At 43.9% G+C, this 71,102-nt stretch overlaps 4 protein-coding genes across 4 annotated transcripts in view; 2 read left to right on the top strand and 2 right to left on the bottom strand.

Annotated features, from left to right (window-relative positions):
• The first annotated feature begins 1,825 nt into the window (after positions 1–1,825).
• LOC103755789 lies at positions 1,826–7,679 on the top strand. The gene is given in 3 exon segments (XM_029957931.1): positions 1,826–2,224; positions 6,865–7,373; positions 7,375–7,679. Coding segments are annotated over 3 exon segments (843 nt in total). The 5' UTR covers positions 1,826–1,995; the 3' UTR covers positions 7,480–7,679.
• A 5,067-nt stretch (positions 7,680–12,746) lies between these two features.
• On the top strand, positions 12,747–24,255 carry NUB1 (negative regulator of ubiquitin like proteins 1). Its single transcript, XM_018089198.2, has 14 exons — positions 12,747–12,864; positions 12,949–13,110; positions 14,537–14,595; positions 15,160–15,230; positions 15,678–15,860; positions 17,413–17,501; positions 18,874–18,980; positions 19,877–20,063; positions 20,402–20,509; positions 20,655–20,807; positions 21,678–21,824; positions 22,119–22,214; positions 22,951–23,143; positions 23,568–24,255. The coding sequence occupies exons 1-14, from the start codon at positions 12,748–12,750 to the stop codon at positions 23,729–23,731; spliced, it is 1,836 nt and encodes a 611-aa protein (XP_017944687.1). The 5' UTR covers position 12,747; the 3' UTR covers positions 23,732–24,255.
• A 2,136-nt stretch (positions 24,256–26,391) lies between these two features.
• On the bottom strand, positions 26,392–47,865 carry WDR86 (WD repeat domain 86). Its single transcript, XM_008921771.3, has 6 exons — positions 47,571–47,865; positions 44,710–44,851; positions 42,779–43,208; positions 33,882–34,017; positions 29,768–29,871; positions 26,392–27,912 (listed from the first exon to the last, which is right to left on the bottom strand). The coding sequence occupies exons 1-6, from the start codon at positions 47,731–47,733 to the stop codon at positions 27,694–27,696; spliced, it is 1,194 nt and encodes a 397-aa protein (XP_008920019.2). The 5' UTR covers positions 47,734–47,865; the 3' UTR covers positions 26,392–27,693.
• Positions 47,866–64,681: 16,816 nt separating this feature from the next.
• The window catches only part of CRYGN (crystallin gamma N), an 8,115-nt gene continuing 1,694 nt past the window's right edge, over positions 64,682–71,102 (bottom strand). The window contains exons 3-4 of the mRNA XM_008934143.2: positions 70,149–70,294; positions 64,682–64,864 (exon numbers count right to left, since the gene is read on the bottom strand). Of these exons, the coding sequence (XP_008932391.2) occupies positions 64,729–64,864; positions 70,149–70,294 (282 nt within the window). The 3' untranslated portion in view covers positions 64,682–64,728. The remainder of the gene's footprint in view (positions 64,865–70,148; positions 70,295–71,102) is intronic.

Genomic DNA, 71,102 nt, shown 5'->3' with positions numbered 1-71,102 from the left:
TGGCACTAGATGATCCTTCCAAACCCTTAATATTCCATGATTCTATGATCTTCTCTTGTGCCACAACTGCACCACAAACCTGTGCAGGTTCTCACAGGTGAGTGGTTATTTCCAGTCTCACACCTGTGGTTTATATCCATCTAAACAAAAACCCTTCTCAGGCAGAAAAATAAACCATGCCCTCACAAGATATCTTGGAAACAGACCAATGTATGAATAAATAACCAATGGATAAATAAAAGCCTACTGTCAAAGTGGTAGGAATGTCATCCATTTCTAAGAGAAATTACCATTTTCTTTGCACCCAAGGCAACTTCAAACCATTAATCTTTCCTACAGTTCCACTGAATTTTGTTGTGCTTGATGGAGGATGCTACATATCCTCCAGATGCTCACATAGAGCCATCCACAAAAAACAAAAACAAAAACAAAACCAAAAACAACAACGACAAAAAAATAATTAAAAAAAAAAAAAAAACACCACCAGAAAAAATACCATGGAATACAATGTTATTTCACTTCCTCTGAGCACACATCACATCGTCTATTGTGATGAGCCCCGCCTGGCTCCCGTGTCCCCCCCGCCCGCCACATTCCATCGGAACCCGCCGCTGCTGTGATGCCACCGCCCGGCTGTTCCCGGATCCTTCCCTCAGGGACAGCGGACCTCGCCTTCCTCCCGGGAAGGAGCTCAGGGATCAGCTGCGTGAGTGCCAAAGTTCACCTGGAGGCTGCTGTCCCCAGTATGTCAGAGCTGTCCCAGGTGGCATTCCTACTTTTCTTTAGGAAAAATTAACGTGTCCTGCCTTATTAGCCGACCCTTCTGACAATACCGTCACTTCCATCAACACATCGGCTTTTGAGACTTATTTCTCTGCTTGTTTTATGTCACATATAAGGCAAACGGGCATTTTAGTTACAAAAGCTCAGTCTTGCATTCAAAGTGGCTCGTGGGACATACCCCTGACTGTTTACTCAAATTAGTTCTGAGAAAGTCCCTTTAAACTCTGACCAAAAGTGTGTCAGTGCATGAAACTGAGCTGATGACAATTGTGTTAAAACTACAGTTTAACTGCATCATTTTTTCACACAGGCCCTTGATGAACCTATTTCAGGGACAAAAACTTGCAGTACCTAGTCCAGGCATAGTTTCATACTTTATCCGATATAAACAAAAGCCATGTACTTTTTAAATTTTTGCCTCACTTTAGATAATACTGTTACATGTACAGTAAGTCTTAAAATGTGGCTTACCGTGTATTTGAAGGGTTTGCTCAGCTCTCAGTAACAAAATCATTATTTCTGTAATTTATTTCATCTTATAGAACAGCGGAAATCCTGAATGAGTCAGAGTAAGGTGTTCCTGTCTCCAGCCTCCCAGTCCCAACTGTCATTGGCACATACTCTTCTGACTCTGCACTGAGGCCTGAACACTTTTAACACATTCTTTAAAAGAAAGCAATAAGCACAAAAGTATTAAGGCATAACAAATTGTCTCCTCCCACCCCATTGCCCCAAGAAGTGTCAGCAAGAATGAAACTGGGTGAAAGTTAAGGAAGGGACAGTGGAGGGGAAAAGACACAAAACACATGGAAAGAAACATGGAAAAATATTTGCCAGGTGGAACTGCTATCCTGGGGATGCATCCTCAATATCATCTCTTTAAGAATTAACATTGCTACACAAACCAGTATTAGCCAGCCCTTTCTGCACTTGACTGTGTTCAAGGAGGTTTCGTATTTCACTGTTTTTCTTGGCAAAGGTTCACATGCTTACAACCTTAGGTAAACATTAAATCCATCTATCCAGTCCTGATCATGAACTCTGTGTGCAGGAGCTCCAGACACGCCGCATGAAAACAAGCTGACTGACAGCCACGACTCCAGCACAGACCAGGCAACTTCTGACACGAGTCTCCCTGCTTGGAAGAAAGTCACTCGTTCACTTAGGAAGATTTCAGATGCTTCAAACTTGATCTGCTTTCTTGCCAACGCAATGAAGGAAGTGTCCTGCTTCTGCACAACTTTTTCTTCCTTGTTGGAACAGATGGTGAAGGTTTACAAATACATGACTGGTATTTTTTCAGTGACTCACACCTCAGAGCCACAGGTTTCAGACCGTGGCAAGCAGCTCACCGAGATGGATGTAGGCAAACTTGAGGAGCAGTATGACCATATAAAACAGAAGCAAAAACTGCAGCCAGACATTATTGTATATAAAACAGGTATGCTTATACTGATAGGAAAAAATGCATATGTAATGTAAAGACTACTTCTTTAAAGATTTAATAACTTCTGGCTTTGTTCTTTTGATGTTCAGCTTCAAGAGAGGTAAAAGTGAATTCTTTTTCTGTCATTTTGGGGTTTTATTCATTTCTCTCAAGGTTTTTTTATGTTTATGTCAATTTATATCTATTATCTTCATGTCAGTGAAACATTAACTTGCATTTGAAACAGATGAACATATTTGAGGTAAGGTGTTACAGGTTTTATATCAGTAAAGTAAAATTCTAAACATAGATGGTAGCTCTTACAGAAGCCACGTACTTCATGTCTGTACTCAGTGTATTTATGCAATGTATTCTGTAACATTTCTGCTCTCTTGAATGTTTCCATCAGAACCTGCAATTCTGTGTCATCTGTCCCTTTTTTCCCTTCTCTATCTGTGTAAAGAAAGACTACAGGAAGCAACAGCAAATACCAAGTAACGAGCACAAGTTGTGTTTTTGTTAAAAAAAGTTATACTAAAGGTTATAGTGGGTAACTAAAATACAAGCTTTGAACAAAAGGTCCTGTTTTGAAAGTATCTTCAGTGCATATTACTTGGAAAGTGCATAAATAGAAAAACAAGTAACTACATGTATCACTCATCTACCTGCTATGTTAGACAGATTTTATGTAAGAAACCTTCAAATGTTTTAACATTTAGTTAAACTACTGCTTACAATACTACATTGATATATTGTCATTAGATTTCAAAGTTAAATTGATATTCATAATACTAAGCCAATTAATGAAGTTATGTTCTGAATTTAATTGCAATATGAAAAACATGCTTCATTCACCTCTCACATTAGTATTTATCTTAACAAGTACAAAACTTGTTGTTATTTCATTCTTTACATTTTCTTCTACATTTTTCAGCAGTTCTAGAATTTGGCTCTGTCAGACTTTGCGATCAAAACAATTGGAAAAACACATAATTATGAACTATACAACAAATTCACTTCTTAAATATTCTTTCATCCATATGTTTTGAAATTCTCATGTTAAAAGAATTAAAATCTCTGTGAGGAAGAAAAAAATATATACAAGCTTATTTTATCAGATATGAAAACGCAGTTAACTTGAAGACAAAACAGCCCAACTAATCAGCTGTAGCAAAAATATAAGTTAGTTAAAGAAAGGAAGCAGAAGCTTTATTCAGATTAATTCAAATGAAGCTTCAAATATAATGAATGTAATCAGAGCAGATTTTTTTCAAGGCCATTTGAAGATTAAAAGATGCAGAAAAGTAGGACTGCACAGTTTCTGGGAAGTTCAAAATTTAATAGTGTTGAAAATCCACATACAAGTATTTTTGAACACAAACCCCAAAACATTCACAAAACCACATAACCCACAGCACTGAACTTCTATCTTTAAACACCCTGTGTGGAAAGAACTCATGTCACTGTTAGAAGCAGTTGAAGTTTGGGAGGAGGGGGTTGTTATGCTCAGTTCCTATGGTTTGGAAGCACTTGGAACCTGTTACATGCATCAGTTTTCAAGAATATGTCAAGCAGAGATGAACACTGCCATATCAGGAGAGCCTAATGCCCTACACTATCCTAAAATTCCAACTAGTACCAAAAGGCAGTCCATGTGTATCAGTGTTTTGTACTGACAATAAATTGTTTCCCTGCCTAGAGGGTAAGATCGTGGCTAGGCTGGGAAAGGCATGACAACAGTAGCACCACCACAAGCCCACACATACACACAAACCTCAAAGGCCTGACAAAAAACCCTCATGGAACAAGCACCTTCTGTCACCTTGCCAAAGGTCTTTGTTCTAACTAAGGTGCCCTGCACCTTTCCAGCCTCACGGGACAGCTTTCTTTTTATGATACCACAGGGATTTTGAGCACTGCAGGTTTATTGCACGAGAGCTGGAATGGTAACTCCAAGTTTCCTTGAGGACTTTTAGCTCTGTATGTCACTATCTGTTTGCCAGAAATCGTGGATTTTTAAACAGAACTTAAGACCCTCTAACTTTCCCAGTTTTTTGATGCACGTGTCAGTAACCAAGAAGTCACCTGAAAATGACTTTGTTCTGTTTCCTCCCCAGTAAACACAGCCACATTCACGTTTCTGCCCATTCCTGATTATTTGAGAACAAAGAGCACGATAAGATTTGAAAGTCACCAGCTAGGAGATAATACAGCAGTGTATTCATTATTTATTGGCTAAGAAGCTGAAAAACAGTATTTACTTTAGGAATTAAATGGGAGCATTCAGCACATGCAGTCACAACAGAATAAACACTGGGGCACTGACTGCAGAAATCTCTTCCAAGTATTTCCCAAGCTAATTCAAAATAAGATTAACTTCTGCCACTCCGGAACCTTAAAAGTATCTATTGATGATGGGAGCATATGAAAAAGTCCAGAGGGTAAACAACTTTGCAACAAGGCTGTAATACACAATTTAATTAAAAAAAAAAAAAAAAAAAAAAAAAAAAAAAAAAAAAAAAAAGGTCTGTCTAATTGCAGCTTTTTAAGAAGTTTGGAGAGAGCTGAATGTGTGCCAATTAAATACACAGTGGCTCAGGACTCTTGCATTTCTATCCAAGGTCAGTGCTCAATTTTGTGTGCTGCACCTGTAGCCAAGCAAAGAATCAAATCAAACTTGAACTCAAAACCAGTGCAGACTATTGAAATTTGACTAGACTCATTACTTTGAACTCTTTGATCAGCTCAAGTCAGATCATAATTCTTCTGATGACCAGTTCATAAGGTTCTAGGTAATACATGATATTGCCTATCAATGCCAGTTCAGCCAAGAGCACAGTTGACATTCACAAGGACATGTTAAGGTGTTTCACCTCAGTCTCTCGGTTCCCTTCTCTCTTGCTTTTTTCTCTCACACACGGAGAACAATTACTGGTTTTCATAGCTTGGTGCTCTGCTGTGCTGTTCTGCAGAACACACAGGGCTCTGTTTTGCAAGTGGACCTTTGTGTAGCCACTCGAAGTCAGCATTATTTCTTGGATAAAGTCCAGTCATAACTTTGATTCTCACTGTCTCGTGATGCAGAACTGTGTGTTCTTATCTCTCTGAGTGGTGTCACCCTAAAAAAGTCTGTTAGCACACTTCATTGTACAGACAGATGCACAAACACACCTGCATCTCAAAGCTCTGCCAGTGCTTTAGTCTCCTTTCTCCCAGTAACACAGCAGGAGAGCAGAAGGTGTGGGCTCACACAGTTCTCCCTCCCAGCCATGCTGCAAAGCAGCTCTTATCAGATCAATCCTACGTGGCCAACCCACAGAGCATAAAAAGTTCTGTGATGTTATGCTGGGGTTGTTGCTTCAGCAATAACCAAAGGGAGCAGTGAAAGCCTCTCCTTAGCCAAAGCACTGTTGTACAGGTTCATTTACTGCCACTAAATCAGCTGGGTCTGACATCTTCAAATACCTCTTTGTAAAGATGGCACGAAAGGCAGCTGTAAAGGAGAGGTTGTGCTGTTGGGTTTTTGTAAAGGCAGCATCCTATTCAAACTAGCTTCATTTCAAATTCAGGGTTACAAGCCTTTTAAAACAGCTGTTCAGAGATATGCTTTCAGAATATAATCAGCACTCTTCTATGTCTACTTTTTTCCCTTTACTATGCTTCATAACTGATACTGCAACAGACACAGCACCTATAACTCAGCCCTGTAAATAAGGCCAGCATTCTGCACAGCTCCTACTTTAAACTATATTTATCCCAACTAAGGTATATTTCATTAGTAGTTGCAGCATCAACTGATTATCTTTAGTGCAATGGTTCAGTCTCTATTCATTTTCAAGACACAAAAAACAGTTCTGTCCAGTAATTTGATGACTGCTACATGTAATTAAAGTAGCATTAGCAATTCTATTTCTAATATCTTATACATTTCTTTCATACCACTTTAAAAATGAAGCTACAGGGATACAAGAATAAAAAGGAGACCAGATTCTCTCCCACTGTTACAGCTACTCTCTACTATTCATGGACTAAGATTTCTCTAAGCAATCATTCAGGCAACACTAGTGTGATAAGCTATTCACACCCTTTACACTGACTGTAATAGTAAAATTGCAGTAAAATATTAAAATGCAAGCCTATATGTTAATGATTCCTTATTATGAAAAAGAAGACATTCACAACTTATTTCACCTACAAATGGGCACAATGTTATTAAGTTGTGAATACAAACTTGAAACAGTATCAAACAAACTTTTTGCTTCTCAAATTACAGCATCTACCACACTGAGCAAGTCTCTACTCACCTTCAAGAAGTTTTGCTTGCAAACAATTAATTACTGAAAGTCAATTCTCAATCTGTGCTGTTAATGAGTCTTAGAGTACTGGTTAGATCAATATTGACTTGATAAATTTCCATTTTCATTTGACTAAAGCTAGGATACCTTTTGTGTCCTCAGGACTGTAAAACCAAGCATGAAATAGTTGTACTCTTTAACCTAGCCTCAAAAGAATTTGCACTACCCTCAGCCACAGACAGAAAGAGCACAGATAAACTCATGTGTTAAAGCTCTTCAGATGAGTCTCTGCCACAGAAATCATACTCTTGGTGTTTTTTTTCCACCGTGGTAACGTGCACAAATGTATTTCTCTCGTAGGTGAACGGGAATCTGTTCTCCCAGAATCGATGGTGAATGCCGTCCTAATTAATAAAAAAGTTAGAAGACCAAAGTCATGCACAGGAGACATTCCTGTCAGAAAGGTCACAATGGAGACAACCAGCGGTGGCAACTTAGAAGGCGACCTGCTGTGGCACATCCACCTGGGAACTCACCGCCTGGGACAAACCCCGGGACGAGGAGTCTCCTGGGACCTTTCCCACCGCAGGAACAGACCGTGGAGTTTCGACAACCAGAGACTGATTTCAAAGGGAAGCGGCACATCCCAGCCCAAGGAATTAGGAGGAGAAAGTGAATTATCTGCACTCAGTCAACTGGGAAGTTCAAGCCTGTTGAGCAGTTTCAGTGAGGAGAACGGCTGCAACATTTCAAGCTCCTGCCAAAAGCCTCCTCTGAAATCAGCCACTTCAGCAGTTTGGACACATCAGCATATTTCTTCTACAAAATGCATGCCAGCCTGCAACAAACTGAACTTTTACCCTTTCCCTAATAAGAAAGGGCCCAGAATTTCTGAAGCAGCAAGGAAGCTTGGATTATATGTCTCACCATGAAGACACTCAGTCATACCTAAAACTCAGTCAAAAACTTGACTAAAACTTAAAATAGCAAAGTAGTCTTTTTAGTTACATAGATCAACCTGCTGCAGGTCTACTACTTTTATTAGCCAAGGAAGATTCTTACTATATAATCTTTAATATCTTTATAATTTTTAACATATGATTTCGTCATTCACTTTCAAGACATTCAAGATGCTTTCTGATGTATTTTTAAAATTAATTAATAAAACCTCTGCTCACTTCTACTGTTGCAATGGGACTTAGTAAGCAAAATTTTTTTTCTTACATATAAATTTCATAATAACATATTGATGGTTCCCATCTATACCCAGTATTTCACTAGGAAACTAATGAGGTCTCCCCTCCTGCAAAATCTTTTAGAGGAAGAAGACCCTCTCTTGCAGGTGCTTTTCAATGACAAAAACAAGAGCTACATATCACCCACTTCTGGCAGCAAGTGTTCAGACAACTCTCTTTCTCAAACATAGTCTTCAGAGAAACTGGATAAGTGAAATGTCTCCCCATTTCATAATGGAAGGCATGAGACATAATAGCTACTATTTTTTTTCCTTCACAGTAGTTCAGTATTTAAAGAATTATTAGAAACAACAGCAAAAAAGATAAAACACAGATATGCATAATAGGTATGGGTATAACAGGGAAAAAATACTAGATAACAATTAGTCCACATGAAACAAGAAATTGCCTGGAAGGAAATACTTCAATAACTTCATTGTCCTTTGATTGAGTTAGTTATCTTAATTAAACACGGACCTTGAAAACCTTGTTTTTAAACTCCATGCAGTTTTATGTGTGGACTAAGTAACTAACTCCTTTGTAAACCCTTCCATAAAACCACTTTGTCCTTTCCTTTCTTCAGGCTTCTCTAGCATATTACTGTGCTTTGTACTGACTGGAACTTATTTAGAAAAGGCATTTTGCCTTTGGATAAGTCTTTCAATTTAATTTCCAAGGACATTATGGAAGAGTAATTTCAGTAAATCTTCATTTATACATGGAGTAGTTTTAGTTATGAGAAAAGTTGCTATACTCACATTTCAAGAGACTGGAATATTACACACGCACAATCGCCTAATGAGAAAATTATGGGCTTTTTCCTAAAGCAGCTGTGGTGAAAATGAAATGGGACAGGAACTTCCATCACTATTACCATAGCTTTAGCTGAGTTTCAAGCACTGAACTCAAGACTGCCATAAAAGCAAGTTTACCCTGAGTTTATGAGTAGGCAAAATTGACTGATTTATGCACATGGGGGAGCCTGGAACCCTGAAGTTCTAGTTCAGTGTCTTCTTCACAACCCTATAATCCCTGCAAGGTTCCCATTTCCAAAGCTGGAAATGGGACCCTCACATAGTCTGTATGACTTCCCAAGGAAAATGTTGGGACTCCTGCAGGTCCATCCATTATAGAATGAATAACACTGCTGTGCAATGATTTCAGTCACACATTGGGGCAGTTAGAATAAAATCCCTTTGCTGCTGGGACAGCTGGTCACATGAAAGAATTAGCCTACATGAGTTAATCATAACAGGCGCCAAAAACATTCCCGGAACAAGCCCCAGGCCTTTGAGGGCCTCCGATGCAAACACAACATTGAGCAGCCCACATTGTACAGCCAAATGCTTGTAGTCATACCCTGCTCCCACTCCAGGACATTATGGGGACTAGAAGTGACACAAGAGCACGGCCTCAGCATGAGGTGGTGTTCAGCACCAGGTTTTCCACGCACCCCATGTGTTCTTCCAGCCCTCTCTCTGAACCCAGGTCAACTTTTGACAGCTCCATGAGCAGGCAAGACCATGCCAATCCTCAACGAAGGGGAAATAAAAGCTCCCACACTAAATCTCACCTCAGTACTGCTGATTTCAAAGAATACAGAGGAAAAAAAAAAACAAAACAAAACAAAACAACAAACTCACATTGATCCTTCCTGGCACACTTCACAGAACCTTGGCCTTTTGGGGAAGTGCTCCCTCTCAGCCCCCTCTGCCCCACACACAGAGAGGTGGCAGCTGAGGGGTGGCTGCAGAGAGAGAACTCCCCTGGAAGGGACAGTGCCTCAGGGCAGCCTTGGAGACCCCTCATCACATCCCAGGGATGAGCCATCAGACACCCCGGGGCCAGCAGCTCCCACTGTTGTCCACGAAATCGGATTCATCACCTGGTGTGCAACAAGCCAATAATTACACCTTCAAGAGAGACATTCATTATTTATTTCAGATTGTGCAAGCCTGGCTGCTTACTGATATTCCACAAATCAAGCACACCAAGTATCAAAACTTTTTACCATTAATGCATTTTAGCGAACAAAGACATTAATGTTTGTTGGCCACAAGTTAGATAGTTCTCTTATTAATTAGTATTCTATTGTTTAACGATTCTCTTGCTTTTTATGGTAACTAGTCCAAATGCTCAGTCTTTCTCTTCTTTTGACTCGGTGGGTTTCTTGAGTTGGTGTTTGTGATGTGCCCCTGCCAGAATTACCTTTTACCCAGCTGGAGCTGATTCAGCACGGTTGCCAAGGTGGCTTTATCAGCTTCCTCCTTACCTTGGGAATTCTGCCAAATGTCCTTGTGGCTCATAAATTTGGCATTCTTTGTGCCCACTATCAGTAGTATGTCCTTCTTCCCAAGCTTTGTTAACCTCCCCCAGGTCCACCATCCCTCTAGGTCTGAGATCACTGACATGTCGAGACCTAAACCTTAACAAGGCGATTCTACTTTCAAGTAATTTATCTTTCTAACAATGGGACATCACTTAGAGCTTGTAAACTGCTACCTGTTTCACAGATTATGTCTCACAGAACCACAAAATCACAGAATGGGTCAGGTAGGAAGGGTAGGTCATCTGGTCCCAGAGCACATGGCACAGGATTGCATGCAGGTAGCTCTGGAATATCTCCAGTGAGGGAGAATCCACACTCTCTCTGGTCAATCTGTTCCAGTGTGCAACCACTCACACAGTAAAGAAGTTCTTCCCCATGTTTAGGTGGGACTTCTTGTGCCTCGCTTTCTGCCCGTTGCCTCTTTCCCTCTTGCTTGGCACCACTAAGAAGACTTTGGCTCCATTGTCTTGGCACTCCCCTTTAGGTACTTATATAATTGGTAAGTCTCCTCAGTGAGAGGACGGGAGAACGGCCTTAAGCTGCGCCAGGGAGGGTTTAGGTTGGACATTAGGAAGAATTTCTTCACAGAAGAGGTGATTAGACATTGGAACAGGCTGCCCAGGGAGGTGGCGGAGTCACCACCCTGCCCGGGGAGGCGGTGAGGTCGCCATCCCGGAGGTGTTTAGGGACAGACTGGACGTGGCACCGAGCGCCATGGCCTGGTTGACACGGTACTGTTCGGCCAGAGGTCGGACCCGCCGATCTCCGAGCTCTTTTCCAACCCAACCGACTCTGCGATTCTGTGATTGCTTTCTTTTTAATTAGGCTCGAAAGCGTACAAGCACCGAACATCAAAGAACATCCCGACTTAGTGAAAATCCTGGCGTGCTCCGCATCCCACACCCCGCATCCTCCTCCACCCCGTGCTGAGGGCCGGGCGCCGCCATGGTGGGCGGGGCGCGGCTTCACCACGTCATGGTGCCCGTTTTCCCCGGGCCTTCCCGGCCGCCGTAGGAACCGTTCCCGGTCCCTTCCCCTCAGGGACAGCGGCCCCCGCCGTCCTCCCGGGAAGGAGCCCCGGGAGCAGCTGCGGGGAGCAGCTGCGGGAGCGCCCGAGCTCCCCCCACCCGGGGCGCAGGTGGGTGCCCGGGGGCCGGGCGGCGGGGCTGGGGCCGCGCGGTGACAGCGGTGACTTGGCGGTGGCGGCGCTGCCCTGGCAGGGAGGGGAGGGTTGGGATGTGTTCCAGGGCAGGGATGAGGATGCTCCAGCACCCCGGGCCGGCGGGGCTGGGGGATCCGCCCTGGCGGGTTTGCTCGTTGCGCTGCTTCAGTCCCTCCCCGCCTTTAGCCGCGGAGGAATGTGTCAGAGCTGTGCCAGGCGGCTTTCCTCCTTTTCTTTGGGAAAATTAACGCGTTCTGCTTTATTACTCAGCTGTTTTGACAGTCTCCTGTTCCTTCCGTCAACAATTTGTCTCCTGAACCTTGTTTCTGCATCTTTTGTCACCCGTCGTATTTCTGTACTTGTTTCATGTCACCTATAAGGCAAACTGGCTTTGGAGGATGACATTTTACTTTCAAAAGCTCAGTCTTGCATTCAGAGTGCCTCTGGGAGATTCCCCTGATTGCTTACTCAAACGAGTTTTGAGAAAGTCCCCTTTAAACTCATACTGAAAGTGAAATTGTGCCAGGAGTGCTTGTGGTGTTTGTTGGCTGATGGAAAAGTGAGTCACAAGAGTTTTTGTGCAGGATTCTTGTGCAATGTAGTGATGATGTGGTAGGAATTTATGATAAATATTAGAAATGTTGCATATAAAATGATAGGGTTTGTGTTTGTGAAAGCAGAATTTTAATTTTTGTAGCAGAGGTTTAATTTTTTTTGTTAATATTATAGCTGTAGAATTATAGCTATAAAATGGTCTTTTCCTGAGCCTGGAGCAGTCTTTAAAACTGGGGAAACTGGTAGAAATGTTTGATTCTGCTTTTCTGTCCCGTTTTCTCCTGAGAGCTGTGTGCTAATAAACGAGAAAGAGAGATGGAAACCCCTCTGAAAGAAAAGTGAAACTGAGGAATCAAATATCATGCCAAGCTTACTGCATATATGCACATTTTAAATGCTTTTAAAAGGACATTTTCCATATGATTCCCAGTGTCCAAGAAGCAAAAGTTTCCCCTGCTTTAACGTGCACCTAGATTTTTTTTTTTCCCCTTCTGTTGAGGTCACTGCACCCACCTTTCTTTGCCCTCTGTGTGCCTTCCCTGTTTCTTGGGGTGTTTTTTTTTTTTCCCAGGGACATGCTGATTAACTCAGAGGTTGCTGCTTTCCCTGAGCTGAATGAGAATAACTTGTAGTGATGAATTCAGGCTGAACTCTTACCTGTGAGCTGCTCTGTTCAGCTCACCATCATCTTCTCCCCACTGATGAGTGCTTTAGTGCCTGGTGCAGGTTTACAGCACACTTCATCTCTCATCTCAGCCTCTGCTCTTTGGTGCTTCTGCCCCTCGGGTTCCCCTCCCCACCAAAATGCATGAAATGCCTTTAGTGCTCATCTTCTATTGCAGGATTCCAAAATGTCACTTAGACCTCATGAAAAGTAGAATATCTTGCTACGAGAAAACTATATTAAAGGATTGTTCATTTTTCTTTCTTTTCTCTTCCAATTGTGTTTTCATTTTAAAAGGATGGCACAAAAGAAATATTTGATAGCAAAACTGACAAGCTACCTAAGAGAGGACAAAATTCAGCTATGGAAGCCACCATATACAAATGACAAAAAAGAAGCTGGTAAAGAGATGAAGGTAAATATTCTGAGTTGTTGTCATACATCTTCTATGTCATACTGCTGGTGCATTTTCCCAGCTTTTTTCTTGCTGTTTTCTTAGGAGCTTGTACAAAAATATTCAGCCAAGCTGAATATCAATGAGAATGACACAGAGAATATGCTTGAAGAAATACGGTGTAAAGCAATTGAGCGTGGAACTGGAAATGAGAATTTTAAAGTGACTGGGATTGCAAGACTTGATATCTATCTGCCTCGTAGAAAAGTAAGTAACATTGCAGAAAAGTCAGGATAAGTAGCTTTGCTTTGTCCTTTTGAGTTCTAGATATGTGTCTGATGCAGATATTTTCAATTCTTTGACTTTTTCGGGTGTTTTGTGTGAAAGATCTGTGTTAGGTATAAAAAACAGGGAGAGGGGGAATTATACAGATATACTTTAGTTTCCCAGGTATGTGGGAGTATCATGGCAAGGGACTATAATATTGGGAGATCAGTAATTGCCTTCCCTTTAAGATTTAATGACAAGTTGTCTTTCAGTTAAGAAAAATAAATTAGATTTACGTGTCTATTTCAGTTTGATTCCTTCTGACATCACTCTTCATATTAGCAGCAAGGAACAGATGCATTTTTTTCAGCTGTAGAATACCTAAAGTTGAATCAGCATATTAATATCACTGTATTACCACAACTTTTATTTAAATGGCAGCTTTAAAAAAAAAAAAAAACAATCCCTTGTAAGTGCAATAAGCAGCTTGAACTTGGTGTCATCTTAGGCCATACTTTAAAATGGGTGTGTCCAGTGTTTGAACTTGGAAATGGGAAGCAGGATTTTCTGTTGTGATCACACTCATCTGTTCCCTTCATAGGATCACACAGCTGTAGAATCACAGAATCAATTAGGTTGGAAAAGACCTCCCAGATGATTGAGTCCAACCTTTGATCACCACCTTGTCAACCAGACCATGGCACTCAGTGCCACATCCAGTCACTCCTTAAACACTTCCAGGGATGGTGACTCCACCATCTCCCTGGGCAGCCCATTCCAATGCTCAACCTTCCATGGCAGGCTCCTAAGAGCTTCACTAAGACAGAAATGAATTAAGTTTTGCTTTTTTAAAGTCAGGCTTCAACCTCTAGTTTCACATGTAAAATACCCCTGTAGTGAAAAGTAATTACCTGGACTTAAAGGGTAGAGGGTTTTAAATGATTGCCATGCAGTTAAAACAATCAAATAGTTTCATAATTTTACCTTACCATGCTGCTGGGCATATAGGGGAATTAATTAATGTAAAATTCCAGTTTGTCTAATCTGGGACCAGAGACACTAGTAGGAATTAATCATAACTTAGCCAGTCACAGGTGAGTGGTATAATTAAAAGCAGAGTTAAGATTGGAAGTGCATAATTAAATTAGTTAAAATTGTTTCGTTCTGAATTTAGATTTATCTAATTCTAATTTATCTAAATATTTTCCTTTTATAATGCTTATTTTTGGCACTATATAGCAAGTATAGGACTCTCTGCCTGGAAAGTAGAAATGTGTATATCCAGGCAAAACCCTCTTAACATGGTTATTATGTGAAAAAGAAATTTTACTTGTAAAACAATTAATTAAGAAAATGTCTGAAGTATCTTGATACCATGCTTTTTTCCCTTTCTCTCTTTTTCCCTCACCCAATTCAATTACTACAGAGCAGAAAAATCCCACTGGAAACCAGCCTGTTCATCACAGGCAAGGAGCTCAGATCACAGTGAGTCTAATCACCCTTGGCTCTTCTCTAATGGGGTAGTGCCCTGTCATACAATATTGAAGAAAAAAATGCAAACAAAGGACTTGTTGTTTGATTTAGGCTTTTTCTTAGCATGTATGTCTGAACAGGATGTCCAGTATCCCTGTAAGGCAGTTCTTCCTGTAAGCAGCTGTGGTTTAACAGCTTTAATGGGAAAGTTGCAGCTGTGTAAATCCCCAGCAAGTACCTGAGAAGGCACCAGTGATCACTGTTCCACATCTGCAACTAGGCAGGTCTTCTGAACAGTGAACATTAGCTTCTCTTTCTGTTGTGTTTTTAAACCTAAAAAGAAATCAGATTCTTTTTTGTCTGTTTTGGTTTTTCCCCTCTCTTTATCTCAGATTTTCCCTGTGTGGTACATAAAGCTTTTTCATGTTGATATTTTACTTCTAGCAGCTGCCTTTTATGGCAAAAGTTTTAAGCAACTTATGAACATACTAGTTTTTAAGTTTTATTGCTATTGTAACAGTAATATTGTGTAGCCTTATAAATTTATATTCATGGATGAAATTATTTATTCCACAGGATAGCACAGGAATATGCATTACAAGAAAATGCTGTCAAAATAATCATAAATAAGAAGCAGCTTGACTTGGGTATGTATCTCTAGTTGAGGATGCTTTTATGATCATTTTCTAGTTTACTGATTCTCAGGAGAAAAGTTTCTTGCAACTCTGTTATTTCAGAAATTCCCAAGGAACAGCAGTTAAATTTGTCAGGTCCTGCTCTACAGGAAATGTAGTGAATTATAATGAACAAAGTTCTTAGATACAATTAGACCAATTATAGGAATCCTGTAGTAAATGTTGAAAATCCACTTTTTCAGTATTGAAATACTGAAAATGCACCCTTAAGAGAAATCCTTTTTTTTTTTAAAAAAAAGCATATTGTATAACAGCACTTTCAAAAACTTTCTGCAGTGCTTTGCACATGTTCAGCCTGTCTGATGTGTTGTGAGAAGTGATGACAACAGCTTTCTTTTCATTGATGGCCCAAGCATCTGAAAAATTTTTTTCTTTAGATGATCACGCTCTATTTTGCAGGCAAAACCCTTGAAGACCAGGGTGTAACACACAATGCAAAAGTGATGGTTCTTCAACTGGAACAGAGTGATGAGGAAACCAAAAGAAAAGTTCAGGAGGAAGAACTTCAGTGCAAGAAAGAAAAAGAAATAAATGACAAGATGCAAAGAACTAAGAAGGGTTTGGAAATTCTAGCACAGAGAGGTAAGTGGGCTTGTTGGGGCCTGTGGGGTCAGGGGGAGATGGGTGTTTATTAATTCTTGTGTGTATCAAAAGTTATCTTCTCAGTGGCCTTTCAACATGGGAGAGTGCCTGTACCATGACTGGACTTCAGTCTGTAGTTTTCTAGGTTTCTGCCCACTTGAAAACTGGATTTTAAGTTGACTAAAACTTCCTTTTCTAGTCTAATCCTTCTTATCACAAATAGAATACTACAAAACTTTTGTCACTTTGGAATGGATATGGCATGAATCAGTTAACTGGCACTTGACAGTTAAGGGACTGGTGACTCGTGAGAACAGGCTTTAAATTTATTGTAGACATAAGCAGAGTGTAATAATGTATTAGAAGTAATTAAAAACTTTTATTTTTTGGTGGTTTGCCTCGGCTATGGCTGTGTGCAACCCTGCTTTCATTGTGCAGAGCAGCTCCTTTGTCACTGTCATCTGCAGCGTGGCTGTTCTGTTCTCATTGCCCTGGAGGTTGATTGCTGGCAAATGTGGGTTCAGTTAAAGGGACACAGTTAATTTAACAGCAGTACTTTCTCAAAATGAGGTGGTGTTTGTGAGTTGCATGGCTACACAGTGGGTTTAAATCACTTCTCTATTTTATATTGTTTCAAAAATCCACAAACAAGGAACTGTGGAGCTGAGCAAGCAATGCTCAGCCAAATGCAGAAACACTTGAGCAAAGCTGCTTTTAGCAGTCAGTGACAGACAGTTTTTTACTGTAATACCAGATTTTAAACAAATGAAAGAATTCATTCGTTTTATGGACTTAAGGGGTGGTTTAGACCCTAAACTTTGAATAGTCTTTCAGCTTTTTGCCAATAACTGTCAGGTATGTCAGGTATGTCAGCCAATGCCTGAGAACGGAGTGGAGTCTGTAACAGGCTCACAGGCTCAAGGTTCTGTGTGAAGTGTAGGAGGGGCTTTAACAACCCTTTTGTTTCACCTGAGAAAAATTCCAGGGCAGAAGCTTTTAACCTCAACAAGCTCATCCTTACTTTTATTGGAAACAAAAGACAGTTATCTTTTCGTTGAAAATCAGATGGAAGTGAAAACAAGACTGATAATTTGGTTATAAGCACTAAGGATGTGGGGAAGGAAAATACTGAGCTATATTTTTATTCATCTCTATCAACTGTGCTCAGTTGTATTTTTTGTTTTTAATAGTCTATGCATTAGTTGATAAATCTTTTCAAGTGCTGTGTTGTATAAAATGTGGGTGTTTTGTCTTTCTTGAAAAAATCCTTCACAATTCATGTAACTTTTGATGCTGTGTCTAAATTTCTGGATGCACAAGGCCTTTTCCTTAGTGACCTTTCTAGAAGTTCTTCATGTTTATCTGATCAGGGTCGCTGTTTGTTGGTTTGTCCAGAAAAACATGCATGCAAGCTTTTATATGTAGTTCTGATATTTTTGGCTTTGTTTGCTGTTCTGTTTAGTGATGTATGTACTGGCATAATAATATGGCAGCAGCGTTGCTCTGTTGCAGGTGGTACTTAAAGTTTAAACTGCTTTTTTGTTTCTTTCAGAGGAGTACTTGGATCCAGATTCTGCTCCATACCTAGATATAGCTAATCAAACTGGAAGGTCAATCAAGATTCCTCCTCAAGCTAAAAAAGTAGGTTGAAAGTATCTTATAAAGTCACTAAGATGGCTCTTTAAAGCTTGGTTGGTGAAGCATTTAAAATATGGGCTTGAAATACAGTCAGACTTTCTGGGGATGTAACCCTGGGCCCACTAGATGTCTGGTTAATACAAATAACTTGGAATAAAATTCAAGTAGAACTCTGTAATTGGTAGTACTTCAGTCATCTGGAGGCAACCTCTGATTTCTGAGGTCTCATTGCAGGTCTAGTCTTGCACTGGCCCCTGTGTGGTCCATATCTTACTTCTGTGGTTTAAGATGGACTTTAATTGTTTTATATCTTAGCACCTACTTTAATTTTGGGGTGCCCTAGAATGGCATGAAAATAACTTGTTTGTTAGGCCTTAGTTCCAGTTGGAAAATTGATAAGTCTCTCTAAAGTAGGCTATTTGAAAATAGTTTTGAGATCTTTTGCACTGTGTCCCCTTTCAAACTTAAATTTGTTCACCATTCAAGGAAGTTCCCCATTCTCAGTTGAAAATATCTTTGGTTGGGTGCATGCACTGAGTTACAGAAGGACTGACATACCTGATGTTGGCTGCTGAAGCAGGAGAATAGTGATAGGTGCTGTCTTTCAAGATTAGTTCTAGATTTTCTGAAGATAAATAAAATCTCTACAAATACTTGGAATTACACCAAGTAATAAAAATGTGCAGAAATGAGCAGGCCTAATGTGTTCCAGCTGCTGCTTTAGCCTTTTCTGAGGCTGTTTTCTGCATCACCTGGATGACTGGAGTTTCGACTGTCTCCCAGTGCATGCTGTTCTGATGAAGTGCTGAAAGTAGTAATTCACCTCAAGAGTTAAAGCATCAAATGTTCAAGTGCATGAGATTTCATCAGCCTTGATCAAGGATGAGAGGAAATATTGCGGGTTGTTCCTATCCGGAATTATTATTTACATTTCCATTTGTCAAACCTCAGGAACGGGAGTGTTCTCCTGACACATTCAAAATTTGATTTTTCAGTTGTGAGGTTTTTCAGGAGGTGAATTTTTTTAGGTTTTACAAAGATAGTTGTAATAGTGAAGTGAAACAAATTTGGTGCTGTTAAAAAGTGTAGCACCCGGAAAAATGCTGAGCTTTGTATCACTCACCATTGAAAATCTCTCTAGGGTTGCATTCTTAAAATCAGCTTGATGCAGCATTTCATGTGTCAGTAACATTCATTGCTTTTAATTAGACAATGTCTGGCATTAACAGATGGGAGAAAAGTATGAAGCAGTAGTGGTCTTGCAGAACTGATACAGTGGTGTTTTTTCTAGGAGGAACAAGGGCTCTGATATTTTCTTTTAGTTCTTTGAGTTGGGGAGGTGCCACAAAAAGTCTCAATGTTTTTTTTTTTCTAGGCGCTTGTGCTGGCAATGGGTTATCATGAGAAGGGCAGAGCATTAATGAAGAAGAAAGAATATGAAATAGCACTGCCATATTTGCTGGATGCTGATAAACACTTCTGGTAAGAACATTCCTGAGTCCTTGTGTCTCTGCTTTCCTGTCAGTCAAATACAGGAACAGCACTAGCTCTACCTGTGCGTATAAATCAGGGCCAATTTTCTCTGGGGTTGCTTCACACCCCCTCTGCAGATGGGAGACAACAGATAAAGGCTCTGACTTGTAGTGACAGGTGGCTTCATGTAGAACAGCTGAAACAGATACTGCCACTGGGCAAGTTAATCTTTCATAACAACATAAACAGAAACTGTCAATATTCATGTACCAGGTTATAAATTGCATTAGCTTGAGAGACAGTTATGGATACTCATTTGCAATTGCTCCTGTGAAGTAATCATTTCTTGTAAAAGGTGAAGCAGATAGCTCAGGTCAGTAACCATAGCAGGGTTTCTGCAAGTAAATTAGTTTCCTGTCAGCAGTCAGAGCCCTAAATTGCTCTTTTGAGATCCCAAAATAATAGTGTCCCTGTCTGTTTCTCATCTGGGTATATGTGCAAGGAGGCTGGCACAGAACTCAGCATGTTTGTGTGCACTAAGACAGGTTTTCTGTCCTCCCAAAGAATGCACAGGGTTTAATTCTGTTCTGCTTTTAGAGATGTCAGCTTACATAGTAGTCACAGCTCATTTTGTTGCTCTAGTGCTTTGAGATGTAGTGTTAGCATTGGTGTCCTGCATGTTAGTGAGTGGGATGGCAGATCAGTGCTTAGTCAAGTTCCCCTGACATCAGTTATGATGCCATAACTCAAAATATAACTCCCAGCTATGAAGAGTGTGCTTTCTCAAACGTGTGAGTGTGCACACTTCTAGCACATTGTTTTATGAGTGTTAAAAAGTGCGTGGGGGGAAAAAAACAATCCCCTCCCAGAAAAAAAACAAACAGAGTAATTGTTTTATTTTCCAGTGAGTGCAGCACAGAACTGCTGAACACTGTTGATAATTATGCAGTGCTGCAGCTGGATATAGTGTGGTGCTACTTCCGCCTGGAGCAGCTGGACTGCCTGGATGATGCAGAGAAAAAGCTGTCCACAGCACACAGATGCTTCCAGAGGTGCTATGGGGAGAACCACGAAAGGCTTATTGACATCAAAGTATGCTGGGTTTGATTTAATTTTGGTGGATTTTTTTCCTGCGTGTGCTCGGTTACTGTTCAAATACTACAAGACTGAGTTTAGAAGTGTAAAGTTTTCTTGTGTGTCATTAGCCTGTCATCTAGTTGTGTGATTGTCAGCACAGGGAAAACATTGGACCTGACAAAAAGGTTGTGGCAAACGTATTTATAGGCACAGACATCATCAGGGTTTTAGGTGTGGTACTTCATCTGCACACCAAGTGTCTCATAGCACTGACTTGTGTCTTCTTTAAGTGTGTAAAGTGTTCTGTTGATGAAGAACTCATGTTCCCCCTCCTTCTTTAAACAATTCCTTAGGGAAGCTATGGTCGTGAGAAGGTTTTATTTCTGCGGCTTTACCTCCTTCAAGGGATCGGGCACTATCACAGTGGCAGGGAGAAGGAGGCTGCAGAGTACATCCAGAAGGTAAGACACCATTAGGGAAAACTTTGGAGTTATTCACTCCAGCCCCTGTGATTTGGCTTCATCTTGCATCTGTTCTTTGCTTACTCAGAGAAATGGGGAGGCTGTGATGGTGTACGTAGTGTCATTGTGTTCTTTCTATATCCAGGCATCTTCTTTATATGAAGAGCTGTCCATAGATCCTGATAAAGTCGATCGCCTGTCCCTCCTGGGATTCTCTGAACAGGAAGCTCGCCTTGCCCTGCGAGCGTGCCACGGGAATGTGGAGCATGCTGCCAATCTGATCACCAACAGGAGAGAGGTATGGGCAGGGAAGTATTAAATCACAGATCGCCCTGGTTGGGCTGTCCGTGAGGTTGTGTGTTGTGTGACTGGTGCAGAGTGGTGCTAAATTAAGGACTTGGATTATCCTGCTTTGGCACTGTTGGTGTAACTGACAGTTTGACATGTTGCCACAAGTTTGAAACCAAAACTTAATGCATTAGCAAGGGAAGCTCTGTCCCAAAACAGATGGAATGAGAGCGCCAAAGACCTGTGGTTGTACCACAGAGGCACTTGCAAAGACTTTGCACCGGCGTTTGCTGCTCAGCAGTGCTCCATATGGGAATAAAACCAGGATCAAGCTGTCACTCCCGGGCTTGGCTACCCCGTACTGTGGCTTTGCACTTGGAAGATGCAGGAGGGGAGAGGGATTTTTTTGTGCTAAAGTGAAGACAGTGCTGTCCAGATCTGAAGTGATGCTTGGTAAGCTGAGGGGGTGCTTCTAGACTTCAGACAGTGAAACATGGACAGAAAAGCCAAAGGGAAGGCTGAACAGAACTCCTTGGCTCCCTGCCCAGTTCTGACTGTATGTCCTTGGCAAGTCTTGTCTGTGGGCCCATCTGCCAAACTGGTTTGTCGCTTACCACACAGGGCTCAGAATAGCTGGGATGGCACCAGATCCGATCTGCAGAGCGGAAGTATGGAGACAGTGCTACCTCATGGAAATGCAGCTTTATTTAGTAACGGGTGTCTGGCAGCACAGTCTGTATTTACAAAAAAAAAAAAAAAAAAAGGCCTTTTCCTCAAGAGATTCAAATTTGAAGTAAAAGATCCGAGAAACCCTACGTGCACAGGCAGTGTGCTAAAGCTTTCCCATGTGCAGTGAGCTTTGCAATGTCTGTTCTTGCAGGAAAAGGCACAGATAAGGAGGGAGGAGAGAGCTAAAAGGCGGCAGCGACTGGAAGACATAAATACCCTGAAAAGTATGGGCTATTCAGAGCGAGCTGCTCAAATAGCTCTTCAAAATACACAGGGAAACCTGGACCAAGCCTTTAAGGTAAGTGATTTTTCAGGAGTAGTAGTGCTGTACAAAAAACCTTGTTTGTTCTTGGGGAGGGGGGGTGTTATTGTTTAGTAGATTCTTATTTTCTGTAGACTATATTTGTTAGTTCATACCTTTTCTGGGTATCGAATTGCAGTGACTTAACTTGCACTTCCTGACCCCATGAGTCAGATATCACTTAAGTTGGCTGAGGTTTGCTTCTATCAACTCTGGGGCTACATACACATCCATGTCAAGGACTGTTGTGTCTCTGCTGCTCTATTCTGGTCCCTCTCTGTTTTATTGTAGTTTCTTCTTGACAATCCAGAGTTACTGTTGGAATATGATGACGATGATTCTGTGACCACGGACCAGTTCCAGGTTTCCCCAGAAAGTATTGAGCAAGTAAGTTAGACCACTTGCTTTCTTGGGAGTTGGTTGTCCTGTTTCTGAATTATGCCTTCAAACATAAGGCAGATCTTCCTTAAGCAAAGCTCTACAAATATTCCTTGACCCATGTCACTCAGGCTGTCACAATTCCACTCTCTGGCTCTCTCCTCACAGTGAAGTCATGCTCAAGCTAAAATGTAATTTGTATGTACTTCCTGCCCATTGCACCAACCTACCATGCACAGGTGCAGAGAAGTATGTGCACTGCAATGCTCTATCCCAAAAAAGACAGCAAATGAGAAATTTATTCAAGTCTTTAGTGCTCAAGGGAAAGAGTTGGAATGTCTTTCTCATGACAGGCTCGGCAGTTGTTAGTGTGGCTGAGTAATTAATGTCAGATAGGCAAGAAAACTGTATTGCCTAGAGAAAGTAAATAGCACGTGCAACCTCCTGACACACTGGAGTGCTTTGAAGTTTGCTTTTGAAAACAGAAAAAAAATTGGTCTGATACTAGACAAGAGGCTTTTTGATCCTGCTCAACATCCCCATGCCTTTAATAGGTCACTGCCCTGTTGTTAACTGTTCACTAAGCCAGAGTCAGTGTCCTGGAATTCCTGGCATGCAGCGCTTTCCTCTGTGTGTGAAAGGAATGACTGAGGGATGCAGAGTCATATTCCTGTCAGACCCTGATGCCGGATGAGCTTGGATTTCTCCAGATTTTCTTTATTTTGGTTTTTCCCCCCTCCTGCAGCTGATGTATATGGGTTTCAGCCGTGAGTCGGCAGAACAGGCTTTAAAGGTCTTTAAAGGCAACATCCACCTGGCTTCCCAAACCCTTGCTCATTATGGGGGAGTTCTTCCTGCTTCACTGCTGCTGTCCTCAGAAGGGTCCAGCCCATCTGAGGAATCAGCTTCATCAAAGGACTTGCTTACAGAGTCTGCAGGTAAGAATGTTGCATGCAGTAGGTGGGGAAGGGGAGGGCTCTTCTTCTGGCTTTCGTATGGAATAATTAAGTGATTTCTGCTTAAATAGTGATAGAGGGGCTCGAGTAATGCCCCAGGCTGCTTTTCTTGGAAACACTGTTACAGGCAAGGCAGCCTTTGATAATCGATACTTGCACATGTATTTTTTTTCTCAAATTATTTGTCAGAGCTGTAGTGATCCCTGTTGTGTAACTAAAGGCTTTCCTACACCTTTACATAATAGGAAATAGTAGGAAAAACTGGTCATCCTGCCCTATCCTTTGCAGAGTAATTGTGAGAGGTAGTTGTGCAGGAGCAGACTGGCAGAGCAGCCATGCTCGTGAAAGAGGGAAAGCACCAACTTCTTTCATAGGTGAATTCACTGCTGCTGCTTTTTATTGAAAGGTTCTTCTAGTTCACCAACAGATGATGACATGGAGATTGATGTGGTCAATGAAATTCTAGAGGATATTCCTGAACATGAAGAGGATTATCTGGATTTAACACTGGAGGAAGAAGAACAGATCATTCATGAATACTTATCCTATATACAAGTACCACAGCACTAAATCCCATTAAATCTACTTCAGTTATGTGTATTTACCTTGTCAAATTGAGTTTGGATTATAAATGCACCTTCAGCTTATCTCTTATTAAAGGCCTTGAATTCAGTTAAACTATAGATGGAATATTAATTCCTGCTTATTTGTAACTCTGCTTAAAGCCTACATTTGTTATACATTGTAATTTATTGTCATAGCAGAAAAATAGAAACATTTATTTTCAGAAGGAAATTTAATAGAACTAAACTATATTTTTATTGTGAAACAAGTTAATTCACTTAGCAAAGAAGCATTTCTATACCATTTTAAAATACCAGCTTTAAAAGAAAAACATGACTTTGTAAATCAGAAACCTTAGCTCATGAGGCTGTAGAGGTATCAGCTTTCCAGCTGCTTTCCTTTTCTTCTGAAAGATTTCTAAGAGACATTTATGTATCTGTTGTGCATGGGTTTTTTACCATGTTCCTCTTGTCCCTTCCTGCAGGTGTTACACAGGCAATAAAGGTAACTCAGTGCTGTTTCTGCTTTCAGTGAGAGACCTCTGTGCTTTGTTAAAACCAGTGTTAAAACAGCAGGGCCCTGTCCTGGGGCTGGTGTAGTGATGTACTGGTATTTCCTTTTATAACTAAATAACCAGTGTCCCCAAGCAGCTCCTCTTAACCTCTGCAGGTGTGTGGCTGATGGATTTCCTGGAGATTACAAGACTTTCTGGAATCAGCTGCTGAACAGAACATGGTCCAGGCGCTGTCTCGGTGGTTGTCTCCAGCTTCAGCATTCTGAAGAAGTGTTTGGGGGTTTCTGTGGTTTTACCACATCCCGTTTTCTGCCCTGTAAACGCTCCTCTCTGCCGGGAACAGGAGTTCCCCTGCCTGGCAGCTTTTCTTGGATGTGGTTTATTTGCTTTCCATGACTCGACGCTCTCGGTAGAGGGAGCCCAGGCCCCGTCTGGAGCCGGTGGGAACAAGGAACCTGCCGTGGTGAACCTTCAGTCTGGTGACAGTGTATCCTTACACGGCACTTATCGGTGGGGAGATGGGAGCTTGAACGGTTGGGATACTTGGAGGGAGCAGAGCTTTGGCCTGTGGAATAACCACTCAATGCCAGCGGAGGGACCAGAACAGGCTGCAGTAGTGCATTGTTTTATTTTCTGACTCCTTCAGCCAAGCTCAGCAAAAGGCAGGCAGTGATTGCACTGTTAAGGAATTATTTGTATTTCATGCTTCTTTATCAAGGCAGGTGTTATAAAAATGGAGTAGTTTTCTATCTCCTCCAAGAAGGCTGAAGCATTTCTAAAGCCAGCAATACAAGCTTCTGAGGGGAAACCAGCCCCAGCACCCATTCTATCCTGCTTCTCTGCCAGCCAGCCCTGAGGAACCACTGGACAAAATGCAGAGCAAAACCAGAATGTAGAAAATAATTTAAAACTGAAAACATAAAAGGTCATGGATGTAGTTTTAACAAGAAGCAGGTGAAAACACACAAATTGGCTCTTTCCTTCCTGAACCTACTGCCTGCAGCCCCTGGGCATGCACCATATTGGGCTGAAGAGGCAGTACTTCTCCTCTCTGAAGTGGCTTGCACAGCAAACTGGCAGGGACAACTTCAGAAGGGAAGGTTTGTCCTTGGGGAATTTAAAATTAGCATCATAACATGCAGTGCTTGTCAGAGAAGGCATTCATCAATGATGTAACTCTGCCAGCGCTGCTGCCCCCCGGTAACTGCATATGCAGTTGTAAGTGATCAGCAGGGCAGGAGGCACTGGCTGAAAGTTATAAGTTCATTTGACCATGCATTTGGAGGCACTGTGATATGTTTAGCAACAGGCAGAAGTGGTAATGACTCATTAACTCCACTCTGTGAGATCTGTGCTGATTGCCTGTGCAGCTGCTGTGTGCCCAGATAGGCTCTCGCGTCTAACGTACTGCGTGTGAAGTTTTAAAGAGAAAGTCCAGCCCAGGGGATCTGGGGAACTCTGTCCATCTCATAAAGGCCACCTACTTAGTGTTGCCCTCAGAAATAAAATACAAAGTCAGCTGCATGGCAAACATCACCCACCAGCCACCAGCTCATAAACATCTCTCACAGGGCCAGTACTGAGCCACAGCCACCGGACTGAGAGCTTTACAGTGGAATTAGGTCTGCACGATGCAGATGACCTCCCATATTAGTCTCTTGGTAGGCATTTCACATATTTTAAATGCTGATTCCTACTAGATGCAGGAACCTGCCACTGAAGAACCACCAAAGCTGCTTAGCAGGAGAGGTGAGCAGGTAGGTGACCAGCCTGACCCACTGACATAGTGTGACCATGTCAGAGTGGGGGGCTTTGGTGCCACCAGGGCAAGAGCTGAGTCACGGCATGTGCCCCTGTCATACCTGCTTTCCCTTAAGTGTCTGCTTTGTTTTATGGCTGGTCACTCCTTCCCCTGATAGGGGATCTGAGCTCTGGCACTCTGGTGACTGGAAGGAGGCAGGACAGCTCCACACACACCTGATTCCAGCCCCAGCAGTGAGGGGAAGGCAAGAAATGTTTCCAAAAGTATATTTGGGGGTTTTTTTCCCCATATTCCATATTCCATCCATCCTTAACTGCTGAGCATCTGCAGCCAGCCAACCCCCCTCTAAATGAGACAAAAATAAAAACTAGACAATCGCTTGTTCTGTAGATGCCACATGTTTATTAATCCATTCTAAAAAAAGAATACAGCATTTTTATCTTGCTGTAGTACAGAATAAATAAAGCCATAAAAATAAAAACATGTGGTTAGGTATTTTTGGACTGGTTCTACAAAGAGCTATATCTGCAAATAGAAAAATATAAGAACCCTTGTTAATTCATGGCTCAGTGGTTATCAGAGAGGGATGAACCTGAAAAAAGACTGGGAGACTTTCTCTTGAGTTTGACAGCTTATCCAATGCTACTACCAACCCAGCAAGACACAGCCTCGAGAGGAGGAAAGACAGTACATACAGAGCACCCAATAAATCCTGGTTTGCTCTCCTCTTCCATGAAAATTACAATTTGGCATTCCTAGTGGATGTAAGGAAAACCTTCCCCCCTGTAAAGCCAGCCAAGCAGAGGGCCAGGCTACCCACAGAGGTGGTGTAGTCACCACCTTCCAACTCCTGCCATGCCAAGAGGAGGCCCTTCAGAGGAGCTCATCAGGAACTGTGCCCAAGGTACATGGGTGGCTGGAAGCTCACAACCCTGGCAGCTCACAGAAGACACATGTGAAGTCATTGGTGCTTCCTCTGCTGAAGTGTGAGATTTTAAAAGGTAAAAAAAAGACCCCAGTGGATTGTTGGGAGGAGGGGAACTGCTGTGTCTTGCCAAACAGCTGACCTTGGTACAAAAGGGCTGAGGTTTAGCTTGTTCTCTGGCTTATGTTTTGTAAAAAAAAAAAGCAATTAAATTAATTTCTGTCCTACTACTCCCAACTTCCCAGAGAGGTGTCCAGTCTGCTTTAAAGTCCTGCTGCTGAGCCAAAACAACCTGCATTGGTCTCATCAGCCAACGACTGACACAAAGGTCAGCTGTGAAGGTGGAATTTGTAGCTGTACTTGCAGGGCACCTTCCACTGCCACACTGGGCTGAACAGGGGCCATGTGAGTGGGCAACAGGAACAGGGGAAAACATCTCTCGTTAGACACTGGGCAGGCAGAGCTGTGCAGCACTTCTGTGCCCGAGGGAACTGAAACAAGGGAAGTTCCTAATTGCACACACAGAGGTACCACACCTGAGCCACACTGCCGTCCCTCCTGGCCCCACACCTGCTCAGCTGAGTCATCTGCAGTGACAGGATCTGACTGGAGTCCATCTGGCAGTCACAGAGAACCCTGGCTCATGACGCTGAGGTTCAAGCAAAGCCATTTCCCGTCTCTTTCCAAGTTCTGGTTTACATGGACACAGTGGTGCAGAAAACAAAAGGTTCAGCTTTGGTCACTGACAGAAAGGCCGTTCTGGGCAGTCACATTAGTTCAACAGCCTCATGTTCCCCGTTCTCCTGCTGTACCATACAGCCCACTTTGTTGTTGAAGAGGCGAGACAGGCTCCCCTTCTGTGAGCTCCTGCCCTGGACAGACCTCTCCTTCTTCAAACGCCGCTTATTTCTCTTGCAGATTCCCCGGATGTCCCAAATCCTTAGTGTGCCGTCATGGGAAGCTGTGTAGAGCAACTCATTGTGGATCTGGAACAACAGGGTCACACTTAATGCCAAACTGTACAGCTCAGAATCAGCACCATCAAACCATGAGAAATCAGAGCAAACACAGCTTGATCCCAACACTTAAGGCCTGAGCTCCTGGCAAGAGCCAGTATAAATTATCACAAAGCTGTTGAAGTGGGCTGGGACCTTACCAAGTCAGGGCTCATTTCTCAGCTACTTCCCAGAGCCATAAAATATAAACAGCAAGAGTTATTTATGACCCAGCCCCACTAGAAAAGCAATGGGGAGCTAAACTCGATGTCAGAGTGGGATGTAGCTGGGGATTTCTGTCCTGGGTTTGATGTTGAGCTTAAGGAGGCACCAAAATCAGCATCAGTGGGCAGTGGGGTGATCAGGAATGCTTTCCTTTTCACTTCCCTTCTTCCTTTGCAGTAAGTTACAGTTACAAGTCCTCCTTCAAACTCTGTTGTTCTTCCAAACTTGCAGTAATTTGACCTTCACTCCCTCCTGTGGTTTAATTTCATTAATGAACCATCAGTCTGTCCACCACAGGTGCTCTCAGTCACCAGAGGTGGGTCATGACAGCGAGCACCCTACCAGCACTCTGGCTTACATGAAGCACCACCCAACCACAGCCTCCTCACCCCTCATTAATACACTTAAGATCATATTAGGCTACCACTTCTCACTCCTCTCTCTTATCAGGATTTTTTGCCTTGTACAGTTGGAATTTAAGTTACAAAATAAAATACAAAGCCAAGCTTTGTCAATACTTAGGGCTGTCAGAGGAATTCTATCAGTTACCACCCAAATGCACCCCCAGGTGACCATCTGCTACACAACCAGTTGCTCAGTACCCAGGAGTTTGCAATTTAAGACCAACCAGCCACTTGCAAATTCAGAAGAATATAAAAAGACAACCGTAGTTACAACTTTGTGTGCTTGAGATCAGCACCAAAAGGAATTTTGTCTCCTCTCTTTTTACTTCGGACTGTCAGCCTACAAGAAATACTGACAATGTCTCACATTGTTAATCAAAATCCTCAACCTGCAGGCAGCTTTCACTGAGATGCTAATGCAGAGAGATGCAGATTCTTAGAGTGGACACCCCATCCCTGGAAGTGTTCAAGACCAGGTTGGATGGGGCTTGGAGCAACCTGGTCTAGTGGAAGGCATCCCTAGGTGTTCCCTCTTGGAACAAGATGATCTTTAAGGTCCCTTTCAACCCAAACCATTCTGTGATTCTGTGATCTTTGCGTGGCCACCAGGAATAACTAATTCCTCCCCTTTTGAATGCCTAGACAATATGAAAGCAAGTTTTCAGGCACCTAATGAGCTTTTAGAAAATTTTTAAGCCAGTGGCAGAGACTCCTCCATTTGTCTAGCAGGGTGTGGGTCAGATATCACCACAGACCTGCCTCAGACTTTTTAGGGATGCCATGTCCCAGGATGGTTTTGGGGATGATGATATATATTATCCTCCCTGGATAAGGCAGAAACTTCTTTTCCTCCTAGAGCACTGCAAACACTTATCATTAGTGTTTTGTAATGGAAAGGGTCTCAGGAGGCTGGAGTCCATTCCATGCCCCACACAGCATCAGTTACATCTGTCTCATTTTTTGTGGCTCCTTGTTTAACTTGACCTGAAAAAACCCCAATCACAGATACAGGGCTGTCCCTGGGGACTCGTTCCCTGGTTTCACTTATCCTTATTATTAACAAGCTTTTCTAAAATTACATACAGAATATTCAAGTCTTATCCTGGAACAACGTCCAGTCCAAGGCACACAGAACAGCCAGCCACACACCAATTCCCACAAAACAAACGAGGAGGCAACGAGAAGGGAGAAATCGCACAAAGAAACCCCTTCCTGACCTGGATACAGTTGATGATGAACTTGTGTCCTCGGAATATCTTCTGCAGGACTCCACTCTTGGAATTGAAAGCTCTTGCACAGGCATCACCACTTCCTGTGAACACTGCAACACAACCACACAGCCCAGCACGGCCAGGCGTGAGCAGCAACGCCAGGTCAGTTCATGCGAGTTCAAAAATGCACCTGAAAAACGCTCACAAAGGAGCGTGACATTCCATTTTTGGGGGCTGATTCTCTCCTCAGATAAAGCAGTTCAGATCATTTTCATTTTGTGTTTGTTTTCAGTTGTATTTCTCAAAACACTGAACTGTCTTAAGCCTGAAGATCCTACACACACCAGCATTTCACTCCACACACGCTTCATGTATCTATTTCTGCTCCTCTCTGCCATGTTTATTTCCCTGCCTAAACATGCCTCAGTAATCCTAAGCAGGCAATTTATTTCAACTTTGGCTTTAAGGATTTCCACTAAGCCTTCCATTTGTTTTACCACAGTTATTTACGAGTTTACGTTCAGTAGTACAGTATCTCCATCACCTCTGCTGCTCCAAGAGGGGCAGGGCACGGGTGAATAAATTAGGCATGACCATGAATTTTGTCTGTTTATCAGGTTTCCTTAGAGGATCTTAACTAGATGTACAAAGAATGACTTCTCAGCACTTCAGGATCTTCACATCAGATCCCCAGAATTGCTGCATTCAGCAACTGTAAGGCAGTGCTGAATATTTAAATTTTCTATTTAACAATATGCCCAAAAAGGAGCCCATTTCTGTGCTTTAAAGGTCACAAAGTCCCTTTACAAACACTCACTTTCCCTCAGTTAACCCAAACCCCTCAAGTTTATCTAGATATAAATATTTCAGAGCAGCAAAAAGCAATATATTCACTGCTCCCTGCCTTTCATGTCTTTGCAAAGGCCACTAGCATGGAAAGATTTTCACAAAACCAAAGTGCCCGAAGACCAAGATTCCTTAGCTTTTGGGGGATGTCAGGACCGAATCTACAAAGAGAGGTGAAAAAACTATCACGGCAGTAAATTCAGGACTCCAAGGAGACTGGAGGACAGGCTACAAACTGCCATCAGCTTTCCCACTTCAAATGAAACAGCAGGAAGCTGGGAACCTCCCGGGTACACCTCCGAGAAACATCTGGATGTGGAAAACCGATGTCATTTTATATGGGCCACTATGAATTCAACTGCCAACACAATCCCAAAAAACCACTGTGTCCCACTCTGCAAATGAGTAACAACGAAGTAAAGCAGGGTACAGGTACACTTTTTTTCCCAGTGAAAGGAAATCACTTAGTTCTGTCACACACATGCAGAGAGTAGGAACCAATTAAGAGCTGTTTTCACTATGCAGCTGTCAGTTTACCTCAGCTGTTGCTATCAGGATTTTTTGCTTTTGACAGGCACCCTTTATGCCTTTTGAACTGTCACTCTAGATTTAGGAAGCCTCTTTGCACTTCTGACTTTCCAAGAAGACCTGTTGATCTACCCCAGATTTAGCATTTAAAGATATATTTATATATACCACCTGTGAAATAAAACAACAACAAAAAAATTAACAATTAATTTTAGTTTTTTACTTGAATTTCATAGACCATTGGGAGGGAGAACAGTTTTTAAACGTCCCCTTGGAGTTTTTGCAACATGAAAAGATATAAACCCCATTAAATTTTAAAGGCCTGTGCACACACTGTAAGGGAGAAATAATCAACATATCATTAAGTAAATTAGATTGAAAACCAGCTGCAATGTTCACCATGCTATTATTTATACAAGTAGGCTGAGGAAAGCCACTGGAAACACATTCTGAGGATTTAAATCTTAGTTCTCAGATCTGTCTGGACTCCCTGTACATTATAAAGCCTCCTTGGAAACACACAATAATGCAAGCAAGCATAGTATATAAATTAATTTTTAAGGGGAAATTTCCTCTTTCAAGAATTAAAATGCATCTAATGCATTCAAACAAGTTCCTAATATTTTTCCAGGGCATTTTTTCTACCCTTCAAGTGGAACAATTCAATTCTCCCTGTTTGACACTTTTAGTATTTTTGCATTTGATTTAAAACGAGATCTTAAGTAACTCTGTGAACACTTCTATCACACTACCGGGATGTTCTTAGCAGGTCTGACTAAATGCAGCAATATTGCCTGTATTTTAAGGGGGGGGAAAAAAGAGTGGTATGAAAAAAATAATGTGTGTGTGGCAGGGGCAGGGTGGTAGGATGAGGGGGAAGAGGGAAAGCTGCAGAGCTGATGGGGGTGGTATCAGATAACAAAACTTTTGTTTGAGCCTAAACTTTCTTTATTCTTTAGGGTGTGGTCAAGTCTATACTGGTTGTGTGAAAAGTAGGATCAAAACTGAAAAAAATGCAGCTCTGGAGGTCTTATTAATGAAGGAGACAGTGTCTCCATCTCCCACCCAGAGATGTGGATACTCCTCACTGGATCAGGCCAACATCAGCTCAGCACAGTTATCTCACCTTTGGCTAGTCTTGATTAATTCAATGTTTTGGTTTGTGTCTTTATAATTAAAAGGGGGAAAATAAACACACACACACACACTCTCACAAAATCATTAATATTTTGTCTGCCACTGTTCATCCTGGATTACAATTTTACAATTTCTGGTTCATTTCCTTTGCTTCCTGCCTGGTTCTTGGACCAGTAATAACTTCAGGGTGCAGCTTAGGCTTAGACCCTTTCCCCTTGGCATTTTAGCCAACAGCATAAGCTGAAACCAGCAGAAATTACAATCTGCAGGTAGGGGAGGATGGGGTAGTTCTGCAATGTAGGTGAGGAGAGCAGAAATAACCATAAATCACAATTAACTATTTTAATGGAGAAAAGTAGGGCTGTGGGTCTCATGCTGAAAGGAAGATCAAAAAAAGGTTTCCTGACAGAAATAAAATTCTACCTCTGGGCTTGGTTACTTGTTAAGTTTCCAAACACAATTTAGAAATCAATTCAGTCACTGGGTTATAAATGTAGTCAGCCAGCCATGGCAAGTGTGGTGCTAGACAAGTGCAGGTACAACTCTCTGCTAACATGCACCATCTTGCATCTGTCAGCCAGTTATCACCACCACACTGACGTTCTGCCAAAAGACAGATCGAGGCCCAGACAGCAACCACTCCTTCAGTGTTGTATGTTCACTTCATAGCTGAAGTACAGAAACCAAAACCAGCAAAGTGTTTTGAAGGTCTAGATTAGCTTAAGACAGCCATAGCCACCCCTAAAGGAGAGAAGTTCTTGGTTTTGGGAAGCAAATGAAGGCACCTCGGGTCTAACAACAGTGGCATGGTAAGACCAGGATGACACAGAGAGAGCTTCACTGATAAGAACAGAGGTGCTGTTGTGCAACCCAAAACCAGAAATGGAGAGGTGACATGCAGAAGGAAAGCCAGCACAGAGGATTTAAAGAGGGAAATCTGATGGTCAGAATAAACTGTTAAGTCAGCAATAGGCACTTATGTACAGAAACCACTATTAACAGGAGGACTGAAAGCAGTGGAGCTGAGAACATTGGTAAGGCAAGCACTGTTTGGCTACTGCAGAAAGGTGGTTTGGGGAACAAATACACAAACCATGACAGGTAAGAGGAAAAGACCTTGTGGAAAAGGAGATAGTCAGAGTCTGAACAGGAAGCCCAACTGTTAAAAAGAAGCAGTGAGCATCTGACATTCTGGTTTAGGACAGTCCCTTGCACAGTACCTACAAGGCAGCAGAGGCAGGCACAGGGCTGTGTATCCAGCAGCAGCACTTGCTGTCCCCGAGCACACAGAAGAAGCAGGTGACAGACCTGTGAGGTTAAACCATGGCTATACAAACAACCCCCAGACAGCTCAGGATTTAAGCCACTTCTCTTTAAGAAACTGCCTCTTCTCTTTTGAGAAGAGAGAGGTGGAAAATGGAGGGAAGATCTAAGCTTCCCACATGGAGCGGTGCAGCAAAGTTCGACACTGAACGTAAACATGCTGGAGTTGAAAAAAAAGTGACAACTTCACAAGGCTTCAGAATCACTCTCCATTAACAACCTTTGATCAAAGAGAAACACCGAAAAGGAGACGGGGGGGTTGCTGAACAGAGGGAAGGCAACTTACAGATCCCAGCGTGGTATTTCAAAGTGCTAACGCTGTGTTTGTGGGCCTTGTACGTTTGGATTCGCTCCCCAGTGTCAACTAACCAGCACTTCACTGTCCTGTCCGCGCTCCCCGAGTACAAGTGCCGGTTCACCAGCTGAAGGGAAGAGAAGAAGACATCAGCAATGGTCCCTCAGGCAGGTTCCCGAGAGAACTGCACTGAAGTGACTCATCCAAAGTCAGCTTCCAACTCGACTGCAACAGCTGCACCTTGAAACAGAGGGATGGTGAGCAAACCAACCTTGTGTTCTTCTCAACTGCATCTCCCATTCACTTCTGGGCCTTAGAAACAGCTCACAGCTTTCAGAACATAAAAACTTAGCCCATCTGCTGGCGCAAGCAGGCAGGATTCCAGTGAGCTTAACTATGCTAACCTCGCTTCCATAATTAGCTACATTATTACAGCCTCAAAAAAACCCCAGCAGTGTAGCTTCTGCAAAGCATATTTGACAGGAACTCTTATCAGATTGTAAGTTTTAATTACAACAGAAATTTCAGAACAATTCTGAGTAACAGAATAATGGTACATTAAAATTAAAATCCTACACACCATAAACCAGGGTTTATATTTAGTAGGATCATACTGCACAAGGTTAGCATTTGGAAACCCTAACTCTTCCTTGAAGCTGTTCTGTATGTTCATTTACACAAGTCTTTTTAGACTGTGTTATTGAATGATGAAATAATTAACCACCCTTTACACAGACTTTTAAACATCTTCAATCAGATTTCTTCTGCTGTGTATTTAAAGTAATTCTGACTGTAAATCCCAAAGAAGATTGGTGCCTCATTCCACCAGTCATCCTGTACCCTGTGAGAACTCACTGGTGGAGAGGGTGGGTTTTATTCCATGACAGAGAATGACAAAAGGAAGGACTGTGGTTGGGAAACTGAGACAGAGAGAAAATAACTAACCTGTGCAAGACTATAAAATCAACCAGTACACAGTAAACAAACTGTATAAAGCCTGGAAGCTCACCAAGGAAAAACTCCACAGTTGCAGAGAAAAATCTGGCATCCTCTGTCTGCCTAATGAAATCAAACTAAGGGTTTTCACAGCCATTGTTATGTAGAGCTCTGACTGCACACCCCTCCAAGTTTCATGGACTTGCAGCAACCTCTGTATCAAAGAGATGGAGAGACTGCAGGGAGAACCCTCACCCACCCCCCCTCCAAGAGATGGAATTTGCATAAGGAGTAATGATACCTCGTTTGTCCCCCAGACTCATAGATCAGAAGGTTCAAATGACCAGCAGTGCACTAACCCCTGACACTTCTCAGGTATCTCCAGGAAACCAAGTGCACAACAAATGACAAACCCACTTGTCCTGGGTATTGCTCTTAGAGCACTTCTAAGGGTCTGGTTATTCTGCCACCTCAGAAAATTATAAACCTTCAGTCCCCACTCTTTGCATGTTCTGTATCTGTAAGGCTGGAATGTTTTTCATGCTCTTCCATCTCCACTCCCAATCCAAAAAGGAATGACCCTGTTCCCAAAAGGCATCATAAGTGAGCTTTGTACAGAACAACTCTGTGCTGTGTTACAACATGAAACAAAAGGTATTTTAAGATACAAAGCACTACAGTGATGGGACTGGGCTAACTAGCACAAGAAACATATGCAGGCAGAGCAAGAGCTGGTCACAGCTCCCACCAGTCCATTCCCCGAGCAGGGAATGCCACACTTCCTACCAGCAGAACCTGACCCACAGAACAGAATTCATAGCTAAATGCCAGGAGCTTGTGAAACACAACCCACTGTTAAAGGCCAGCAGTACTTTGAAATGTCACTTCCAATTACTTTCAAGCTGTTTTAACAACAGCATTAATGTTGTATCTCAGTGAGGAAAGAGAACGAATGGCCAGCAGCACTAACAAAAACCAAGAGCCACTCAGCCTGAGGAAGGTAACCTGATTTTTAAATTCTAAGCTTGTCCCGAATGGGCATAAAGAGATTTTCACGCTGCACCTGCTAAATGGAAGAGGATTCTTTGTGTTGAGATCCTGCTGTGTGGTTCTTGACCAAGTCTTTGCACTTTTATTTTTTTTTTAACATCTTACTAGCAGCATCAACCCACTCACTGAACAAGGGAAAACACTAAATTACTAAATTATAACTTCCTGCAGGTAAATGCCACTCTGCATTAACAGTACATTAGGTTATGCTGCTTTGTTTCTACATTTCAGTGGGTGTATGAATGCCAAAGTGAAACAAAAGAGCTGCAACTTGCCTAGATTTGCTAATTTGCTAGATATAAAACGTATCAAATGATGTGGGCTTACTTAGATAATTTATAGCACCAGAATTGTAAGAGCCTTAGAATCATAGAATGGTTTGGGTTGGAAGGGACCTAAAAGATCACCTAGTTCCAATCCTCCTTCCATGGGCAGGAACACCTCCCACTAGACCAGGTTGCTCAGAGAGCCATCCAACCTGGCCTTGAACACTTCCAGGGATGGAAGTGGACAACCTGTGCCAGTGCCTCACCACTCTCACCGGAAAGAATTTCTTCCTAATATCTAAACTAAACCTATTTTCTTTTAGTTTAAAGCCACTGCCCCTTGCCCCACCACTCCATGCCCTTGTAAGAAGCCCCTCTCCAGCTCTCTTGGAGCCCCTTTAGGCACTGGAAGGTGCTATAAGGTCTCCTCAAAGCCCCCCCCTTCTCCAGGCTGAACAACCCCAATTCTCTCTGCTTGTCTTCATAGCAGAGATGCTCCAGCCCTCTGAGCATCTTCATGGCCTCCTCTGGAACCCCTCCAACAGGTCCACATCCTTCCTATGTTGGAGACCCCAGAGCTGGATGCAGCACTCCAGGTGGGCTCTCAGGAGAGCAGAGCAGAGGGGGAGAATCCCCTCCTCGACCTGCTGCCCACACTGCTGTTGATGCAACCCAAGACATGGTTGGCTTTCTGATGCCCAGCCAGGGATCTGGTGAGATGGCAGCACACCAACCATCTTCATTCAAAGCCTCTGTGCTACCCAGGCTGCCCCATTATACACATCTATGCACCTTCCTCCTCCTCACCAGTTCAAGCAGGTGAGCACAGCAGCAAGAGATTCTCAGCCTTGCATGGAAAGAGAAACATGAACAGGTTAAACAATCTACCACATGCCACAGACTGAGCCTGCAGCACAGCCAACAGCAAAACCCAGCACAGGCTCTGACTGTCACATAGCCTCTCATTTCCAGGGTATTTTTATAAAACAGAGCACGAAATGGCTATTAGTGGAGAAAGCCATCAAGAGCTATCAGCTCAGGCTGAAGCTGCAAATCAGATCTGCCTAAAGTGATGTGAAAGGCATAATCTCATCTAAATTGGTGCAGATCTGCGCAGCTAAGATAGACCTTTACAGTCACTGCAGTCTGGGGCACAATTCGTGTCACCCTGAAGCACATCTGAAACAGACCACACCTTAAAACTCACTATTTCTTCCCTCAACAAGGACAACCTCCTCAGCTGTAGCCAAATCAATTTAGGCGAGATCACTCCTCCTTCACTTGACTAAAGGTGTGCCTAGCTTACAACTCCAGCCTAAGCTACAACGCTTCAGATATCTGTATTTAATCACATTAATAATCGTCTGTTTCCTTAGCCAAAATACTTACAAGCTGGCAATACTTACAACCACACTCTGTGGTTTAAATGTGATCAGTAGAAATGGTTACAGTATTCCAACCTGCGACTGCCTGGAGAAGCAGTGATGTTTCCAAAGCTGTATTTTCCTTGGCTGGCTTTCGAGCACTTTGTTCACTTTGACTAACTGCCCAACAAAGCTCCTGACATGGAAAAGCACGGCCAGGCAAGGGCACCTGCGGCAGAGTGGACAGCACAGAACAGATTTGCAGCTCAGATACTAATGGGCTGAGTGGACATTTCAAACCCAAGTAGCTTCCAAAAATTTTAAAACCCGGTGACAGTCAGATGCCCAGTTCTAAAGTAGAAAAAAAAAAAATCACTGCATTGATATTTGTAATTCTGGACTGCTAATTTTTCTCATCACTCTGAGACATTTTGCTTTGAACCTGATGAAACACTAAGACACATTAATGGAGCAAATTTGTCTTAATCCTCAGACCAAAGCATTGGAGATGTTCAGTCAGACTGTTTGTGAGTGGTAAAGTAATAGTAGTAGCAAAATTCTAGCTGTAAATGCTGAAGTAGTTACAGATTTCATTAATAAGAAATGGTTGTATCCCCCAAACACACCAGAATTTTAATTAAAAAAAAGATTATCATATCCAGGGTTGGTCTCCCAAGGCAATCACAACCCTACTGCTCCACAAGCTCAGATGAACTGAATACATGCAGCAGCTTAAGACAATTTTTACCAGTAAGAATGCCAAAAATATCTGCAAAGAGCTGTTTAACAGGTATTTCAACCTTATAGGAATGGACTTCGCCATCTCAATTAACCTTTGCTGTAAGAAACAATTTAATCCTCAGCCAAGGAGAGGCAATTGGCTCCCCAGGGAGATTTGGGCACATCCTCTTTCTGAAGGTCACTACACTCAGACTTGACCCCAGGAACTTCAGGATAAATTCACATCAGCAACCACGTGTCCCACCACCAGCTTGTTCTCCTCATGGAGGTCAGTGTTCCTACAATCTGCCAGCTGGGTCTCCTATTCACAGCCACTTCTAAGCTAAAAATCACCAACTTGGACCAATCTCCAGTTACAACTATGTAAGCTTCGGCCGAGTTAAGACTTTCAGGATCCCATTCAAACCACATTCATTTTAACGAGCAAACAAACTCCCTGTGGGCAAGAAATTGGTTTTTTTCCTGAGAATCCATCTAGAACGAGCTCTCTGGTCTGGCTGTTAGAGAACATTTTTCAGCCTTTTTTACTGCAGTGCAAAGCAATGGCCCTAGAAGCATGTTTAGTTTCTACAGGTGTTGTACACATTCACATTACTCTAACTCACATCTTCATCCTCTGATGCAACAAATGCAACCACAGATTACAAAAAATGTGTGCACTTAATTTAACTGATGTGGCAAGAAAACATTTCTGTCCCCGTGATCACAACATAAACAGAGTCCAGGCAGTGGCTTTGTTCAAAGCATTCTTTTCTTCTAGTCAGCTTTAAAAGGCAACTGAAGGGAATGGTCCAAACAAAGGATCTTTTGCGGGAAAACCAGAAGCAAGTCCTTGCCCACTCATGTTCATGTTCTTCAAAAAGAAGTTTCCCTGTAAGAATGTTTGCTGTAGGATCCAAGCTAAATTCCAAGCTGGAACATTTCTTTCTGCCAGCTTTTGGCAGCAAAATTTTGATAAATACTCAGAGGCAGAACAATCAGCGAAGGACAAAGCAATCCTCGTAAACAGTTTGCAAAGCTACTTCCGAGGCATTTAGGAAAACATACACAAGTAAATATTTAAATCAGGGTTATTCAGCCTTTTGCAGGCAGTCACATTAATGAAAATGGTCGTTTGATTATTAATTGCAAATATTGGTCTTTAGCCAGGCCTGAAATTTTTAAGTGGAAGGACGAGCATGAGCTGTGACTACACTCAGCCCACCCTTGCTTTTTCCCCATCACTTCCTATAAAATTTCATTATTGGCTCTTACATGAAGAGGGAGCACTCAGAACAGCTGCTGTACTTCATCTGCCAAGTGATCAACACACTGCAGGAGGAAGAGAGTGAAGAGTTCTGGCTGCTCCACCGTGAGTTACCTTGCCTGACTGTGAAAATCAAGTAATCAATGCTGCCAAAGCACCTACCATGGACACAGTTCCCACTGCAGATAGGTTTTGCCAGGAGACTTTCCACTCTCAGTCCAATTTAAATAGTGGAAGGAAGACAAAAGCAGCATTAGAACAAGCTGGTACCTGCAGCAGAGCTCCTTTGGCAGCAGAACACCCACAGTCAGTTTGGTTGGTAACTCACCTTCAACAGACTGACCCCAGCTGGGACAGCAGGACCAGCCCTGGGGAATGTGAACAACTCCTCTCTTCACTCTCCTGTCCAGAACCACCAAGGACAGGGGAAAAGGGAAAGCCTAAAGCTCACCAATGCTTTTCTTTTCTGCCATGCTAGATTAGAGTTGTTCCCAGGCTCCCCTAACTTACACTAGCCAGCAACAACACCTAAAGGATCTCAGAGCAACTGGGGAACGTTCAAAATCCAAACATGCCTGTGGCATCAGCCCCCTGCTTTCCACAATCCAGCCCTGCAGGAAACAAGGTGGATAACATGGGTGTGCTTTATGGCTATCCACCCAGAAAACTCCTTCAAGAAGCTCCAGGAGTTTCCATTCACAGCTACAGCAACACTATTGGTATTTACTGGAAAGTAATGGGAGAGGACTGGAACAGGCTGGACCTAATTTGCAGCAGTTCAGAACATCCCAGGGCATTCCCATTAATAACAGCTTTCTAAAGTTGGGGAAAATATGGTCTCAGTATCCAAATTTTTCCTGATCTGTGTCCAGGATGAAAGATCATACTGAGCATTTCTCAAACTTTTTGAAAGGTCATCCTCCCTTAGGGATCTTTATTTGAATAAATAAAATGAAAATAAGTCTTTATTTTTCCTTTTCCTTTATTTTCCCCACACAAGCATTATACCACCCAGAGAACAGGTAAATGCCTTTAATTCCTGGTACCAGTTCAGCTCCTCCAGGACAGGGGAGTGAAAACGTGCTGTAATTAGTAGCTCACTTCTGCCCTGAAGAAAATTAATTGCTGTCAACAATTAAAACTGTCTGCTGGCTACTGTGAGCAACTCACAACTACCTCCAAGTCCTTCCTGACTTGGAGTTTGAAAAATACCATCCCAACTCACTGCCACAGATTACAACACTGCCACTAAGATGCCCATGGCAAAAAAGACTCCAAGAGCTTTTTGAGAAGAAATCAAAAATAATAAAAAAAATAAACACCTCTTTTCAGGAAGTTTCCTTTCTGTTGTAACATCTTTGTATGGATTCTGGTGATTGACCCCTTCCTAAAAGAATGAAAATACCATGTGGGCTGTGCTGAGAGGCTGCCAAGTGGAACAGAAGGGACAGTGTTGAACCCAGTTAGGCAGAGGGAGGAATTAGGAAAGATCAACAGCCTAAAGCTATTCAACAGCAGTGCAGTGACTGCTTAAGCTGGGATAAGTTTGAGAGGCCTAGACACTAAATGCTCTCTGTGGGGGCCTATATGTACCTCAGCTGGACTCTCCCAGCCTCAAACACCAGCTGGTGATGAGAGAAGTGAGGGGCTACCAGTTACTCACAGCTAGAAGAGGATTTGGCCAGGACTGTTGCCAACACGGTCTTGGCAGCAGCAGTCTTGTGTACTCTGAATTGTTCAGGTTTTCCAAATAGATGTGTTGGTTTTGCTTTTCTTCTCCCCTGCAAGAAGTTCTGTTTGTTTAAAACCATTGTTTAATTCTGTGCTCACAAGCAGAGAAGCATTGCTCGTTCCTGAGCACTCAAAGAGTGTAATTGAATTTCCCAGGCTTCTGGGAGAGGGTCAAGCCAGTTTTGTGTAACAATTTTAGCAAGAACCCAATTAAATTAAAGCAAGCTCTGTTGTTGCCAATCTGTGCCTTGGAGAAGGGCTACAATTAAACAACAAAACATAGCATGACACTAAGAACAGCCACGGATTTACTTCAGCATCCTTCAGATACGTTACCACAATATCATAAAAACAAGCTTTAACACCAAGAATTTACCCAAGCGAGACAAACATTACTCCAGGGCAACATGATTTTGTGTGGGGTTTTTTTCCCTTTCTAAAGCTGAAGAAAACCAGTATTCCTTTGGTACTCTCAGGTTTTTACTCTGCTAGTGTCAGCTGTGACTACCTTCTCTAGAAACAAAGGCAACATTTATTAAACAGCTATAAAAAATACATCCTGTAGCCTCTGTAAAGGAAAAACACTTAAGGACAACAAACACAAACAAGGAGAGCAGCAAGAAAAACTGCTGTCATTAACTTCAGTCAGACACACACATTTATGAACATTTATGCTGACCTGAAACTAAGTTACAGACCATCCTATACTCTCTTTAAATACACTATGAGCATTTTCTGGTGGATAATGAGTGCAGAGGGTAAGTGCTTGTGCGATAGTTCCCATTTTGCTTCATCTGCCTAACCTCCTCCTCTTCCCTGCATCATTAACAAACCTGGCAGCATTCACCTGAAAAATACTGCAAACGGGAAAACAGAGTATGGTTTTTCAGATCACATTGCATTTTTTCCCCCTCTTTCCTTCATCATTTCCTGATTTGTCTTCCCCATGCTCTACTTCTCTTTTCCGTTTTCCTTGCCCATTTTCTTGTCTTGGCCATCTCTTTCTCCCTTTCTTTTCTCAAATTATGTCTGTGTGGCTTTTAATGTAGGATTTCTTTCACCTTTATGCTTTCCTATTATCTTTTGCCCACAATTTTATGTTGGGTTTTGGATTGCTTTTTTTTTTTTAAGTTATCAAGTTTACTCTGAATTTTTTCCCCCTCCTCTTTTAAGTTATCAGACCCCATGACTGTTTACTTGCTCAGGTTATTTTCTTCAGAGTGTGGTGATCCTGCCTACACAATCCTACTCAGATGAACACTGCACCCAGAAAACCTACTCATGAGTTCCAAGACCTAGGAGGATTTAAACAGATACTGAGCTAGAAGTTAGACCAGGACAGCCACTAGAAGCCAAGAGATCAGAAAGTCTTTTAGGAAAGAGGATTTGTCTCAATATCAGAGAGCACTATTATTTTGCTATTACATGAATATTTAATCTTACCATTTATAACCTGTCTTGGAAGAGCTTCTTTACAAATGAAAAGACAACGGAGACCCACATGAGTTAAGACATGGGCAACCCTTTCCAAAGGCTCTTGCAGAGAGCTCTTACCTCCAGGCAGATTACTGATCCTTGGTGCTCTTTGAACACTTTGAGCTGCTCACCAGTGACAATATTCCAGGTCCGAATGGTGTAATCCGTGCTGCCAGAGAACAGCTCCCTGTTTGGTGCGTCAAGTATAAGGCACAGGACGGCCCCGGTGTGTCCCAGCAGGGTCTGGTAGCAGCGCCCGCTGGACACCCACCAGACCTTCACAGTGCAGTCGGTGCTCCCCGTCACCAGCAGGTCTCTGCTCACCCTCTCCTCCTCCTCTTCCTCCTCCTCTTCCTCGAGAACATCCCTGGAGGAATAGTGAGCTAGAGTCAGGACACAGTTCCGATGGCCCCGGAATTCCTGGATTTGTTTCTCCTTGTCCACGCTCCAGCAGCGGGCCGTCCTGTCGTAGGAGCCGCTGAAGAGATAGTCTTTGGCAACCAGGATCCTGCAAAAACATAAAAGGTTTTGTGCATGAACAGCATCGTTCTTTTTATATAACCATCTTTTGTCACAATTTCAATGCCAAGCACCCTGAAGCATGAGAGAGTAGCATGAACACCACATATATAACCCCAATTCAGTGGTTTTAGAAACTGAACACTTCTCTGTTTCTCATTTTAAAACTGAGACCCCTTATTCAGGTACATACATTGCTACTTATATTTTTACACTATAGCATTATAACTTTGGGCATTTGTGTTTTGGTAAAATTCCTTCCAGCAGGGATTATAAACTTTCAGAAGTTACACATACTAGCTACAAGTTTGATGTGTTGTTTGGTTTCGTTATTTTTTTTTTAATAACTCATTCTTGGCAATTACTCTTTAGTCTTCCTTTATAAAAAAATTATTTATGAACTAACCTATGACAATAGCTTGGAAGTAAAACCAGAAAAAAACCCAAAACACTGAAAAAAACATTCCAGGAACCTGAATTGCAACTGACCATGTGCAAAGAAAACCACCTTTCCACCATCAAATAAAGAGAGCACAAGAAAAAAAATATACCCCTAATTTCACATAGCTCAGGATCTCAAAAAAGGTAAAGAAAGAGTATCCCATTTATTACATAATCGAAGAGCAAATCAGAGATTACAGCTCAGGAATTCAACTTGCTGGGCCTCCAAAACACTGAGTTGTAGCAGTACAAACATATAATAACAGAAAAATCTCTAGAGTTCATATTTCCAAACCAGAGACAGGGAACATCCATAACCTGCCTTCTTTGTCAGCTGAGTTTGGTCCTCTGGAACCTTTCAAACAGGCAACAAAGTCATATGAATAGGGAACACATTTCCCATTTGCTGATTCAAGCAAAAATCAGGCCAGTGCCAAAACACAGAGCCAGCCTTCCTAACTATTTACAGAATCTTGCTACACATCATATGTGTTTTGAGTTTAGCAAGGAACAAAAAACCCCACTCACCCACCAGAAAAGAAATGTTAAAAAATACCAATCTTTTACTGCTCTATTTGACATTAATTAAATCCAGTCCAACTATTAAGAGGCACTTTAAATAGACAGGCTGATCAGCCACCCACAATTAATTTAATAGTTTCATATTAAACTTAATTTGCACAAACAGTAATAAAAGAAAAAGCCCTGACTTTATCCCTCTCGCCAACACAAAGACTTGACACAATGTTTTTAAAATCTATTTATCAGAAGCATCTGTTATCAATTGGATAATTTCTTTTGGAATTTCATTCCTAGCCCTGGATCCAATCCCCCTGCTGTTTGCCTTTCATTTCTCTCCTATCTGCTGTGTATGTCTGTGTCAGCACTGCTGTTAGGAAAACTAATCACTGCGGCACAGAACACACGTAGCACGAACTCAAAGGTTCACACATTTTATTAGTGAAGTAAATGGAGAACGGCAGCAAAATGACAGTATAGGTGTGATAACAGATTACAGGGACACAAGGGGAGAGCTCCAGGGAACCGACCTGTTCACAATCGAGGTGTGGCCTCGGTAAATGGCCAGGCACTGGCCCGTCAGCACATCCCACTTCCGAATGGTGTGATCTGCACTGCACGTGAAGGCAGCCTCGTTCTCCAGGTGGCAAAAGGTGATGTAACTTTCGTGTCCTGGGAATAACAAAGGAAATAAATCTGAGCACTCTGCACGCGAGCAGGGCTGACTAGTAGAGCCCTTCACCTAGACTAAAAGAAAAATAAAACAAACAAAGGAATGAAACTCCGGTTTTGGATGCAGCACCGTGTTCTTCACACTTGAGGATTTCTGTAAAACAAAACAATTTCAAGCAACAGCAGAAAAATGCACTGAAATCAGGATTAAGTGAAAGAGTAAAACAGTACAGTTCCACCAATCAGGTAAACCAAGCAGCATTATAGAAACGTAATGAGCTAAATTAATATCAATAATAAAACTCAGACTAATGAAGTTTAAAACCAATAAAAAATTGGCTTATTTTTTTAATAAAGAAATGCTTTTCCTTTCTTCTTCTGAAATAAGGGGTAAAAAACCCAGCCCATTGATTTTCAGGATACAAACAGCCAAAAATTAAAGCATGAAACTCTGAAAAAAGGAAGCAACATGAGACTTACCAGCAAGTTTAGTTTCATTGTCCAGGCAGAATGAAATGCTAGCAAAAAAATATGTCTGCTAAATAGTTAGCCAATACTTTCCCCATCATGACTAATAACATGAATAAACCCCAAACTTTTCAAAGTATCAGTATACCTTTAAGGAAATGACAGAGAAAGACAGAAAAAGAGCACAATTGTTTATAAAATATTCTGAGTACACTGGGATTCTGCAGTTACAATAAAAACAGACATAAGCACTTCTGTAAAGATGTCATGCTGACAAACAGGGTAATGCCAGCAAAGAGGAATCAATATTACAGCCTCAAGCTTTTGTTGTTGCTTAGCAAGACGTGTCATTTTTCTATTGTAACATTAAATGCACTTCATTTGAAAATCACCTTAGGATTCAAGTCCCAGCTTTGCTCAAGATCTCTTGTGTGGAATTGCTGTCACCTATCTAATCACTCTACTGGTATTACTTTGCATTCTTCTGTTCTAACATTTAGACTGTAAGCTTTTAGGACCAAAACTGCTTCCTCCTAAGTCACTATCACAAAAGTGATAGTTATGGTTGAAGCTGGTGGGCCCTACTGTCATTTAAATACTATTCTTTGAGGAAAAAAAGAAAAAACAATCTAAGAAGGACAAATGTGCTTAAAGAGAGACAGATGGACAAAGGTATTAGAAAAACAGAATCATGTTGTAAAATAAAGAGATGGTAAAAAAAAAAAAAAAAAGGGAAAGCAGACTGCCCAGTGAAACAGTTTCACTGACTGTGAAAAGCAGATTTCACTACAACTGCTGTAGTTGAAAAGCCTTGTTGTAGTTCAAAAGCAGACCAGAATCCACGTTAGAAACATGTGGCTGGTTTCCGCTACAGCAAATTCATCAGATGCCAAAAATTAAACAGATCACCAGGGCTATAAGCAAAACTATACTCATAGTTGTGAAACTTTTTGCAAAGCAGCCTAAATGGGACAGGTTTCAACCACTGGATTTTTTTTCTCACAGCGTCATGCAATCCTGCTCTGAGATCAAAAAAGCATCTTGGTTACTGCACTGAAGTCTGCCAGTCAGATTTTAACTCAGTAATACTCGACCCACACAGAGGATGCCAAAACCCCCTGTGGCAGACAAGGTCTGGTGCTGGTCTGGCCAAGAGCAGTCACCACACATGTCTGTTGGTTGTGCTGTGGTGGAGCTTGAAATTGTGTGATAGACACAGGTTTATCAGTAATTATAGCTTGTAAAATGCAAATTTACACATCAACTGTGTGTGTGCACAAATATAAAATACATACAATTATCTGATTCAAACGACAGTTCACAAACCACCCAGCCAACCTTCTTTAGAGTTTACCCCAAACACTGGCAGCACATAGGCCAGATTCCATAATAATGAACATTATCCAATACATTTCTCTTTCTAGTTAAAAGCTAATTAGTGGTTAAAAAGGATTTCTAAGCCTAAATCAAATGCAGCGAGTTTTCCAGAAGTTAGAACCATGGCAGGATGTGGGGAAAAAGACAATACTCCATAGTGAAAAACAAGGAACCAAGCAAACAAACAAGAAAATCACAGCAAAAACAATCAGAAATTCCAAACTTAACAGCTTTATTTTTTTCTGTACTAAAAGAACACGAGTGAGAAAACAAACATCTTCAGTGCACATCTGACTCCTGCATGACTGTACTTTCCACAGAGTTTTTCTTTTCTTTTTAATTGTTGATATGCTAGTCTAAGGGTAATAAATTTTGTTGAAGATGCAAAAAAATTTCAATTAAAAAGAAACCCAGCAATTAACATTTCTGTGTGCCAACTGGGGGGGCAGGGGAATAATCTATTTAGTAAGGTTTCTTTCCAGATTTCTGGATCAAGAGGTTCTAAATAAAGACTGTCTGGAAAACGAGATGATTAAAAGGACAAAAAAAGAAAAAAAAAAAAAAAAGAGAGAGTGAACAACAAAAAGTCCATATTTCTTCAGGGTGTAAAACAGAGAGCTCCCAGAAAGAGACAAAACTTAAATGACTGCTACATTCCACACCCTGAGATAAAAGGATCCGTGCCTTCAGTAGCGCCGGAAACCTGCCTGGGGTTGAAACAGCTTCTGCTTAAACGTTACTGTAACAAATACCCCCCCAAAAAAACCACAAAACAAAACAAGCATGATTTTGGTGAAAGCGACCGGGACGTGCTGTGTGGCCTGTGACACGCTTTGGGCTCGGATCCCAGGGTTACGAAGAGAAGCTCCCGTACCTTGGAAGTGTCCGTGGCACTGGCTGTCGGCGGTGCTCCAGAGCCGAGCGGTGCCGTCCTCGCTGCCCGTGAGCAGCCGCTGCCCGTCGGGGCTCAGGCTCAGCCAGTTGATGCCCCCTTGGTGATCCGTGCAGACCTTCACGGCCGAGCCGCTGTTCCCCATCCCGGTGCTCCCGGCGCTGGCCGAGCCCGCGGGGTCGGATCACGGGCGCTCCGCAGCCCCGGGACCTCCAGCCGTGTCCCACCGACCGACTTCTGCCATCACCTCAGCTCCCAAACATCAGCAGGGTAGTCCGGACTCCTGCACAGGGACACAAAGGGGGAATGGGAGGGTGAGTTAAATCATTTCATCCCCCCGTGGATGCATCGCTTCCTCGGGGTGTGTTGAAGCCACCGAGAGCCTGTTTCCCCGCAGGATCCGAAGCCCCGAGGCGGCAGACGGGCCGGGGTATCCTCTCCATGGGCACCCAGGCACATCCAGCCCCTCGGGGGAGATCGATCCCGGGCAGTACCGCTACCTGGTGCCCTCGCCGAGGCTGCTGCTTCTCCAGCGACCTCAGGGATGACTCGGGGCACGCTCAGGCGGCCCCCCAGCGCCCCATCCCTCCCGCACGGCCCCCGGCACCCCCGCCCCGGCACCTCACCGCCCCGGACGCGGGATCCCGCGCTCGCCCTGCGGGGAGGGAACTCCCTCTGGCGGGGCGCCGGAGCCGCGCCGGGCCGAGCGCGGGGGTCCCCCCTCCGCCGCCGCTCGCCCGCGGGGAGGCGGGCAGGGCTCGCGTGGCCCCCTCGCCCACCCGGGGCGGGCCTCACCCCCCGCCCCCGCCCTGGCCTCCATTACCTCCCGCCTTCCATGTTCCACCGGCTCCCCCCCGCCCGCGCTGCCTCCTCGGTGCTTGCCGCGTCCCCGCTCATCCGGAGGTGCCCCGCAGCGCTGCCCCTCCGGGACGGCCTCCCCCGCACCGACCCCCCTTCCCGGGGAAGCGGCATCCACCGCTCTAGCCGCGGTTCGCGTCACGGGGAGCGGAGGGGCGGGAGGGTCTGTCCCGCTGGAAGTCCCCCTGACAACCAGCGCCACTGGCCGGAGGGCCGCAGACCTCCCATCCCGCGGAAGCCCCCGGGCTCGTCCCGAGGGAGGCATCTCTTCCTGCCGCACGTTCGCTCCCCCGGGCTCCGGCCCCGCTGCCTCGGGGGGCACCGGGGGCGTCGCGTTTTCCTCCATGGCCGGTGACTCCCAGTGAGAGAGACTGAGTCTTGTCCTGGGGGCTATGGTGAGGGAAACCATCGCCTTTTGTTTCTCCTCTCTCCCCCCTCCCTGGACGAGCTCCCGCCCCGTTTCTCCACGGGAGCCCCGAGCCCCCTCTCTCGCTCTGCCCCTACCTCGAAGCTTTCGCGGCTGTTTCTTGTTAATGCGGCCCCTCACCCATCCATCCCACGGGCAGGGCTGCTGGGGGGGCCTTTGTGCTGCCTCAAACTGCCTGTACGAGGGTTCCGACAGCTGCTCCAAAGTGGGGCTCCGCTGCCTTGGGACTGATCCGAAACACGGGCTGAAGGATCCTGTCCACCGTGTAACTAAAGGAACGAAGGATAAATCCACCGGGCAAACTAATGTGGAGGGGACAAGATCCCCCAGCAAGGCAGCAGCAGGGTCTGATGTGGTTTCCTCCCCTAAGAAATGAGGGAGCTGCAGCTCATTTGCTGCTAAAAACATGCCAGCAGTCGTAGGATCAATCGCAAAACCCCGTTCTCCTGGCTCATACCCCGTTGGATCAGAAAAGCACCTTTTTGTGTCAAGTCACCAGCCTCCAAAGGAGCCCACTGGCTCCATAATCGGGGTCCACCAGGCACTGGCAGCGATTTAACAAGACACCAGCCCTGCTCTGGCACGATGCCCCTCAGCGCGTGGGCCGTGCAGAAACACACGCGTTAAACGGGCGCCGCACGGGATGTGTTATTTTGCACAGCACGTTCTGGCAGAGGCCGAACAGGACTAATATGTCACACCCAGTGCAAACACGAGGTGATCCCGACTCAGCTGCCCGGTGGAGGAGCTTGCAAGACGGAGCTGCAGATTCGGGTTTTGCAAGGGTCAGGGCGAGCCCCGTGGCTTATCGTCCCCAGCCTGCTCTTTTCTGAAGGTAGGCACTTCCACACAGCCCCCGTGCATTCGAGAAATTGCCGAGAAGTTTTGGTGTGAGATGTGAGTACTGTGTTTCTTCCCTCTGAAAATCACATTATCCGTGAAAAGATTTTTTTTTTTTTTGGACATGGAGGCCTGGGAATCGGCTGCTCTCAGGGAGTGTCCCTCACCATCTGCTCATACATCTGTCAAATCCACTCACAAAACCCCTGCCCAGAGTCCTTGCTCGGGAAACTGTAGGATAGATTAGCACTCCTTTTTATTTTCCTGTGCTGCTATGATGTGAATGCAAGGAAAAAATCAGATGGAAGGGATATTTTGTTAGTTTCGAGGCAGGTCTGCACATTTTAAACACACACAGTTTAAATCTCAAGGGGAGGCAGAGCTAGAGGGGAAACCCTTGGCCACAGCTCAGCCATGCATCAGCTGTGGGAGCAGAGGGTGTGCTGGTCCTCCCCCCACACACCCCCTTCTTAAAGCCTTTTCAAGGTTTTTTATTATTATTTCTATTTAATATTTCCCTCCTGTGGTGACTAATGAAAACATCTAAGCTTTTGAATGTTTTCATGAATATTTATTAATTTTCTTGAGGGTTTTTTTAATTCCTTTTTTCCGTCAGTTTTATCTGCCTGAATTTTAGATAAGTTTTCTTTATTACATTTGTGTTCTTGTGGTTTTTTTTTTTTTACTTGTGGGACAATGAGGAAAGTAAAAGAAAATTATCTGCTATTTGATTTTGCTCCTCAGGGCCCAAATCCTGTAAGGAATCCTCCTTCATCCAGACACCCAAGGATGTGCAAGTATGAAGCTCAGTTGCTGATATACATTTCACTTGTCATTCTACAACAGTTTTCTATTAGCTGTGTAGATAACTACAGATATGTACATACACAGATGCATGAGCTGCTCCTGTAACATCTAGATAAATCCTTAAGAAGGCTTCTAGATATCTAGGGCCAGATTCACAGTACACAGTGGCTATTGCTGAGTTTGGAGTCAAGTTTAAACTCTTCTGGCAGGCAGCAGAAGCAAATGAAGGATGTAGAGTTTAGATGAGCTACATTGTCCTTTGGAAGGGGAGAGAGGTGCCTCTGTCCTTCGCCACAGACTATGCCAGGAGTCCAGCATCAGGAGGCTCCTAATTCTCTTCAATTAAGTAGAACAAATTGAGACCTTATCTTTAAAACCTACCTTCATTCCAGCAGAGGTTCAACCTGCTCTCATATCTCTGATCCAGAGACAACATAGTGCAGGGAGATTCTTTAAGTCCTCCCCACAAGACAATAGTGGTCAGGTGCAAAAGCCCCTATGAGCAACTTCATCCCAAATTATCTGTTTGTCGACTCACCTGACAGACCTTCAGACACACAGTATAGGCTCCCAGGCCTGAGAAAATACTAAGTCAGCCTTTACGTCACCATCTGCACTGATACAAATGCTGAAGAACACTTTCCTTGAAAATATTTCAGTAATGATGCAAATGCTTCCAATAATTTTACTGATGTTGTTTGTGGAGGAAGGAACCCAGGCAGCTCCTCCATGTTCACCTCCCCCTCCTGGGGCCTTGGGTATCTGGATGGATTGCAATGGTCTTTGATGGACAACAAAGGCTCTTTGTTCTGTGAAAGAAGCAGAGAGCCAGAGAGCTGGACCAAAAACAAAAGAATAAAGTGTGCAGCAATGCAAATGATCTTTCTTAGGGAATTAACCCCTTCCACCATCCCAGCCCCTCCACATTCCCTACAGAAGGGCCTTTCCAGCTGCCAGCGTCTGTTCACTTTCATCCTATAGCTCTGCTTCGGGCTGTCAAGCTCAATCACTGTCAAAATTGCTGATAATTAATTATTACCTCCTTCTTCACCTCAGAAAATTGTAAAAGCCAACTAACTCTCTTTAAACTACTGTAAAGGGCCTGGAAGATCAATAGTGGCGTGGACATCCAGCCTTGGCTGGGGTTTTTTGATTTAACCACATCATTATAGCCAATGAGAACTGTTAGACTCAAAAGCATGTTACACTGGTGTCTCCAGAGCCAAGATCCTTCACTGAGAAAATTTTCCTGGTAAGCTTAAATTTGATTTTAAAATCAATCCAGTCACACTGGTACCACGTAAATAAAATTTAACCTTAAATAGATTTAAATGTATCTTCCACTGGTTTGATTTAATTCAAAAAATGGTCAGCATCTAAGTGGCTTCACTTGCATTGAGAGTTGGCATTGTTGAAGGCAAATTAAGTTCACATGGGTTTAATTATCAAAACACAACCACATGCAGCCTTACTTTGAAGTGAAAATGGAGGGGCAGAAGTGTTTGAAAGTAAGGGTTTGTTTGATCCACCACTGGAAGCAGAACTGGACAAGCACATGTGCAGGTACACAGACAACTGTAGTATTGGCAATGGTACTAGAAAAAAACAAAATCTGTTTTGGGAGGTGTGTAGACCCTCCCCATCCACCTACCTTGGAGTTTTATGCGTTGTCCCAGGGTCATCCAAAAGCTCTGGACAGCACTGCACACCATCTGAAGCTATCCTTTCAGACTGCAGACCCAAGCTGCACGACTGAACTCAGCATTGCAGCTGTTTCTGACCCCTCTGCAACTGGTCTCTTTTACAGGCAACAGAGTTCTTCCTTCCCTCATTTGCATGTGAATCCTTTGCAGCTTAAAAAGCCCTGCAGTGATCAGAAGTCTAGTTTGGGCACAAACATTTAGCAAATTCCCCTTAAGGATGAAAGATGGTCAGAAGCTGTCACTCACACTAGAGTTTCCTGTAATTATACGTAACATTCTTTTTGGTTTTAATCAGTTCTGAAGCAGTATTTCCAAAACAGCTATTTCTGAAAATATTTGGTTTCCTGAGTTTCCTACACTGCTGTAACAAGAATACCCATCTGCAAAACCCATCCACATCTCTGCTGTCCACTGCTGCTTCACCCAGGTGGATGGACTGCTCCCAGTCAATATCAGGAGACTGAAAGCCTGGGATCTGGAAAATCAGCTAGTTTCCAATGACCTAATGAATGGATAGGTCTTAGTAGCTAACCCCAATGTCAGTCCCTGGTAGCAATGGGAATTTAGCTGAGAACTTGGAGTAGGAGGGGAGAGGATTGCATTAAACTTTTTGCTCTGATGAAATGATGGCTTAAAAGCACTGCTAGGAAGGCATCTTATCTCTCTGGCTAAGAAAGCAGATGCAATTTCCTAGAAATTTTTAAGCTTTGACATGCCAGGAAGTGTAAGATCTCACTGCAGCTGTTCCAAAGATCACTGTAAATAGGTTTCCTCCCCCCTAGTCTGCAGATGACAAGGCAGTTCCATCATGTCACGGCATAGTGGGAACTTTACTGTGTAATTCAAAATCACAAATATTTACAAAATTACAAAATAATAGCCAAAAGCTCATTTTACCCTGTTCCCTGTTTCGATGGGAGCCCTGCTGTTTCTTCCAGACGGTAAGTTGGCCTCTTGCCCAGACCATATATCTCTTATGACAGGCTCCTTAAGGACCAAATCTAAATGGAAGCCAAAAGAAATATGTCTTACTAAGTGACACAAGGGTAACTTTCTGAGTCTGATTCTGAGCCTGTTTTAACTGCTTTTCACGGACACAACTCCGCTGGCTTTAACTGCATTAATCCAGATTTGTACTGATGCAAGCAGAGAGCCCCAGTGCCTTTGACACTGGTACAAAAACAAATTTCTAAAAATGCTGAAGTTGCAGCCAGTGACCCAGGCAGTATTTTAACAATTGCATTCACATCTGGCCTCTGGAAGATTTCTCAGTTGTTTTTCTGCCTCGTTGTTAGCAGAGCCAAATCACTGTATTACCTTGGGTGAGGGTGAAGCATTCACGGTCTCTTACACCTCACTGCTGCTAAGAGAGCTGGGGAACAACTGGTACCCACTGACCAAAACAGAATAATCTCTTGACTGAGCCTTGTCCTAGGCTTTCAGGGCCACACTGTCCCTGCTCCTGATACAGCTACCACCATTTTCAGGAGTCTGAGAAAGGCAGGTGTAGGTGGTGGTGGAAGTAAATAGTGCCATCCCAGGGGACATCAAAGCTTTTGCCCTCCTCTGTGCCTCTGCCAGAGCTGTTCTTCATCATTTTCTCCAGCAAATACTGCAGCAATCCTTGGTGAAGCGGACACCAGGGTGAACATTCAGCCCACCATGAGGGTTACAAGCACCTCTGAAGCTTGAGCTGCTCAAATGTAGTATCTCAAGTTGGATTCATGGAGAAAATATTCCCATGATGCACCTATTCTTTTCTTCTTTTTGGCACTTCATGTTATTCATAAGGTGCATTTCTCGTGCACCTCACTAGATATGTGGCTCTGCCTTCTCAAACACTCTCATCCAGGACTGGATTTTACTTCTACCTGATCTAACACAAATTTGCTCAGGAAAACTGTAACAACCTCCACCTCTGTTTGTGTGTATCTGGGCTCACCGCTGGGCGTGGTCTGTCCGTCGTGTTGCTTTTGGGCTGAACAGAACTGGGACAGGAGCAGAACCACTGGGCCCACAGTGCCAGTGCCTGGCAAAATGCTGCTGAAATCAATGGCACAATCAAAGTGCAAAGGACAGGTGGTGACTGATGTTCTGTGGGGGAGGGACAAAAAAGAAGTGTGAGGAAGCCTGATGCTGTGCACTGATACCAGCACTACAGGTAAGGTGACAGGATGAGGATACCCCGCAGTTTGTCTGCTGAATAAGTCTGTCCTTGTTTCTGTTCTTCTTTTTACTTCCCCCACGAGTTCCCAGCAGTGTTCATCCCACTCTTGTTTTGGGAAGGCACCCTGACTCAAATCCTTTTCTGTTGAGAGGAGAGATTGCAATTTAGCTGGTCTGTAACCGTCTGTTTCCATTCATTCCTGAGGTTTTCCAGCTGCCCACGAAAACAATGCACCGATACACTCTGTGCAGACTTGAACCACATCCAGAACAAAGGGTTAGGTGGGGCTGGGAGATTCAGGGAGTTTTCTTTGTCCTGGAAAATTGAGTGGATACTGGCATGATGTGGTCAGAAAAAAGATGGTAAGGAGCAGTCTGCTGATATCCCAACCCACACATGGTCCACTCACCAGACTTCAGGGTCAAGCATCCAGATCCTTACTGGGCAAGTGTCACAAATACCAAATTCAAGCATCTAAGAGCTGGGAGGAAAAACAAACTGAATTCCAAGCAGGGCTGATGCACTTTCACTGATGTAGAGTAGACATATTTAATCAGAAAGGTTGTAATATTTATTTAATTTTTTCATTAAGCTCTCTCCCTTCCTTTTATCTTTTTTTTCCTTTTCATGGAGAGGCATAAAGTGAGTAATAAAAATTGCTAACAGTAAAACTTCTTGATTTATACCACCAGCAGCTCTCAGGCAGAACTCCCTGTTGAGTTTGAGGGAACAGCCTGATTAAACATTGATGCCACAATATGGTCTGTCTTAGCAACAACACTCACAAGTGAAATTCATCTAGGATATAAACCGTGACATTTAAAATGCCTGTTGGGTGAAACTTGACCAAAAGAAAAAAAAATAATTGGTGTGCGTGACTCTGGGGTATAAAGGCAATTGCTGTGCCACTTCATGGAATGTTGTGTGTGAATCACTGAAGCTATTAAGTCTTCTGCTGCCTTTTTCCTGGCCTCAAGAGGTTAACTCCTTCCCAGAGCCGTTCACTGGGGTGGGAAATAAGAACCGTGTGCCACAGAGCTGTGTCTGGTATGTGGTGATCCAGATTTCGGGTTGTTTGCCTGAGGGACCCACTGGAGAGAATAATAAGGGGGTTCAAAACAGGAATATTCTTCCTGCCAGAAGTGGTCGTTTAACCAGGCCTTTGCTTATTTGTTGGGGGAGATTACTCACAGGGTCACCTGGCAAAAATGACTGGAAGTTATGAAAGAAAGGGCCTCCTGCCAACTATTTAAGAGAAAGAGGGAGAGAAATGGGGAAGAAAAAGGAGAAAGAGCAGTGAGTTGGCTGCAGGGAAAGGGACGTTTTGTGATTCAGAGGAGAAGCCAAGAACCAAGGCTGTAAAGGGAGAGAGAGGACCCTGGGCTCCTTAGAAGGCTCGGTGCTATATTCTGGTGGCATTCAAGCATAATTTGAAAGCTGAGGTACAGGGAAAAGGCACAGACACTTACATGTGGCTTGTGGAGCCCTTACTGCAGAGGTGGAGCTCTAGAAGGGGTGAGCAAAAAGCACCAGAGTGACCTGGGGTTTGACTCTGGTTCTGGAGGTGTAGGGCAGCTGAGCTTCCCCATCCCAACTCCAAAGAGGGGCAAAGAGAGCCTGTGCTACAAAACCAAGACCAGGAGGCTCAGCCAAGTCACTCATGGGTTGTTTGTTGTTTGCTGTGCCCAAAGAGCTGCTCTGGGAGGTCTCTTCTGAGAAACCCCCATAAATCTCAGCCTGGACTGTTGTCACACCAGCAGGGACCTTCTGGGGCCAAGGCAGGGTGGACTCACACAGAGTTTGGCCTTGATCATGCCAACAAGGGAAGCTGTGACAAGGCAGCAGCGATGCACCCACTGAGATCCAAGGACAAAGAAAATATACAGACCCAGCACAGTTCCCTGCAGCTTACACCACTTCGACAAAACATCTGGTCACCCGGAATAAAATCCCTCCCCTGTTCTAAGCAGATCAGGTCCCCTCTGAAACAGCAATAGGAGCTGCTGCATCTGCTCACACCATGGCCAGGCTTCAGCCCCAGGAGAATGAGGCCTTCACTAAATCAGGCCAAGCTGCCTGCTTTATCTTACACTCTCCTGTGAGTAACTTTTCTTATTACACCTCTTTACACAAGCGCCAAACCCCAAGCAGGCAGGAAAGCCATCCAAAATGCAGAAGAATTATGACAGAGGCTCCAGCATCACGGGGTTTTGGAAAGGTTATTCATTTAGTGAAGAAGTAACTGTGCAAATCGAACTCTCTGGCAGCATTTGTGTGATGATAATCATGCTGATTAAGTGTTTGAGCCTCGGGATACTCTGGGAACGGCACTAGGACCTAGAAAATAACCACCCCATGCTTTTGGAAGACAGCTGAAGGCTCTTCCTGTTCTGCTCTGTAAGTGATCCATCTCCTCTCACAGAGCTGTTCATTTTGGATGCAATTGCTCAAAATATGCATTACTTATGGTCATACAGATATATACAAAGGGGGGACTAGCAGTTGTGCTGTTAACCCTTGAGATTCCCATTAGGCTGAGCCATGCAGTGAACAAAAGATTCAGAGCCTGGTTTTACTACAAATGACTTTGATAAAGACATTGCATTAGCTAAGGTTATTAAGTTAGGGAATATACTTTTCCTCTCTCCTCTCTAAATTTGGCTTCGATCTCCATTACCATTTATTATGAGGAAGATGCTCATTCTCCTGATTTCTGTGTTGGTGAAGGAAAGGAGAAGCTGATCAAACCAATGGCCTTGATTCACTTCCAGCCTTAAATCTGATATAACAGTTTCCTCTAATCAGCAGTCTACAAGGGTGTCAGCGAATATCTAATGTTTAATTCTCAGGGAGTTACAATGGCACAGAAGTGACAGGAGAAAAGAATTAGGACAGAAGAAATGCTATTTACCTTAGTCGGCTGCTTTGGGGCTTCCCACCCATCACCACCACCTCCCCTCCAAGCCTGAATTTCACAACTAAAGCACTAAAATGATAAAAAGAATAGCTGCTTTGCAGAGGCACTACTGAAACATGCAGGCTTGGAGCTCCTTAACGGGAATGGAAATGTGAAGAGTGACTTTTAACCATCTAGGATCACGCACATGCTGTGGGCCAGCTATTCAGCTGTGCTAAATTGGTGCAGTCAGGCTAAATAAACTTGATTGAACTATCTGGCTTGCTTGATGAGCCAGCTCTGCACCAGGCTCCTGATCCAGCGGGTGCCCCTCTGGGATGGGCCGCAGTAGCCAAGGCACAGCTCTGGGCCTGCCCTAATTCACACTAATTGCACCAACTGCCTCCAGCTCTGGGTAATCACCCTGTGCATCTGGGAAATGAGTGTCCCTGTCAGTGCTGCACCCAGCAGAAATCAAGAACAGCAAAGGACTGACTGACATCTCCTGACACAGTGTTGGTTCTTTTCCATACGAGCTGAAATGTTCTGCTGCGTTTTTCAAGAGGTGATTTGGACACAAATGGAAAACACGCTGATTTGAATGGGTTTTATTATTATTATTGTTTTTACTATTATTCATACTATTGTTCTTCTGTCTTGCTGGGGAGGTGTTGGGGAAGGAGAACCTTCTGAAATAAATCAGTTCAAGCTTTAAAAAGCTGGTAACCTGTGTCCTCCCCTGGAGCTTCCATCATCTTGACAGTAAGTTAATGCTGAGGAGTCAAATACCAAATTAAAAGAAAAAAAAATAAACAAAGAACTAGAACAAGGGAAACTCTGTCTGGTACTTCTTTCCAGCCAAAGAACTCTTTAATAGCAAACTATTAGACAAATCCCAGGCCTAGGGGGTGTTACAGAGGTTTTGGATTCCTACCAGAATTATTTTTTTTTTTTGTGTATCTAAACCTGTATTGTCTGAATGCAGCTGAAAAGAAGAATCATTCTGTATAATCAGAAGTTTTTCCAGTGTCATGGAAGTCCCTGGTTCTGATGAGATGTGCAGTCCTTAATTATCAAGGGACCTGGCTATTACATATCATTTATTTATAAGTTTAAAGAAGAGAAGTCTGAAATATTTGAAATGCTGAGTGTCAGCTCTGCAGTTGGACCTGTACAGAAATGATAAATTCCAGAAGTCAAAATGGTGTTCGCCTGCACTTTTTTCTCTCTTTTTAGAAGGCAAATGGCGAATGAATCTGGCCCCAACCCCCAGTGAAAAAAGAAGCTCTATCATTTTCAGAAAAATCATTTCAGAGGGCAAGTCAATAATAGCAGGACACATACAAAATAAAACCTTTGAAACTGTATTTGTATTATTATTATTATTATTACTACTATTATTATTGTTTCAGATGACTCAAATGCTATTGTTTTCTTCTTCCATTACCAGCCAAGAAAATCAAAGACAACCACATAAAGTTTTGCAAATCTCAGCAGTTTTGATTCCCACTCACATTACTGGAGCAGCTGTTGCACTCACAGAGTTTAGCAGGTCGGCTCTGCGTGTGGACTGGCCCACACTGTGCTTTGTCTTCTTGAAAACTTGATTTAAGAGCAGGATTTATGTGCAGCCTACCCTGCAGAACTAAAGAGAGCTTATAGTATTAGGCACGTTGTGGTGTCAGAGCAGGCTCAGTTATGTGCTGGTACATTATAGCTTTTATAGCACTGGTTCCTGTACAGGAAAGAGACTGATTTTAGTGTTGGCCACCTCCAGTAAAGTATGCAAGGAAGACATCCATCCTATGGACACTCTTTACTGTTTCTCCTCCAACAGCACAAAAAATGGGGAAGGTCAGCTGAAACCACAGAGTCTTACCTGTCCGTGAGTCAGGATCATTCACCATCATCACGGGGCAGCAACGTCAAACCTTGAAAGCACCTCTTCCAAAACATGAATAAACCTGTGCTGACCATGAGCAGGTTGCCTTGCCTGGTGTGGTGTCTTGCAGGGAAGGAGCTGCCCTGCTCTCTTACCCCGTTGCAGATGATGAGCAATGCTGGTAACCACCACGAAATACTCACATGAGAAAAGGTCTGTCTTAGTTTATATCAGGCTAAACAGACTGAGTGGTGACCTACCAGAACTGCTGCAATGAACTAAACAAATATTTTTTTAAAATTGCATTTTTTCCCATGAAATAGCAGGGACTGATCCTTCACTGTCCCAGACGCTGGAGTATCCTTGCAGGAGCACACGAAAGTGTTCTGACTGAGAGGGAGCACTCAGTGCTTTTTGGACTGTGTGAGTGCAGGTGTGAATGCCTAGAGGACATGTGGATTTACCATAATCCACTAGAGATCATCATACTCAAAGAAGGAATTTGCATTAACAATTTCAGTATGATTTCATGTTTACTTCACGCACAATTTGACTGAATACACTGGTACATTCCTCCATATGTTCATATGCTTAAAGCAGGACAGCTTGACTTGATTACAAACTGTCTTATCCTGAACCACGTAAAGATGGTCAGCAGTCCATGAAAAACGTGGTGCAGCCACTTGCTCTTTCTTCAGTGCTTCTGTTGCTCCATGGAAAATTAATATACATTTTATTTCTGTCCTTTTCCACTCTTTTCCAATGTGTGTTTGCTTTCCATCACCAGTAAATATGGGAACAGCTCATACTGTGTGGGATGTTATTGCACCTCCTCTGCTACTGAAAGGTGACTCTTGGAACAAGAGGACACTTAGCTATGAGTCCCAACCACTGCAAGTTCATTTAACTGAATTTCACCTCGCCAATAAACCAGATTATTTAAAATGACAAACCAAAACAAATCACCATTTGCAATGTTGATGGTGCTGACTACATTATGCAGATATTATCTGACTGGGGACTTGTTAGCTATATCAGATTTACTCCTGGACAAGAGTTTGAGCCCATGGATAATAAAAATTTCAAGGTCAAACCTGTTTTCACCCAATTTTCTTTTGACTTCAACACAACAGGGAAAAGAAAGTGACAAGTGAACTAGGCAAAGCATGGGAGCCAGGTTATCTGTCAACGCTCCCAGAATATCACAGAATCACAGAATGGGTAAGGTTGGAAGGAATCACTGGAAGTTGTCTGGTCCAACCTCCCAGCTCAAGCAGGGTCCCCTTGAGAACATTACTCAGGGCTGTGTCTAAACAGCTTCTGAATATCTCCAGGGAAGGAGGCTCCACGACCTCTCCGGGAAACCTGTTCCAGTGCTCATTCACTGAGATGTGTCCTCTCAACACTTTTACCCTGTCATTGCTTATACTTTAAGAGTGACCAGGGCTCTCCTTCTGGTGCCAGAGTTCAGAGAGACCTTTTCAGGCTCTTCATTTCCTTTCTGCAGTCAGTCAAAGAGGTCACTGTTGAGCCAGACTTTCTACTTAAGGAAGTAATAAAACAGCTCTAGCAGACACTGAGGAGTGGATTCATTTTCACCAGGTCCAGAGAGGTGTCTCTGGAGGAGGAGAGAAGAAATCACAGGAAGGTGTGAGCGTGGGGCAGCCTCAATAGCAGGATAACACCTCTTGAATTCCCCAGGGAAGGGAGGTGGCTGTGCAGCCCTTTCGCCTGTGAAAGCAGTTAATAGAGATACATCTGAGCTGTGACAATATCACACATGCCAGCAGAGGATCAGTAGGCAGTTTCCTCCTTACCTTCACTATATGTACATGTACCAGGTAATATAGCCATGCAAAAGCACTGCAGTTGCTCAAAAGCACTGCAGTCGCTCAAAAATCTTCCAAGGATTCATTTGAAAGAGATATTCCATCAAATTTACGCATTATCCAGCTACAAAGAAAGGACATTCGTGTATGCAGGCATTCTGGCAGGAGCTATTTGCTTTGGGGCCAGATGTAATTCAAAGTTATTCTGAATATTACACTGCAGCAGCCTGGCCAAGCACAGTAATGCTGATTATTAGGGTTTTCCTGGTTTTCCAGATGGATCTGATTTCATTTAGTTCTCTCTCTGGTAATTAATAACTTGTTACTTTTGTTCATCTTGAATCTTAGTTTTATCTTTGGCATTTTGTGGAATAGTTTCCAATTTACTTAATCCATTTCTTGCCTCCTCGGTGCACGTAGCTGAACTCATTCAACCATACACAGTTTAGTGATGTGAAGCTCAAATCTGCTGCACAATCTCACATCCACTTCACATCGAGCTGGCACTTTTGTCATTTATATTTCATACGCTATAAACTCACAAATCATACCATTTCATACTAGAGCAATGTCAATAATGTTTTTTTTTAAAGAGAAACACCCTAACCACTAGCAAACATATGGGATCTGTACATTCTGTCCTTTAAACAAGTGCAGATTTAGCAAGGAGGGGGAGGGAAAAGGAAGAGAACGAGAGCCACGTCCCCCCACTGCCAACGCAATGCATGTTCCTGCAGCATCAGTGTTTGGATTAGGCCCATGGCCACCCTACTTAGGTTTCAAATCAGGAAAAAAATAGACGGAATTCAATTCCTCGCTGCCAATTTTTAGTAAGATTAGACTTCAGCATACAGAGGATTTTTTTAAATAGCCTTCACATGAGACCAGCTCTTTGCATTGAGAGTGTGTTCATAAATGGGATATCAGATGTTAATAAATGATGAGTATTTACTCTGTAGGCATATTACAGACGTGTAAAATGTGCTATAGGAGGCTAAACACTCGCTGGTTACAAACAGGCTCAGACACAACAGCACAGATTAACCAGACTGCCTTTTTTGTGCTTTAACTCCCAGTACACAGCACAGCTCACTCCAGGACTGGGGTCCTAAGCACTTCCACAATTTAAATGGCAAATATTAATCTAACAGAACATATAAACAAACAATTAGTTTGAAGTGTGCAGCTGAAGTGGGCTTGCACCCAGTAGCTGGATGTCGGAGCCAGCCTGTACGTCTGTGTGTACGTGCACAGTCCCACGCATCCCATCAAGGACAGGAAGGGATGTCAGTGGGTCCCTCCAATGCTCTGCATGGAGGGAAGTTGAGTCACTGAACACTGGAAACCAAAGAGCAGGATATCTGTGGTATCTGATCCCAGCAGTAGTGGGACAGTCACTCCTCAGGCTGGATGCACCAAGTGTCGAGAAAGCCAGGTGTGGGGGTTTCTGGGCTTATGCTGCTGTTCCCAGGGGAATGTGGGCTCATGGCTGTTCTCTATTTTCTTTTCTTTTGTCCTCCAAATACTTGGAGCACATGGGACTCCAGTTACTGTATATTTTAAAGCCTTTGTTCCTTTATCCTTCGTGCTGAACCGTGACATTGAACATGCTTCAAATGAACGAAAAGCCCCCTCTAAATCTCGTCACGATTCAGTGCCTGTCCTTCTGTGGGACCACATTTGGGGTTTTTTAACAGATTAATGGCCAGAAGATCACAACAAAGAGCACTGCATATGACTGAATATTAACTTTTAATAGAGTGCATTGAGCTCAGGAGCCGATTAGAGCCTTCATGAGGCAAGAGCAATGCTAATCCTGGAAGGACTCCTAAAATCTTTCGTAAGCTGCATTTAATTAAAAGAAAATGAAATACGCGAGAGTTGATGCACGTTGTGCATTTGTGCATCCCACTCAATGAATGAATCATTTCCCTGCCTTCTCTGACACAGAAATACCTTGCAACCCATTAAAGATATTAAATATTCTTACAGCTCCAGTGGACCACGTCACCACAAGCCACCCAGGCCAAGGCCATTGAAGTTCAGAGCTGAGCTGGTGTGACTGTAGTGCCTCTGCAATGGTTTGTGTAGAGGATAACATCCAGACAACAGCCTGTCTACAAGAGGACATGATTGCCTGTATCACTGCTAAGGCAAACATCACCCAAACTGTTGTTACGTTCACAAGGTAGAAATTTGTATTTTCAGACCCTCCATAATACATATAAAGCATATGTGCATCTGGGACAAATCTCAATCAACGGAGCTCTAGCAATGGTACCACTTCATCATGGGAAAAGCACATCTTTCTCACACAGGCCCTGTTCTTACCAGTTGCCCCAGTCCTGCTACTGGTAGAGAGCAACAGGGAGCCAAGAACCTCTAACTGGAAAGATGAACGACGAGGTGGATGATTGTGAATTGATCAAATGGCAGTCAGATCCTACTGGGATGCAGTATGGGACCAACCAGCCACCTGCCCTGGCACAGAGCACAGACCCTGCTCCTCCCCATTGCTCAGCCAAGGGCAGATTCCCACTGCACACCCACAGAGCAGCCCTGAAGGCACAGGCGCCTCACGCTCCTCCAGTGTGCTGGGGACCTGTCAGCCTCACTCACATCCCTCCAAGGGCTGGGCTGGGGTTAGATCAGCAGCCTTCCCACTGGATTAACACAGAGCTTTGCAGCTCTGCCGGCACCATGCCCGTGCCTGTCAGGATCCATCAGACAGCCAAGCCTTAACAACTAATAGAGTAACGGAGTGAAAGGAATAAAATTACCCCTTTCTGAAATAGCCAGAAAAACTCTTAGCTAAGGCTGAACGCAGCTTAGGATTTTACAGAAAGGAGGATACTGCACTTCTGGGGGCTGCACTGCAAGGGGAAGCAACCAGGCTTGGATGGTCCATAGCTGAAGGGGCAGAGCAGTTCCCACCCGTTGCCAACCACTGAATGAGGTTCAGGGCCACTGAAATAACCGGGATGAACCGGGAGCACTGAAGGGGCAGAAAGATGAGAAGAGGGTTGTGCAATAAGCAGCAGTGCTGCTTTTCTTTGCTGCTGATAGCTCGAAATGTCATTATCATGTGAAAGGCTTATGAATCAGGGAGCAAAAAAGGTTGCTCAGGTTTTGTGCCTTCAGGGTTGGGGTTTTTTTTAATATATTTTTTAATGTGTGCTGATCTAAGGTCAAAGTCACTCAGGATGAATGATTTCTGTCACCTTTGCATCGAGACCAGCATGTCACGCTCAGACAGACCCCAGGAGTCTCTTGGATCCTGCCATGATCCTCACGTGTCCTCACATGGCCTCCGACGGCTGCGCGCCCGCGCTCCCAACACTTGTGTGCACCAACGTGACCCCCTCCAGGCACCAGGAGTCAGCTGGGTCCATCACGTGGTGGTCAGGGCAGAGGGAACATGTGTCAGACCACAAAACTGCAGAGGGAGACAAGACCCCGGATCTGCTTGTCACCACCAGTTCTGGCCCACCACTCTCAAGTCCTCCCCATACCACTCCCAAGTCCTTTTATTTACTGCAGAGTAAAACAAAAAAGCAAATCCGTAGCGTGTAAATCAAGGTTAGAAAGGTTGCAAGTCTGTTCTCTCTTGAACTCATGTTCGTTACGGGCAAAAAAAAAAAGGCACTTAGAGCCGAAAGCTGGTGTTTGACAATTTATTCCACAGGCCAGTGAGAGGGGAGGAGGGCGATGCTGGTGGGGTGGAAGCTCAGCTAGAAGTAGTTGACGACCCTTCTGATGGACTGGACGCTGGCACTGCGCGCCTGCCACGCGTTGAAGTTGCTGAACTCGCCGCGCTCCACCACGTACATGCGGCCTCGGTAGTTGGGCTCCTCGTACAGCACCCACCTGAGCAGAGAGGGAGGGTCACTTGGGTCCCAACACTGTGGTCATGCCAAGTGCCCACGTGGAGTGGCTGCATTTAGGCACTGCAGCACCACAAACTACAAGGGTTTCCCTTAGTGTAGCCTGGCAACCATCCCCAGCTAGACTGGACCTTGTACTGGGTTACACCAGTGATGAAGCCTGGGAGCAGATGCTCCCCTCTTCACATTACTCTAGGAATGGATCTCTTTGAGCTTCACCGTGTGCAACAGAAACAATTTAATAGCCTGTGATAGTGCTAAAGAAGGACATGAGTCCCCTCAGCCCCTGGATAACCCTCTTTTGGACAGTAAGGAGAAATGTGCAACCCTTGATGGATGTTCTGCCTCTTTGAACTGACTCATTAGCTATGATGGGAACCATATTTAGTAATTTCTCTCTTTGTTAGTAATTCTTAATGGCCTCTTTGATGCTTTCCAACAGAGAGCAGGACTTGGCTTGGTTATCTTCACTTCATCTCTGCATCCAGAGTTAACCACAGCTTTACCTTGGAATGCAGTCAAATAGATGAAACACTCAATAACCTTGGTGACTTTGGCTTGCCTGACTTCTTCACCTGGCTTGGTTACATCATTCCCTGTGGGGATGGCTCATGGCATGTCTTTCACCGTTTGAAGGTCTTCAAGCCAGGAGCAATTCTAGTGGCCAAGAGGGATAATTTTGCTGTTTTCCTCTCCCTTCACCCCCCTTTAGTCACATTTGTCATGATATTAAAGTGGCCACAAGCGTCAGCTCTGTCCTCTATTGAAATCTCCCAAGCTGTTTAAACCAAGTTTTGCCATTGCTCTGACAGTTTTACAGTCATGTTTCCACTGTGTCATTGCTGAGCTGCTCATCTCTGCCTCTTTCCTCTCTTACCAATGTTTTTTAGGATTTTATAAAGATCTGTGCTGCTCGTCCCATCTATTGGCTCAGCCATGACAGCAGAGCAGAAATGCAATCCTCCAAGTCATTTGGTTTCTGTGGTCTGTTTTGCCAGGAACTCAGCGGGGACGTTGTGGCTGGGACCTCCTGTATGTGGGATTTCCAGGGAGAAATCCTTCAAGTACTGGATGGGTCAAAGACTGCTGGGCCTCCAGGGTCAGACAACAGCTAGAGAACTCAGATCAGTCTGAGCCAGAGCAAAAAAGCTGAAGGCTTGAGGGAAAAAGTTGTTTATAAAACCACCCACCCATGGGCATTATTTAAAAACAAAAAAAAAAAAACAAAAAAAAAAAAGAAAAGTTTAGGGTATTTAATCAAGTTATCTTACAGATTCCCTGACATATTTGGATTTGTCTTGTGTTTCTGAGAGGACACGAGGTGGGACTGTGCTGGTCCCTTTTCCCAGCTGCCTGTGCACCACTATGACCTGCCTGGTGCCCTTCTCCTGCCCCGGCCTGTGCCTGCACCATCGCTGCAACAGGCTTCCCACAAACAAGGAAGCATTCTTCAGCACTTTTTGCAGCCAGTTTGTATCCGAACTGGAATTACAAAGCCATCCTCAGACTTTTCCTCTGAAGTTCACTTTGCAGCACATGGAGAAGGCTGCCTGGTGCTCACGTGAGTTTGCAGCAGTTTGAGGTTGCCCTGAAGCCATGTACCCCCCATCACATATCCTGATGTGCACTGGCAGAGAGTGTCCTCAGCTTAATTAAGAACAATTCATAAAATTATCCTCCTCCTCTAGATACACCCCAGCATTGTTCCTAAGGCACACATGGCTTTCTTTGTTTCCTCCCCCGTACCTTCATCTTACACGCACTTCTCCATATCTTCATACGATTTGGACCTCTGTGGCCATCAGCTCACTGTCCCTCCCTCATGCACTCCTGGAAAGAGCTCCCAATCCTGTTTTCTGCACGTTTCAATCACTGCTAATGCTATTAGAGGTACTGCAAGGTGGTAGAACAGGGATGTCCACGGAGCACTGCTGGCCCACTGGGACATGGTGGTTCTTCCAGCTGTTCTCTGCTCTAGGACAACTTTCAACAGCACATGGACCCTGGGGAATAGAGCAGGGGGAAAAGCAACCTCTCATAGGCAGTGTCTTGCCCAAGATTTATGTGTTTCTCTCCAGACACATGGTTGATGTGTCTGCACAATCACATGGAGGGAATGGGACAGGCCTTGGGGTAGATGGAAGCACACTGAGTGACCTGGTGTGGTGACAAGAACCCACTGGCTTGTCCGTTTGGTTAGGGAAAGGCTGCAAAAAAAAAAAAAAAGAGGAATAAAAGGAATAGCAAAAAGATGGGGATGAAGTGTATTGGCAGTGGAAGGTGATGAGTGAAGGATTGTATGGTTTACTTAGCTATTCCCTTATTGCCAAAAATTTATGTTCTCTGAGACCGTCAGCAAGAGAGGAAATCAAGTCAGTCAGGAGCCCAGAAAAGAAACAAAAAAAAGGATGATCCTGTTCTCAAGCCCAGCATGGGAGAGCTGATGCAGGTATATAGCACACAGCCCTTAAACATCTTGGTGCTGTGTTTCATTGGCACATAAACCCAGAGGACATGGGAATAAAACACGCATGGAACCAGCTCAAACCCTATAAGTCAAAACTGACTGCTCCCACATGAGGAGGGGAATGCTGCAGCATCAACCTGAACCAACCAGGAGGCTTTCAGTGGGGCTGGAAGTCCCTCATTCTCCATGTAGGATTCAAGCAGTGCCACAGGTAGGTATCACCTCTGCTGAGAAATATGTGATGTTCACTGGGCAGCAGCATTTGGGTTCCTGTTCTGGTTGACATTTCACAACCTGCAGAACAACTACCAAACACTCCTAAATGCTTCAGCAGAATTAATGGTTGGTCTGCTTCCTGCAAGTTGTGTCACTGTGGTGTAGAAAAGCCCTTTTTGGGGTATTCTCTCCTGGGCCGCAAAACAAATTTAGCTTTTTTAAGCCGTTGTTTCTAAGCAGTCCTCTGTGGAGTGGCTGAGGCACAAAGGAGGACGAGATGAGCACGTCTTCATCTAAAATCAGATGATACCATATGTGATACTGGAGCTGGCTCTGCCCGTGGGAAGGGCAAAGCCACTCTCCACTCAACCTGCAACAGCTTCCGAGGAGGCGGCAACACCTCGAAACTGCTCCAAAATAGCAATCTCATTTCCAGCATGGTTTTAACAGCTTTATCACCACCCTTTCTGGCTGTGTGGGGTAACAGTTGCCAGCCCCAGAAGGGCAGCAGGGAAGGTGCTGGACACCCTTGGCCCCACCATGCACCATGCCAAAGGCAGACGTTTGTCTCCATTCCATGTTTCCAGATGATCCATCATCACTTCCCTCAGGCACGCCCGCCTCCACAAGCGCAGGCAGCAACTTTTTATCAGCACGTGACACCAGCCATGGATTTTGAAAAGGAAGCAAATATTTCTGTATCCAACAGATGTCACGTTGTGGGAATTGAGGGTGAAAATCACGGATGGAGGCCATGGCTGAAACTCCCTTCGTCTCCACTGACCCCCTGTCCTCTGCTCCACAAATGGCAGAGGATGGGTCCTGGGAGAGCTTTGCCAGGCTGTGCCCAGCATCACCTACACCTGCAGCACCTCTGGAGTCACCTGGGCTTATTTGGTCCATCCAAAGGAGAAAAGTGGTGCTGTGGGGTCCCTTTCTCCTCCCTGGTCTCACCTCTCTACTGTGGTATCTTTATCCATCCCTCCTGTAGCCTGGGGAGAGCAGGTCCCTCTGCACTGTCCTACCTTTTAACTGACTTTACAGACATTTCCAAGCATTTCCAACAACTGTCTTCCTGGGATCTGAATGTAATACTACAAACCTCAGCGCGTTTCCTCACCATGCTCCTTTCAGTGCTTGTTTTTTTTTTTTTTTTCAATTTTTTATCACTACTCAAGGACCTTGAGAAGTCATGTAACATGTTAACACAAACAGCCCAGGATCCCACGCGAGGGAGAGCAAGCTTCGTGCTCCCGATATATTTTGTAGGGGAAGGGAAAAATCAATCTGAAAAATTTAAGTGCTTGAAAGTTTCTGGGCAGCTTCCCAATTTCTCAAGCTCCAGGCTCTGCCACAAGGACCTGAGCAGTAAATTGGCCCTAAAGCTCTTGCCAGAGTACTCACGGGCTCCCTCTTGGCTTTACAGTGTTGGTACTCAAATGCCCAGCTCTAACAGGGTCCCCAGTGGGCTCCAGCCATTTCTTCCCATTGGGAGTGGGTAGCTCTGCTCCTTAGTTTTAATGAACTGCCATTGCCTAATCATAAGCCTGGATTTTTGGAAGAGCAGAGGTCTTGGTTGAATCAGAAAAAGGGGCCTGCAGGACACTCGCTGTCAGGGTGTCACAAGATCGGATGGCAACAACTGAAGGAAAAATGAACAGAAAGAGTCCAGCATTCCAGGCTGGAGGCTGGTGAGCTGCACAATATCCAGTCCAGGACAGGTGAAGAACAATGTATCCATGTTCCTTCCTCTGCAGAGGCTTCCCTCTGCCCTGTGCTTCCCTCCAGCCACCCTCTGCCCGGCTCTGGGAGGATGTTGTGGCATTCCCCAGCTCCCTTGCAGTAAAAACGCAATTGTGAGATAGAGGAAAAGGGAGACAGACAACCCATTGGACAACAAGAGAAAAAAGACATTTAAAAAGACAAACACCATAGAGAAAACACAAATTTCCACCAAAACAACAAGGAAAAGGCAAATCTTACATACTTCTGAGGCTTTTAGGGGCATCTGTAGTGGCAGGAGGATGAGGTTGAGCATCAGTAACTCATCTGCAAAGTGAGTTCATGAGGCACCAAGGGTGACCAAGACCCCCCCGGGGTGTCTGGGCATCACCACTGCAGTTGCCTCTGTCTTTCAGAAGCAGGATTTAATTTTAAGCCTCACTTGTGCCACCCAGGTTTCTAGTGTTGAAGCCTTGATGCACCAGCCGAGCCATGCACCCACCCTCCCCAAAAGCCTCTGCGCAGCTTTCAAAGTGGTATTTGGAAACATGATCAAAAATGTTAGGAAGGCATGAGGGAAGAAGGGGAAAAGGGAGAGAGGAAGGAAAGGAAAAGGAAAAAGGATCAAGCTGCTTTTAAACATCTTGTTCCATACACTGTAAAAAGATGTCTTGAAATGCTTGTAGCTTGTGTTTAGCTGCCACTCTTTGAAGCAGCTCTCAGTGGTCGGGCACCAAAATTCACCTTAATGCCCACTCTTAGGCTTTCTCCAATCCCCCTCACTCCCTGGAGTGCTGGGCACAGGGTGTGTGGGGCAGGGAGCACGGCAGGGCTGCGGGCCAGGACACGAGCAATTACTTACGCGCCGTCGCCGTACACTTTGAGGGCATTGATGCAGGTCTTGTCCCAGCCTTGTCCCTGCAGGAAGGAGCAATCTTCTGTCAGCTCCAGGCTGGGACCCCTAAAATGGCTCCCCTCGAATATCTCAATCCTGTAATGCTCGCCGTGCTGGGGACAAAGGGGTTCGAGTCAACAGTAACACAAAAAAAAGCAACGATTTATTTCTCCGGCTTTTATAAGACAAAGATGAAGATGGAAGGGTGCTTTGGAAGGGGAATGTGAAGAGCAGTCCAAGACCACTGGTGCCAGCATGCACAAAGCACGCACAAACTCGTGCTGCCTCCCAGCACACCAACCAGGAAAGCTGCCAAAAATCCCTCTCCCCTGCACCCCGCTGCACCTTCCTGCAGCTGCTGTGGACACATGCAAACACATCGCTCATGGGGTGCATATGCTCAGGCACATGTAGCCCCTCTTCCATACGCAGATCCACCCCCCCATCCCACAAACCCTTCATCCCAAATACAGCATCAGCTGCAGACCCGACTCTCTGTGCGCCCACACAGCAAAGAAAGATACGTATCCAGAGTGTACAAAGATGCTGGACTATTCCCCTAAACTAATTCGTGTTGCCTCCAGTTCCATGTGTAGCTGCTGTTCCTGATGGGAGATGTTGTGCCTTTCTTTGAGGAAAATGAAAACAGGGAGAAGAAAAGGAAACTTTCCCAGCATCGTCGTTGCTGCGTGAGCCCTTGACGGTGACACAACACGAATTACTCCGGGGAGATCTCTGCAGCCTGCGGCAGAGCTATGTGGGACAGACCGAGCTGAAAAGATATTTTTAAGCCAAATTCAAAGAATACCTAAATGCATTTTTCAAATAAACAATGTCAGCGCACAAGAAGGCCGGGCTGCGATGCCAAACTCCACAGCAGGCAGCCACCAGCAGCAGCCAAGTGGGTACCGTGCCTGAGCA

This window comes from Manacus vitellinus, unplaced genomic scaffold (genome assembly GCF_001715985.3).
Source record: "Manacus vitellinus isolate BGI_N305 unplaced genomic scaffold, ASM171598v3 scaffold_12_pilon, whole genome shotgun sequence".
NCBI lineage: Eukaryota > Metazoa > Chordata > Aves > Passeriformes > Pipridae > Manacus > Manacus vitellinus.
Note: the sequence above shows the minus strand (reverse complement) of the source record. Positions and strands in the feature narration are given on the sequence as shown.

Coding starts and splice junctions, on each gene's coding strand:
- NUB1 (XM_018089198.2), top strand. CDS start 12,748: ATGGCACAAAAGAAATATTTGATAGCAAAACTGACAAGCTACCTAAGA. Junction 17,502..18,873: donor TTCCTCCTCAAGCTAAAAAA/GTAGGTTGAAAG, acceptor TTTTTTTTCTAG/GCGCTTGTGCTGGCAATGGG. Junction 20,510..20,654: donor CTGCAGAGTACATCCAGAAG/GTAAGACACCAT, acceptor TTCTATATCCAG/GCATCTTCTTTATATGAAGA.
- WDR86 (XM_008921771.3), bottom strand. CDS start 47,733: ATGGGGAACAGCGGCTCGGCCGTGAAGGTCTGCACGGATCACCAAGGG. Junction 43,209..44,709: donor CACACCTCGATTGTGAACAG/GTCGGTTCCCTG, acceptor ATGTTTTTGCAG/GATCCTGGTTGCCAAAGACT. Junction 34,018..42,778: donor GATCAGTAATCTGCCTGGAG/GTAAGAGCTCTC, acceptor TCTTCCCTTCAG/CTGGTGAACCGGCACTTGTA.